At 38.9% G+C, this 72,089-nt stretch overlaps 2 protein-coding genes and 1 pseudogene across 5 annotated transcripts in view; 2 read left to right on the top strand and 1 right to left on the bottom strand.

Annotated features, from left to right (window-relative positions):
- Positions 1–16,271, top strand: part of LOC149821525 (S-adenosyl-L-methionine-dependent methyltransferases superfamily protein) — an 88,163-nt gene extending 71,892 nt beyond the window's left edge. For both annotated transcript variants that reach the window (XM_089983264.1, XM_089983263.1), the window contains exons 4-8: positions 14,389–14,522; positions 14,820–14,962; positions 15,664–15,735; positions 15,817–15,897; positions 15,973–16,271. In XM_089983264.1, the coding sequence (XP_089839390.1) occupies positions 14,389–14,522; positions 14,820–14,962; positions 15,664–15,735; positions 15,817–15,897; positions 15,973–16,124 (582 nt within the window). In that variant the 3' untranslated portion in view covers positions 16,125–16,271. The remainder of the gene's footprint in view (positions 1–14,388; positions 14,523–14,819; positions 14,963–15,663; positions 15,736–15,816; positions 15,898–15,972) is intronic.
- A 5,319-nt stretch (positions 16,272–21,590) lies between these two features.
- On the top strand, positions 21,591–33,987 carry DDB2 (damaged DNA binding 2). Of its 2 annotated transcripts, XM_089982782.1 has the most exons (12): positions 21,591–21,605; positions 21,726–22,011; positions 22,127–22,217; positions 22,358–22,485; positions 23,843–23,965; positions 24,150–24,238; positions 24,330–24,450; positions 24,599–24,690; positions 26,220–26,349; positions 32,833–33,081; positions 33,162–33,358; positions 33,459–33,987. In XM_089982782.1, the coding sequence occupies exons 2-12, from the start codon at positions 21,742–21,744 to the stop codon at positions 33,724–33,726; spliced, it is 1,758 nt and encodes a 585-aa protein (XP_089838908.1). In that variant the 5' UTR covers positions 21,591–21,605; positions 21,726–21,741; the 3' UTR covers positions 33,727–33,987. The 2 variants fall into 2 exon arrangements, with proteins under 2 accessions (XP_089838908.1, XP_089838909.1); XM_089982783.1 differs by lacking the exons at positions 21,591–21,605; positions 24,599–24,690; positions 26,220–26,349 and having other exon boundaries at positions 21,644–22,011.
- A 944-nt stretch (positions 33,988–34,931) lies between these two features.
- Positions 34,932–61,902, bottom strand: LOC149821523 (nuclear pore complex protein NUP88-like; annotated as a pseudogene). Its single transcript, XR_016426387.1, has 9 exons — positions 61,868–61,902; positions 59,483–59,605; positions 58,431–58,572; positions 47,973–48,034; positions 47,591–47,857; positions 39,637–40,535; positions 36,230–36,304; positions 36,067–36,144; positions 34,932–35,671 (listed from the first exon to the last, which is right to left on the bottom strand). The product of XR_016426387.1 is annotated as a nuclear pore complex protein NUP88-like (transcript).
- Between the last annotated feature and the right edge of the window lie 10,187 nt (positions 61,903–72,089).

Genomic DNA, 72,089 nt, shown 5'->3' with positions numbered 1-72,089 from the left:
ATACCTGAGTGAACCAAGGTCTTTTGTAACAAAGTGTTTGTGAAGATGAGCTTTTGTGGCTTCAATAGCTTTCACGTCATCTCCTGTAAGAATGATGTCATCCACATATACTACCATAACAACGATGCCAGAGCTAGTTTTCTTTATAAAAAGAGTATGATCTGCTGCTGATCTGTTAAAACCAAAGCTTGAGATCACTTCAAACAACTTTTGAAACCATGCACGAGGACTTTGTTTCAAGCCATAAATCGCCTTTCTCAATTTGCACACCTTATGACACTCCCCCTCAACCTCAAAACCTGGAGGTTGTTGCATGTAAACGGTCTCGGAGAGATCCCCATAAAGAAATGCATTTTTCACATCTAATTGACACAAGTTCCAGCCATGCTGAACAGCTACTGAGAGAACAAGACGGATGGTACCCATCCGTGCAACAGGAGAAAACGTTTCAAAGAAGTCAATTCCATATGTCTGGGTATATCCTTTCGCGACTAATCTGGCCTTGTACCTTTCAATAGAACCATCAGATTTGTACTTTATTGTATATACCCATTTACAACCAACAATGTCAGCATCTGCTGGGGAATCAACTAGATCCCAGATATGCTGAGATACCAAAGCCTTCATTTCTTCTTGCATAGCCATCTTCCAGCGATTATCAAGTGCTGCCTGCTGATAGTTCAGAGGAATGGTTTCAGCAGACAAGGCTGAAATAAAAGACTTCATCTTATGTCCAATTCTGGCATGGGAGACAAAATGAGCTATGGGATATAAGGTGTATTGTCTTGTCCCTTTTCGTAGAGCAATAGGCCTGTTATCATTATCCTGAAGAACACTATTGTCAGTAGAACTTACCTCAGGAGAAGAAGAAGATGAAGGCTCTTGCGGAAGTGGAGCTCTACGCACATATACCAATGGAGGATTATTAAATCTGGAAGAGGATGAAGTTTGGTTCGGTAAGGAGGGCACAGATTCCAAAGGAAAAGGAGGTATAGGTAATGGAAAAGACTCAGCTGGATCAACCTGCAGCGGAGAACCGGAACTAGAGTAATATGGAGAGGATTCCAGGAAAGATACGTCTGCACTGACATACTCTCGGCGAGAAATAGGATCATAACATCGATAGCCCTTCTGATTTTTCAGATAACCAATAAATATGCATTTTGTAGCTTGAGCTGCTAATTTATCACGGTCAGGGCCAAGTTTATGAACAAAACAGACACATCCAAATATTTTTGGTGAGAAAGAAAAAAGTGGGGCATTAGGTTTTAGGATATGTAATAGAATTTGATCACCCACAGAAGACGAAGGCATGCGGTTGATCAGATAGCAAGCAGTGGTAATCGCATCACCCCAGTATGACGCAGGAACATTGGATTGAATCATAATGGTCCTTGCAACATCAAGGAGGTGCCGATGTTTTCGCTCAGCCACCCCATTTTGTTGAGATGTATAGGCACAGGAAGTTTGGGGTTGGATGCCATGATCTTGGTAAAATTGTAACAGATCTTTTGATTTAAACTCAAGAGCATTATCAGTGCGAACAATCTTGACACTAGATTCAAACTGAGTTTTTATTTCAAGAATTAGGGATTTGATAAGACTTGGAACATCAGATCGTTCTTTTATTAAAAATACCCATGATAACTTAGAGAAATCATCAACAATAACAAGATAATACCGACACTGAGTCCTAGTATGAATCTTACTAGGACCCCATACATCTGCATGAAGAAGTTCAAAAACTTTATTACTCGACTAACTCTGACTCAAAGGGAACGAACTTCGATGATGCTTGCCCAACTGACATGCTTCACACTGAAATGATGTGGTGGAAGGAATCTGAGGAAAGACCGACCGAAGCTTTGACAATGAAGGATGACCAAGACGACGATGCCACTGAACGGGCTGAATGAATGGTCCAATGCAGCATGAACAGAACCCATTGGATGATGTAGGTAGTAAATTCCATTTTCTTCATAGCCTCCACCAATCTTCTTCCCCGTCAGCAAATCCTGAAAATGACAACCCATTGGATCAAATATTACTCTACAATTTTGTTCTTTTATAAGGCAACTAACAGAAAGTAAACTTTGAGGAAAGTTTGGAGCATGAAGTGCATTTTTCAACTGTAATGAGGAGGATATAGAAATATTTCCCTGACCAACAACCGGGGAGGAGCTCCCATCGGCTAATGAGACTCCAAGTTGAGCCTTAATGACCTTTAGATCTGAAAAAACACGAGAATTTCCACACAAATGTCTGGATGCACCAGAGTCAATAACCCACTTACTATCATTCAGATGGAGATGATTCCCGGTTGAATAGGCAATACCAGCTACAGGAGAACTGGAACTCAAAGGTCGGAGAGCAATCAACTCATCATATTCCGCACGACTAAGAGTGATATTATTTTCATTTGCAGTGATATTATCTTGTGCATTAGTTGCCTCAATAGTAGTAACATGAGCTTTAGGATTATATGACTTTGATGCAGAAGAGAGTGGCCGATCATGCTTATCCCAACGACGATCTTCTAAATGACCAGATTTTCCACAGAATGTACATTGAAGCTTTCCTCTGCCTCCCATACCACGTCCACGTCCTCGTCCTCTGATATTCTGAATATTTCCACGGCCATAACTAGATGGGGCAACAAGAGCAGATGTCTGAGTCACAGGCTGAGATTGTGGCAGAGATATCGCAAGTCTACTCAGACGATTGTAAGCGTCAGCAAGAGTGGGAACATCTGAACCAGTCAACATTTGAACTTTTGCAACCGAAAAATCTGAAGAGAGACCTGTAAGAAAACGAGCAACCATGGTTTGTTCTTGATGATCCTTTTGCTTCGAGCAACACAAAGGCCGGTGAGCATTAAGTCTTTCAAACGCAGCTTTGACAGAGGCATAGTACTGGGCCAAGGTCTGATCTCCCTGTTGCAAGTTATATATTTCCTGTTCGACTTGTAGGACACGACTCACATTCGTTTCTTGTGGGTATGTATCACGAAGATTGTCCCACATTAGTTTGGCTGTATTATAGTAGATCAATCCATCTGCAATATGGGGTTCGACACTGTTCATGATCCATGACATAACTATGTCATTATCTTCATCCCAAGTAACATATTTTCCCAATTTCTCAATGGGTTCGCCTTCCAACAAAATATGTTTTCGACGATGTCCAGATACCGACATCATAAAAGTTCTGGACCACCTGGCATAGTTGGTTTCATTCAACCTAACAGAAGAGCCATACGAGAAGGGGTTGGCAAACGCCTTATACTCCCCAATATGTTCCATTTTGGAATCACCTTTCGATGTTTCAGCCATACCAAAAAAAAACTCACTTGAACAACAAGTGTTCAAAAAAAATTTCTTCAACTCAGCACGAAACCACTCCTGTTATTCCACAACATAAAGATCAATCCAGCATGAAATCACATTTGCTATTTTCCATGACAGAAGAGTAACTTCAACACTCGACACAACAGGGAGTTAAAAAAAATTCAGTTGCTGTAGTTACCACAGAAATTCCGATCCTTGCTGCACCCAAACACATCACCACACATGATAAAATGCAGTCGCAAGACACACTGTTAACCAAAACTTGCTGTTCTCCAACATATACGAAATGACATCCAGTAAATATCACACAAAATTAGCTTCTGCAAGAACTCAACACTTACGGCCACAAAAAAAAATAAATTCTGTTGCTCCCAAACAGCAGGAACACACCTTGACGAGAATTCAGCACTCACGACAACAGAAAAAAAATTCTGTTATTTCCACCCATCAGGAATATCCTTCGACACCTTATGAACCAACACACAACTCGTCATAGCAGCAGGAAGACTCGGCACCACCAGGTCGCAGCAAACTCCCAACAACGTAGGTATTCACGAGGAGAGAAAACAAAAGAAAACAAGGAGATACGACACCCACAGCAGGCATCCACGACGAGCACGAGGAGATACGACCCCCACAGCAGATGATACGACACCCACAGCAGATGATACGACACCCACAGCAGGCATCCGCGACCAGCAGAATGCCAAAAAAAATATTTAAAGTGCTGACCTGATTAGATCATTACTCAGCGTGATCGAAGTTTGATCATGAAAGCCTCCATGAATCGACTGAGATCTGGTAGAGCACGATCACACCCACGTCACAGTCGATATCTCGATCACGCTCCCACTTCACAGTCGATCACGTTCCCACGATCGGCTGTGGCTCTGATACCATGTAGAAGATGAACCGAACCTAAGAGAGAGAGAGAGAGGGAGAGAGAGAGAGACGGCTGTGCAAAGAAAACAGAAAACTTAATTCTCATTAGGGCTTCTCTCTATATTAAATAGAGAGAGGCAAAACAAAGAAATTATAACTAAGACCTTATGAAAAAAGTATTTCAGAAAACCTCTAATAAGGAACAACTTAACCTAAAAACCACCTATTCTCAACAATCAATATTGAATCTGATCAGTATTAGATTAGATGTTTGGATCTAGTAAGGTGACATAGACCTGCTTGGATCCAGTAAAATATTTTTGGATCTGTTGAACCTGTATGGATCTGGATAGATCCAATTGAATGAGATTAGATCAAGTATAATGCTATAGATCCAGATACGGATCTGAAAATATATTGGCAGATATGGGAGATGGATCTAGATTTGATCCAGGTTTTGTGATGGATCTAAAAAATTATAATGACCGGATATGAGATATGGATCCAGATTTGATCCAGAGTTTATGTTCGATCCGGATAGTATAATGCCTAGATATGGGATATAGATCTAGTTTTGATTCAGGCTTTATTGATGGATCTGGATAGTATCAAGACAGATATTTAGACCTAATAATATATTCTATATGGGTTCAGGTTTGACCCGGATAGATCCATATAAGTATAATGTTGGATGTGTGGTGTGGATCCATTTGAATTTGAAAATGGATTTAGACAATGGTCAAATGTTTTTGCTTGAATTATTTAATGTTACATGGACGTCTATTTTTAATATGGATTGTGTTTGACTTGATGGATAACATCTCAAGTCAGATTTGGATATGGACTCATACAAATCCAATGGATTTGAATCTAGAATTTTTTAGTGGATTCGGTAATAGATCTGAACTTATATGTTCACAAGCTTGTGGTTTGATTAAAGCCTTGGAATTGACTTATCATATTTGGCATATCCAAATGGAAATGGGATAACTCCCGTGAGATATGGATCTGGATATATATCGATCTAAGATGATCAAGTGGTAGTTAACCTGATGAGAATTTAAGCATGTTGCATGTGACAATGATGCACGTGGATAGTGAGAGTATGGGCTATGGTGAAAGTTTTGAAAAGTGAGAGCATTTGTTATGTTTGGCAAATCATAATTTATCATGGATCCATAAAATTCATAGCACTCTACTAATGTGCATGTGGACATGATGATGTCTTATGGTATGGTCATGGAAGAGCCATAAGAACCTCATGACTAACTAAGAAAGTGAGACCCCAATATGATTATTTATTTGAATGTGGTGTTACACTTTATGGGTTAAAATTTAAATTATGACATGATGAAAAACCCATATAGTTATTTGAAATGAGTGCATGAAAGGATCATGATGGGAAATCAACCTAGTTTGTGAATATCTTCATGATGGTGATAATCAAGAAAGGAAAGTTCAGCTTGTATATGTAAAATCTCATGATGTCATGGCTAAACTAAGGGTGGCAAAATCTGACCTGACCCGCCAACCCGCTTCTTAGCCGGGTTAGGGTTTGGCTTAAACGGGTTCGTGTCGTAAACAGGTCGACCTGCCTAAACCGTTTATTAAATGGGTAGTGTTCGTGTTAGGGGTATGCCAACCCGCTAACCCGTTTGACCCGTTTAATAAATGGGTTAGGCGGGTAGGTCAACCCATTTAATTATTTATGTTTATCTTGATGATTGTAAGACAACTTGGTGGATATGTTTGTAGTATGGTTGTAACTTGTAAGACAATTATGTTGATGTTGTCTTTATGTTTATGACTTTATGTTGAAGTTTTATGTTAATGTTGGTAGTACAATTTTATATTAAGATTTGCAGAAAAAAGTATAATATGTATTTTTTTTTGTGTTTCTAATTGTGTTATTCGGGTTAGACAGGTTATTCGGGTCGATTATCGTGTCTATGTTATCGGGTCAATCCGTTTAATAAACAGGTTGCCATGTCGTGTAATTGTGTCGTGTCGACCCGACCCGTTTATTAAACGGGTTAACCGTGTCGTGTCGGGTTACCCGTTTAATAAATGGGTCGTGTTCGTGTTTGCCACATCCGACCCGTTTAATAAACAGTTCATGTTCGTGTTGAGGTATTCTGATCCGCCAACCCGTTAACCTGATCCGCCAACCCGTTAACCCGACCCACCAACCCGCCGACCCGATCCAATTGCCACCCCTAGGCTAAACCAATACTATATGTGGAAAAGAATCATGGTTCATATAATAATGAAAAACGACATGACTATGTGAGAAATAATCCATAGCATGTGTGAAAAACATCATACTTGAAAATGAAGGAATTATTCATGATTATGCTAAAAATAACCCATAGTTTGTGTGAAAAAACTCATACTTATACCTGAATATGAATGATGAAAAGATCCATATGACTATGTGTAAAATAACCCATAGCATATGTGAAAACCTCGTACTGGAAGATTGAATGATGAAAAAGTTCACATGATCATGTGGGAAATAACCCATAACAAGTGAGAAAAACATCATTGATAGAACCCTTGGAATTGTGCATGGATTATTGGGTGCATGTTTTATCATGAAGTGTTATATATGATATATGATGCACCAATTGTGATATAATATGGGTGTTCGCACCATATAGCCAAGTGGGAGATGTTGGATCTTGATACGGATCCAATGTGGCCATTGGGTTTCATACATGTAACCTGTAGAATGATGTACCGAACCCTGGTTAGAGAGAGAGAGAGAGGAGGAAGGGAGAGAGAGAGAGAGAGAGAGACGGCAGCACATGAAGAGAAACTCGATAATCTGACATTAGGACTCTCTCTATGTTAAATAGAGAGAGTCCAACATAATAAATTACATCCAAGTCCAATATTTAATAAACTTTTCAAATAACCTCCAAACTAAGAAGGTTTAACCTTAAACCACCTACTCTCAACACTCCCCCTCAAGCTGGAGCATAGATATCAATCATGTTCAGCTTGTCACAACATTTTGAGAAATTTGGTCTAGCAAGGGGTTTTGTTAACATATCTGCAACTTGATCTTCTGACTTAAGATATTTGGTATTGATATGTCCAGCTTGAACCATATCTCTTACATAGTGACAATCAACCTCAATGTGCTTTGTTCTCTCATGAAAGACAGGATTGTTTACTATATATGTTGCAGCCTTGTTATCACACATCATGGTCATAGGAGAGGAAACCTTCACCTGAAGATCATGAAGAACAGTACGAACCCACATCAATTCAGCAGTTGTTTGGGCCATAGCCCGATATTCTGATTCTGCACTTGACCTAGAAACCACATTTTGTTTCTTACTTCTCCAAGAAATCAAGTTGTCTCCCAGAAACACACAGAATCATGTGGTAGATTTTCTATCCACTACATATCATGCATAGTCAGCATCAGAATAGGCCACTATCTCCAGAGTTCCACCTTTCCAGAACAATAACCCCTTTCCAGGAGAAGATTTTAGATATCTGAGAATCATAATAGCTGCATTCCAGTGTACCTCAGTTGGTTTGTCCATAAACTGGCTAACTTTGCTTACTGCTAAAGCAATATCCGGTCTGGTCACAGTCACATACAGTAGCTTCCCTACTAGGGAGCGATAGCTTTTGCTATCAACCGTTTTTTACGCTTCTTCAAACAACTGAACTTTATGGTCCATGGGAATATTTGCTGGTTTGGCTCCCAACATTCTCGTTTCCTTTAATAAGTCAAGAACATACTTCCGTTGAGACAAAACCATCCCTTCACGGCTCCTGGCAACTTCTATACCCAGAAAATACCTCAGTGCACCAAGGTCTTTTGTAACAAAGTGTTTTTGAAGATGAGCCTTTGTGGCTTCAATGGCTTTCACATCATCTCCTGTAAGAATAATGTCATCCACATATACCACCATAACAACTATGCCAGAGCTAGTTTTCTTGATAAATAGTGTATGATCGGCTGCTGACCTATTAAAGCCAAAGCGTGACATCACTTCAAACAACTTTTGAAACCATGCGCGAGGACTTTGTTTCAAGCCATAAATCGCCTTTCTCAATCTACACACCTTCTGACACTCCCCCTCAACCTCGAATCCTGGGGGTTGTTGCATGTAAACAGTCTCAGATAGATCCCCATATAGAAACGCATTCTTCACATCTAATTGGTACAAACTCCAACCATGTTGAACAGCTACTGAGAGAACAAGACGAATCGTACCCATCCGTGCAACAGGAGAAAAGGTTTCAAAGAAATCAATTCCACATGTCTGAGTATACCCTTTTGCTACTAATCTGGCCTTGTACCTTTCAATAGAACCATCAGATTTGTACTTTATTGTATATACCCATTTACATCCAACAATGTCAGCATCTGCTGGGGAATCAACTAGATCCCATGTATGCTGAGATACTAAAGCATCCATTTCTTCTTGCATAGCCAGCTTCCATCGATTATCAAGTTCTGCCTGTTGATAGTTCAATGGAATAGTTTCAGCAGATAAGGCTGAAAGAAAAGACTTCATCTAATTTCCAATTCTGACATCGGAGACAAAATGAGATATGGGATATAAGGTACATTGTCGTGTCTCCTTTCGTAGAGCAATAGGCCTGTTATCATCATCATGAAGATCACTATTGTCAGTAGAACTTACCTCAGGGGAAGAAGAAGATGAAGGCTCTTGCAGAGATGGTGTTCTACGCACATATACCAGTGGAGGATTATTAAATCTGGAAGAGGATGAAGTTTGGTTCGGTAATGAGGGCACAGATTCCAACGGAAAAGGAGGTATAGGTAATGGAAAAGACTCAGCTGGATCAACCTGCAGTGGGGAACCAGTACTGGAGTAATATGGAGTGGATTCCAAGAAAGATACATCCGCACTGACATACTCTCGGCGAGAAATAGGATCATAACATCGATATCCCTTTTGATTTTTGGGATAACCTATAAATATGCATTTTGTAGCTTGAGCAGCTAATTTATCACGGTCAGGGCCAAGTTTGTGTACAAAACAAACACATCCAAATATTTTGGGTGAGAAAGAAAAGAGTGGGGCATTAGGTTTTAGGATATGTAATGGAATTTGATCACCCACAGAAGACGAAGGCATGCGGTTGATCAGATAGCAAGCAGTGGTAATCGCATCACCCCAGTATAACGCAGGAACATTTGATTGAATCATAATGGTCCTGGCAACATCAAGCAAGTGCCGATGTTTTCGCTCAGCCACCCCATTTTGTTGAGAAGAATAGGCACAGGAAGTTTGGGGTTGGATGCCATTATCTTGGTAAAATTGTAACAGACCTTTTGATTTAAACTCGAGAGCATTATCAGTGCCAACAATCTTGACAATAGATTCAAACTGAGTTTTTATTTCAAGAATTAAGGATTTAATAATACTTAGAACTTCAGATCGTTCCTTTATTAAAAACACCCATGACAACTTAGAGAAATCATCAACAATAACAAGATAGTAACGACACTGAGTCCTAGTAGGAATCTTACTAGGACCCCATACATCTGCATGAAGAAGTTCAAAAACTTTATTACTAGACCGACTCTGACTTGAAGGGAACGAGCTTTGATGATGCTTGCCCAGTTGACATGCTTCACACTGAAATGATGTGGTGGAAGGAATTTGAGGAAAGACTGAACGAAGCTTTGACAATGAAGGATGACCAAGACGACGATGCCACTGAACAGGACTGGATGAATATTCCACGGCAGCATGAACGTTACCCATTGGATGATGTAGGTAGTAAACTCCATTTGCTTCATAGCCTCCACCAATCTTCTTCCCCGTCAGCAAATCCTAAAAATGACAACCCATCGGATCAAGTATTACTCTACAGTTTTGTTCTTTTATAAGACAACTAACAGAAAGTAAACTTTGAGGAAAGTTTGGAGCATGAAGAACATTTTGCAACTGCAATGAGGAGGATATAGAAATATTTCCCTGACCAACAATAGGGGAGGAACTCCCATCGGCTAATGAGACTCCTCGATGAGCATTAATATCCTTTAGATCTGAAAAAACAAGAGAATTTCCACACAAATGTCTGGATGCACCGGAGTCAATAATCCACTTACTGTCAGTTGGATGTAGATGATTTCCTGTTGAATAGGCAACACCAGCTACAGGAGGGGTGAAACTCACAGAACGAAGGGCTATCAGCTCATCATATTCAGCACGACTGAGGGTGATACTACTGTCACTAGCAGAGATATTTTCCTGTACCTTTGTTGCCTCGAGAGTAGTAACATTTGCTTTAGGAGCATATAAATTTGTTGAAGAAGAGGTTGGCCGGCCATGTTTATCCCAACACCGATCTTCTAAATGTCCAGATTTTCCACAGAATGTGCATTGAAGCTTTCCTCTGCCTCCCATACCTCATCCACGACCTCGTCCTCTGATATTCTGAATATTTCCACGCCCATAACCAGAGGAGACAACTAGAGCAGATGACTGGGTCACAGGTTGTGATTGTGGAAGAGATATCGCAAGTCTACTCAGGCGATTATATGCATCAGCAAGAGTAGGTACATCTGATCCAGTCAACATTTGGACTTTTGCAACAAAGAATTCTGAAGATAAACCTGTAAGAAACCGAGCAACCATAGTCTGTTCTTGATGATCTTTCTGCTTCGAACAACAAAAAGGCCTGTGAGCATTGAGTCTTTCAAACGCAGCTTTTACTGATGCATAATACTGGGCCAAGGTCTGATCTCCCTGCTGTAAATTATATATCTCTTGTTCGACTTGCAGGATACGACTCACATTAGTCTCTTGTGAATACGTATCTCTAAGATTGTCCCACATCTGTTTGGCTGTATTATAATAAATTAAACCATCTGCAATATGGGTTTCGACACTATTCATGATCCATGACATAACTATGTCATTATCTTCATCCCAGGTAGCATATTTTCCCAATTTTTCAATGGGTTCTTCTTCCAACAAGATATGTTTTCTACGATGTCCAGATACTGACATCATGAACGTTCTGGACCACCTGGCATAGTTAGTTTCATTCAACCTTACAAAAGATCCGTACGAAAAGGGATTGGCAAATGCCTTATACTCTCCAACATGTTCCAATTTGGAATCACATTTCGAACTTTCAGCCATACTGAAGATATACTTCTGTTTCAGCAGAGAAAAAAAACTGGAGAGACTTCAACCAATACAGGGAATAGCGTGTGTTACATTCACACGACAACCAGCAGTTGTTCACACACACAAAAACCACGACAATAAGAAACAACAGCCCACAACAAGTGTAATTTCTCTGCACAACAGGAAATCAAGCCTGCAGTTTCCACGACAGTAGTGAACAACAACCCATACACATGAATAATAGTTCCAAAATATTTTTTTTTTCAGCACAGCAGGAAGTCACGACCAACATAACTCTGTATATGCATAAATTGAATCATACCAGAGGCTGCTCCCAGACATATAAGCTCGATAGTCATATCTTAATCACCAGCACAGCACAACAAGTGTGATTGTTGTTTCTCCCTAATAGCAGGAAGTCACGACAAGAAATAAACAAATTTCGACAAGAAGATTGCTGTTGTGCCCAAACATCAGGGTATTACGGCAATAAGAACTTGGCAATCAAAAGCAAATCACGGCAGGACATCTAGAAAATCACGGCAACAGAAAAACACGGCACCAGGAAAGCACGGCAACAGGAATCACGGCAACAGTAATCACCGCAGGGAATCACGGCAACAGGGAATCACGGCAGGGATATCACGGCAACAGAGACTCACGGAGAGAAAAAAAACAGGAAACTAGAGGCACGCATCATGTTCCTTAGATATGATGACAGATCTGGGCCATGACCTTGGTCAAATCCCAGATCTGTTATCAGATCTTACACAGAAACACAAACAGCTAACCTAAAAAAAAAATTTTCTTCGTTGGTGTAGGGAGAAACTCGGCAACAGTTTGATCACGATCGAGTAAGTTTCCACGATCGATGCTCTGATACCATGTAGAATGATGTACCGAACCCTGGTTAGAGAGAGAGAGAGAGGAGGAAGGGAGAGAGAGAGAGAGAGACGGCAGCACATGAAGAGAAACTCGATAATCTGACATTAGGGCTCTCTCTATGTTAAATAGAGAGAGTCCAACATAATAAATTACATCCAAGTCCAATATTTAATAAACTTTTCAAATAACCTCCAAACTAAGAAGGTTTAACCTTAAACCACCTACTCTCAACAGAACCCATATGTTGGATCTAGAGTGTATTATTGGATCTCATAAGAGAATCCAATGATCAAGAGTAGTGAGCTAGGAATCTAATGACCCACTTACGAAGTGAGTCATTGAGTTATGAACCACTAAGATAGTGGTGGGTCCCACATCACATTGGATTCCCAACATGTTTGGGAATCCAATGGGACAATTATGGCTGAGTAACGGCTATCTAGGGGAAGATAAGTAGACCGAGCCCCTGCCTCTGCAGGAAGTGAGCTAGATCCATGCATCGAGGAAATCCTCCTTGATGAAGGCCGTTAATCGAAATCTACAGACCCTATATTCTCCTCTCACACACTGCTCACACCACGGTCCCCAAATTCCAACAATTGTGCCAGAGAGAGAGAGAGAGAGAGAGAGAGAGTTTCATCCTTGTTGGGGCTCTGCCAAATGGCCGAGCACCTTTTTCGCTGTAGGGTTTCAGCAGAGTTCAAAACTTTGAAGGTGTTGGATTGTTATAATTTATATTTTATATAAGAAAAACATGTCATGAAAAAACAATTCATGGCATAATCGGTTTGATTATTCCTTAATTTATTTTGTTAAGGGGCCAATTGATCTGAATCGGCCGGTTCAGATCCTGGTCAAGCCCGAGCCCTTGACCAACCGGCTCGGGTCGGGCCCAGTTCTAATACAAAACCTACATCCCACTCCTTAGGCGCATGGTTCTTTTAGTGAAAATTTACAAAATGCAAAAGAATAGATGGGATTCAAGATGGTTTCATTTTTTGAATCACATACTTTATTCAATTTGAATATATATAGCTTGCAGTAGTCTGTTAGTCTGCGGGTGGCCCGACTTGACCCATGATTTTGTCGGGTTGGGCTTTCTTCCAAAAACTAGGCCCAAGCCCAACCCGTTCGGTCCTGGCCACGGGCCGCCCAGCCCATTGTCTAGCCCTAGTCTCAGTGATTGTAAGAAAAACCTCTGTGAGTTAAACTACTTTAACATGGTGGACGTGCGTTGGACTATTACCTTGTGTGAGACTCACATTGCTATTTTGGATTACAGACGAGAGAGAGGGAAAAGAATTCTTGGTTGTGTTCTTTTATACAATAAAGGTTCAAGAGGCAATATCACAGTCTATCACAAGCTAAAAGAAAACCTAGCTCACAAAATTGCTAAATTATCCCTATTTGTGTTATTTAACGTGAAATCAGAATCTTGGATGAAGGTTGTTCAATTAATTGTTCTTTTGTCTGATTTTTGCTTGTCTAGCTTGCTTTGGAATTTTTCATTAGCTACATCAAAATAGAAGTAAAGCATTCATCAACAATTCTGTTAAATGCAAGTAACTTGTCAAATTCAACATACCTTCTCTTGAATGGATTTACCTCGCATATCCCAATGTGATCCTTGGCATAGCTTTAGCTCGATCTATGGGTTTGCAGACTGTAATAACCAAAAGTTAGCTTATTTTGAATATTATTCTCAGTTTTAGCATGTTTATTTGTACTAATAACACAACCTATCTTGTATTAATCCTTCAAAGATATATTTAAGAAAATATGCTTTAATGCATTTAATTATTTTCTGAGTATGCATGGTTTTCATTTCTGTTTCTTAAAGTCATCCTCTTGTTTGCTTGTTTTTCACACATCTAAGACAAAGACACGAGCATGTGCACCATACATGTCAGATATACACGAATTTTAGGTGTCAAACTACTTATGCCGTTTAAATCCATTATAAAACGTAGGACACTATTTTCCACATTGATCAGGTAACTTGACACTTTCTGGGCTTCTTTTAAATATGGATGGTGTTATTTTTTTTTCTAATGCATTGCCCTACTCTGGTGTAAAATATTTTATTTAGAAGCTAGTATCTTTTGTCTAATCTCACAAATCTTTTGCAATATCTGCAGAACTTACTTGTCCGGGAATTTTCCTTCCATCAGTTAAATGCAAACTTGCTTTGGCCTGGCAGCTTATCATTTGCAGAATGGTTGGTTCAACACGATTCATACTTAAGAGGCCGCCGTATCATAGAACTAGGCAGGTCCGTTTGTTTTTTCTTTTTCTTTTTTGACAGCTGAATTTTTTGTGTCAATTTCTTGGACATACCAGTTTGTCATTTTGTGACAAATTTTTTTCCCTCTCTAATTCACTTCATGATGCAACTTCTACTGCTCATAATGTATTCTAATGAGCATGGAAATTGCACTCGAAATTGGTGTTGCCTATTGGTCTTTTCATCTGCATCAAAGCTCTAGCACACTAGTTATATGGATGAAATTTTAGCCTCATGACATTTGATTGAGCTGGTTTCTGAAACAACCTTTTTGTTTCTTTGTAGTGGCACTGGAGCTTTAGCTATTTTCTTGGCAAAAACACTCCAAGTGGATATCACAACTTCAGACTTTGATGATCCAGATATTGAAGAAAATATTGCACATAACTGCAGAGCTAATGGTCTTCCAGTGCTGCCACACATACGGCGTATGTGTTTCTGCCCTGTTGGTGGTTTTTTTCGGTTGCTTCATCTGAGAAATGATTGCTATGGATTTTTTGCGGCAAATCAAACTTCGCATTTGTTTATCAGGCAAATTCTTTTCTCACATGCAGTTCCAAAGACTGATTCTGAAGTTTGGTTTCTATCTTTAAGGGCATAATCTGCGTTTGGTGATATGGGGACCCAGGTAAAACCAAATGCCAGATATTCATCATTTCTTGCCCATATTTGTAGGGCATAATCTGCATTTGGTGATACGGGGACCCAGATAACTCGAATGCCAGATAATTTTCGTTTCATGCTCCTATTTGTACAAGAGTCAGGTACTTTCATAATTTTAGAAAATGCGTTGGTATCTTGAAGAAAGATTTTGTTAAACTGCACTTTGGAGCAGCTTTTGTCGAGGCTTGTCCTTTAAAAACCTGCAGGTGGGTCTAGAAACCATTATGCGCCAGGTAGTCTATTGCAGCATTATAGCAGATGGCAGGGCAAATCTGCAGCTACATAACATATTCTGCCTTTATGGTGAAAATGTTTTTTGAGATCTACACGAAATTGTTAGCTCTAACATCAGGGATGCATTTACTTTGTCTATGACACATTGGTCATGCACTTACAATTTGAGACACCAGCTTGTAGAGGTTATCCAAAATGATTTATTTCCTCTCTTTTCTAATTCCTATGGCAGATTCATGGGGTGATAATTTTCCCTGTAAAGATCCAGACTGGGACCTGGTCATTGCGAGTGACATACTACTCTGTAAGCCGGACTTACTTTCAGGCGATCTTTTTGCATAATTACGTTGGTTTTTAAGTCACTTTGGTGTAATGTTTATTGCAGATGTAAAGCAATATCCAAACTTGATAAAATCACTCTCATTTCTTCTGAAATCATACAAACCCAAGGATGGTGAAGCTTCAGGTAGATCTCGAATTTAAGTTGGTAGACAAAAAAGTGGATTCAGGTTCATGGATCAGACTTTGCTGCATGTTTCAGGGTCAGACATCAAACTGCCGCGACCATCATTCTTGATGAGTTGGAAGCGCAGAATTGGCAGGGAGGACGAGTCATTGTTTTTCACTGGCTGTGAAGTTTGTGGGTTAAGTGCAGAGCATTTTGGATCTCGCATTTACTGCATCAGTCCCTAGCTTGTTAAGTTGGACAGAGGATGTGGTCAGGGAAGTAGCTTCCCTAAATTTTCAAGGAAACTGATCGATATAGAATTTGTCACCATGGGGCACTTTCAAATGAGTAATGCTTACCATTCCATTAGTCACACAAGCCCTTTGATGCACTTCCGTGTGAGCTATGAATTAGTATCTGAAAATTGATATATATATATATATATATATATATATATATATATATATATATATATATATATATATATATATATATATATATATGTTGAAGGAACATTTGGACCATCATGAATAAACATCGACACTGCATATTATACTGAAATGTAATCGTACAACCTTCTGTATCTAAAATTCCATGCTTGCTATCCATCGTTTGATTATTAGTGTCAATGTGAAAAAATATATATCACAGAGATCGCTGCTTAATCGACTCTGAAGTATGAAGGCATAGTTTGGTGTGCATCATAGAGAAAATACAAAATTGATTGAGACTGATGCAGCAGAAAGCTGATTATGACCCCTTAATTCTGTTTTAAATTTGTGGAGTCCCATCAACAAAGAATGACATTATTTTAAATACAGTGATCTACTAAGAATGACCTATTTGTTAGTCGGACAAAGATTTTCTGAGCTGAAAAAACCATGAAGCAATCTGCAGAGTAGTCGAGCTTCCAGCAGGATCTCCTCCAGTAAGATGCCTACCGTTGATCTCAGTGAGAGACCAAGATCTGCTCCCTGTTGCTCTGGCCAAAGCTTCTCGAACATCTACCCCTTTGATGTTGATCAGGAACTGTTGCTCGACAGGATCATCTGGTTGACCAGCTGGTTCGGGCAATCTCATAATGTTATTGAATTCGTCCATCAGTAGAGTCATCTCTCTCCATGGAAACCATGGAAACCAAAATGTGCAGGTACGTGGATTCCACTGCTCTGCCATAGCCTGAATCAGACTTCTGTTGATGGTTCGCTTGCCCACTGCCGATATCATCTTCAATCCACAGTCATCAAAGTGGTCTGGGAACATACGCGAGAATGTGGTGAACCAAAAATAATACCACCGAGGGAAGAATGAATGAATCTAGATAACCCGATAATCTGGGGATCCATCCTTTATCTTATAGAAGACATGATCTTTGGGAAAGACAACATCGAGGGAATTGAATGCCTTCGAAATGATACTGGGGTAAAAAGAATGAGGAGAATTAGATAGAATGCAGGACTTACGGATTGACTCTTGAAGAAAAGAGGATAGACACAAATCCAGTATTTTTCACTGGTCGGGATTTTAAAATCCAGTGTTTTCACTGGTCGAGATTTCAAAAATCTAGTATTTTTCACTGGTTGGGATTTTAAAATCCAGTGTTTTCACTGGTCAGGATTTCAAAAATCCAGTATTTTTCACTGGTCAGGATTTCAAAAATCCAGTAGTTTTCACTGGTCAGGATTATCAAAATTCAGTGTTTTCACTGGTCGGGATTATCAAAATCCAGTGTTTTCACTGGTCGGGATTTCAAAATCCAGTATTTTTCACTGGTTGGGATTATCAAAATCCAGTATTTTTCACTAGTCAGGCTATCAAAAATCCAGTATTTTTCACTGGTCGGGATATCAAAAATCTAGTATTCTAATGTTTTCACTGGTTGGGATTTCAAAATCCATTATTTTTCACGGGTCGAGATATCAAAAATCCAGTATTCTAAAATTCTATGCTTGCTATCCATCATTTGATTATTAGTGTCAATGTGAAAAAATATATATCACAGAGATCGCTGCTTAATCGACTCTGAAGTATGAAGGCATAGTTTGGTGTGCATCACAGAGAAAATACAAAATTGATTGAGACTGATGCAGCAAAAAGCTGATTTTGACCCCTTAATTCTGTTTTAAATTTGTGGAGTCCCATCAAGAAAGAATGACATTATTTTAAATACACTGATCTACTAAGAATGGCCTATTTGATAGTCGGACAAAGATTTTCTGAGCTGAAAAAACCATGAAGCAATCTGCAGAGTAGTCGAGCTTCCAGCAGGATTTCCTCCAGTAAGATGCCTACGTTCATCTCAGTGAGAGACCAAGATTTGCTCCCTGTTGCTCTGGCCAAAGCTTCTCGAACATCTACCCCTTTGATGTTGATCAGGAACTGTTGCTCGATAGGATCATCTGGTTGACCAGCTGGTTCGGGCAATCCCATAATGTTATTGAATTCGTCCATCAGTAGAGTCATCTCTCCTCATGGAAACCAAAATAGGTTCGTGAATTCCATCGCTCTGCTATAGCCTGAATCAGAATTTCGTTGATGGTTCGCTTGCCCACTGCCGATATCATCTTCAATCCACAGTCATCAAAGTGGTCTGGGAACATACGCGAGAAGGTGTCGAACCAAAAATAATACCACCGAGGGAAGAATGAATGAATCTGGATAACCCGATAATCTGGGGATTCATCCTTTATCTGATAGAAGACATGATCTTTGGAAAGACAACATCGAGGGAATTGAACGCCATCGGAATGATACTGAGGTAAAAAGAACGAGGAGAATTAGATAGAATGCAGGACTTACGAATTGACTCTTGAAGAAAAGATGATAGACACAAATCCAGTATTTTTCACTGGTCGGGATTTTAAAATCCAGTGTTTTCACTGGTCGAGATTTCAAAAATCCAGTATTTTTCACTCGTCAGGATTTTAAAATCCAGTGTTTTCATTGGTCGAGATTTCAAAAATCCAGTATTTTTCACTGGTCAGGATTTCAAAAATCCAGTATTTTTCACTGGTCAGGATTATCAAAATTCAGTGTTTTCACTGGTCGAGATTATTAAAATCCAGTGTTTTCACTGGTCGAGATTTCAAAATCCAGTATTTTTCCCTGGTCGGGATTATGAAAATCTAATATTTTTCACTGGTCGGGATATCAAAAATCCAGTATTTTTCACTGGTCGGGATATCAAAAATCTAGTATTTTAATGTTTTCACTGGTCAGGATTTCAAAATTCAGTATTTTTCACTGGTCGGGATATCAAAAATCCAATATTTTTTACTGGTCGGGATATCAAAAATCCAGTATTCTAAAATTCCATGATTGTTATCCATCGTTTGATTATTAGTCTCAATGTGAAAAAATATATATCACAGAGATCGCTGCTTAATCGACTCTGAAGTATGAAGGCATAGTTTGGTGTGCATCATAGAGAAAATACAAAATTGATTGAGACTGATGCAGCAGAAAGCTGATTATGACCCCTTAATTCTGTTTTAAATTTTTGGAGTCCCATCAACAAAGAATGACATTATTTTAAATACAATGATCTACTAAGAATGGCCTATTTGATAGTCGGACAAAGATTTTCTGAGCTGAAAAAACCATGAAGCAATCTGCAGAGTAGTCGAGCTTCCAGCAGGATTTCCTCCAGTAAGATGCCTACCGTTGATCTCAGTGAGAGACGAAGATCTGCTCCCTGTTGCTCTGGCCAAAGCTTCTCGAACATCTACCCCTTTGATGTTGATCAGGAACTATTGCTCGATAGGATCATCTGGTTGACCAGCTGGTTCGGGCAATCCCATAATGTTATTGAATTCGTCCATCAGTAGAGTCATCTCTCCTCATGGAAACCAAAATAGGTTCGTGAATTCCACCGCTCTGCTATAGCCTGAATCAAAATTTCGTTGATGGTTCGTTTGCCCACTGCCGATATCATCTTCAATCCACAGTCATCAAAGTGGTCTGGGAACATACGCGAGAAGGTGTCGAACAAAAAATAATACCACCGAGAGAAGAATGAATGAATCTGGATAACCCGATAATCTGGGGATTCATCCTTTATCTGATAGAAGACATGATCTTTGGAAAGACAACATCGAGGGAATTGAACGTCATCGGAATGATACTGAGGTAAAAAGAATGAGGAGAATTAGATAGAATGCAGGACTTACGAATTGACTCTTGAAGAAAAGATGATAGACACAAATCCAGTATTTTTCACTGGTCGGGATTTTAAAATCCAGTGTTTTCACTGGTCGAGATTTCAAAAATCCAGTATTTTTCACTGGTCAGGATTTTAAAATCCAGTGTTTTCATTGGTCGAGATTTCAAAAATCCAGTATTTTTCACTGGTCAGGATTTCAAAAATCCAGTATTTTTCACTGGTCGGGATTATCAAAATTCAGTATTTTCACTGGTCGAGATTATCAAAATCCAGTGTTTTCACTGGTCGAGATTTCAAAATCCAATATTTTTCACTGGTCGGGATTATGAAAATCTAATATTTTTCATTGGTCGGGATATCAAAAATCCAGTATTTTTCAGTGGTCGGGATATCAAAAAATCTAATATTTTATTGTTTTCACTGGTCAGGATTTCAAAATCCAATATTTTTCACTGGTCGAGATTATCAAAATCCAGTATTTTTCACTGGTCGGGATATCAAAAATCCAATATTTTTTTACTTGTCGGGATATCAAAAATCCAGTATTCTAAAATTCCATGATTGTTATCCATCGTTTGATTATTAGTCTCAATGTGAAAAAATATATATCACAGAGATCGCTGCTTAATCGACTCTGAAGTATGAAGGCATAGTTTGGTGTGCATCACTGAGAAAATACAAAATTGATTGAGACTGATGCAGCAGAAAGCTGATTATGACCCCTTAATTCTGTTTTAAATTTGTGGAGTCCCATCAACAAAGAATGACATTATTTTAAATACAGTGATCTACTAAGAATGACCTATTTGTTAGTCGGACAAAGATTTTCTGAGCTGAAAAAACCATGAAGCAATCTGCAGAGTAGTCGAGCTTCCAGCAGGATCTCCTCCAGTAGGCTAGGATTAGGGGTGGGCATCGGGCCCGCTCAGCCCCGTTTAGAAAGCAGCTCGCCAGACCTTAAGTGTGGCTTGACCCGGAGAGGACCGTGTTCTTAATGGGCTTCGAGTTTGAAGAGCTAGATCTATTGGCTCAACGGGTCGGGTTCAACCTGACCCAACCCAAATTTATTTATAAATAGTAATAATTAACAAGTTTTCAACTTTTCATGTACTCAACCAATTATCTTTTTAGTTTTTAAAAAATTGATGCAACTAAACAGTAGTTACTAAGTTACTATACAATAGTTAAATTTTAAAATTTTATATTATTAAAAATGTAATAAATAACTCAAGCTCATCTGGCCTGCGAGTTAGCCCTGTAGCCAGCGGACCAACCTAAACCCAACTCACGTATATAACGGACTGGATTTTAGCCCGGTACATAATGAGTCCGAGCCTAAAATATTGACCCAAACCCAGCTCATAATCGGCCGGTTCGGCTTGGCCCATCTGGCCGCCCAGCCCGTTGTCCACCCCGAGCTGGGATACTCCCAATTCGAGCGGATTTGACTGCCCACTTAAAATCCGAACTGAGAATCATTTACGCGCCCCGTGAAATGAAGAGTCAGACAAATCGAATGGAAGCAACGGTTACACGTCTTCCCCGGGGACCTGCCATCGACCTTGTAAGTAACACACGCCCGCCCGTATATTGTTTATGCGCGTCGTTGGCGCCATTTTGTTTCCCGTGGGTGCCCTCTCCATTTCTTTTTCCTCCTGACCTTTGTTTGCGCGGGCGCTCACAGAGAGAGAGGAGAGAGGATGGTGGTGGTTCGTGGAGTCAAGCAACCGCCTTTCCCCAAGTTTCACATCGAAAGGGAATCCGATTCGGAGGAGAGCACCTCCGGCGAAGATGATGCGGAAGAAGCAGAAGATGACATGGAGGATGAGGGCGACGGAGGAGATACAGCAGCAGCGCCTGTTTCGACAGGGAGGAGACGTGCATCGAGTTCCGGTAGAGATGGCTCGAGCGCTTCCAATAAGAACAGGAAGGCGCTGCCTATCACAATCTCCCTCAAGAAAGTGTGCAAGGTATCCATTCTACCCTTCCTCCATAGAAGCTCCCTCTGTGCCAGTAATAATCGCCTTCAGGGGTTTTCTCCTCTCTCTCTCATACGGGGGATTTTGGGGTTTTTTTCTTTTGAAGGTATGCAAAGGGACGGGCCACCAAGCCGGGTTCAGAGGAGCCACCTACATCGATTGCCCTAAAAAGCCGTGCTTCTTGTGTAAACAGCCTGGTATGCTATCGATCTCCTGCACTCCTTTTTCTCTCCCCTGCTCTGTCTAAGACTCTAAGTTGGGGGTTTGTTCTTAGACTCTGTGCCTACTGACAGTGCTGTTGCTGCTGCTGTTTCTTTGTTTTATGGGTTCGGTGAAGGGCACACGACGTTGACTTGTCCGCACAGAGTAGCTCCTGAACATGGTGTCGTTCCCGCTCCCAGAAGGAACTCCAAGAGCCCGTTGGATTACGTGTTCGAACGCCAGCTAAGATGCAATGTTCCTATGGTAACGATGGCTTTCCTCTCTGTCCGTCATAAGTGCTGTATGGATTGGCCATTTCATTGAACCCTGCTAGGTTGATCCGAACTATCTCTCAGAACCTGTTTATATCGCCTGCTTTGGATAGAAAAAGCCTAACCGTTCGGTTAGGGTCATGGTCTGGCTCTGGGACCATTTAGAATTAAATACCCCTGTTTCACTTCACATGTGGCAATGATCTTTGTGGGTTAAGAGTTTGTCCAGTTGATACGGAATTTCCACTTTGGTATTGTTATCCTGATGGTTGTTCCGGTTAGTTCACACCATGAAATTACAAGAGTTGGGTCGGCTCTTCCCTTCACTACGTGTCTGTGCGTCCCATTCTCCCGCATTGCGGTATCGTGTCCTGTTTATTTAGGTAAATGGGTTCATCCAAACTCTTTGGATGCATCCCATAGATCGTGGAAATGTGCTTTCCTGCCACAATTCCAATGACTTGGGGATAGTTTCTTGCAACAGTCAATCTTTTACACTTGTATACAACTGCCTCTTGCCTTTAAATTCTCCAAAGGAACGAACAATAACCGATGCACTTGATGGTTATAGTTATATGTAGGCACTCCACAACGCATGTATCTGCAAACAGAAACTTGCTCAGTCTGCACGTACGCTAAGACAAAACAAAAGAGGCTCGTGTTTCTGCATAGGCTACAGGAGCTTATGTGTACAAGAACACCCATCACGAATCTCTCTCTCATGCACACACATGCATATACATATTTTTCTATGTAGGTGTATAAATCTTATGTGTGTATGTATGTATGTATGTACTGTTGGCTGTTGGTAATTTACAGTAAAGTGAGTAATGAAACAACTACAAATTTGCATTGCAATTGACATGTTTTAGCTTGTTTTTTAATATTTAATTACCGTTAGGGGTCTGTTTGTACATCACTGGAGGTATCTGTCTTCCATTTTTTTTCACTACAGTCAAATCATGCCCAAGATCCTGCAGAAATCCATTTAATCATGTCTAATGTTTCTATTTCTAGAGGATTTCAAAAGATTAGGAATTTTGATATCTCAGGTCTGTTTTGGTTGATCAGATAGTAGGGAAATGATAGTCATTGACTCTCCTTACCCTAAAATAGGTGCTTCATCGTTTATGAATCAATATATGATAATTGACACTTATATGCCATAGAAAATTTACCAAGGCCCATACTAAGGGCTTAAATCATGTAAATTATGTGATTGGAAAATAATCTTTCTGATTTGCGTAAGCTCATGTTCATCTGTTCTGTGCATGCATGGGATACTACATGATGAATACTGTATATGTGATATATTTTGTGATTTTTGTAATCTACTATTACCCTTTCAGATCAAGCCAAGGTTTGTGATCCCTAATCAAGTGGACTGTGCAATCATCAGATTGCACAGTAGACGTGTCACGTGCCTGGAGTTTCATCCCACTAATGACAGAATTCTTTTATCAGCAGATAAGGTGAGATCTTATCTATCTCCTTTCCCCCTGCACAAATTCGATTTTGTACCACATGAGTATATAATGTTCTATCGTCATCTTGTATATATGTGAAGATGCATTTATATTGTCATTTCACAGTCATGGTGTTATCAGGCTATCTATGCTTTTAATGTCTATATGTTTATTCTTTTACATGGACAAGAAAGGACAACTTGGTATCTGGGATTATAATAAAGTGAGCGAGAAGACTGTCTATGACTCCATACATTCTTGTCTACTGAACAGCATGAAGTGAGTCCTCCCTCAGCTGCTACCAGGTTGTGTCTATGTTACCTTTTTGTGAAAAGCAATACCTGTGACAGCTGTTCATTGTTATTTTCAGGTTCAGCCCTGTGAATGATGGAGCTTTGTATACTGCATCATCCGATGGGACCATTAGCTGTACCGATTTGGAGATTGGAATTCCTCATCTCGTAATGGACCTTAATCCAGATGGATGGAATGTAATGCTCAATACTTATTTACTCTAAAACCAATTGGATTCAGCCAACTCCATCCTCCGCTCCCCCTCCCTCCCTTCTTGCCAACACAAGATCTGTTGTCTGATTGACTAATATTAGATATGAGTTGTTTATGTGGCTTTTGTGTTAGGGTCCAGCAAATTGGCGGATGCTGTATGGGTTGGACATTAACCCAGACAAACAGCTTGTGCTTGTGGCAGATAACTTTGGATATATTTATATGTGAGTTTCCTCATGGTTCTATTGTTACTGTGGAAAGCTTTTGCTTGACATTGTTTAGCAAGCTTCATCACAATCATCACAATTTCCTCCTATTCTTTTTTCAGTTTTGACACTTAAAGTTAGTTAATGTGGATAAGTTTTTGAAGCTTGTCTAATTAATGAGTTCAAGTGAGAAGGGGCTCTCTATCAATTTCTGGCTTCTTGTTTTCAAGTGTGACATAGTCTAAGAGTCATCCAGGTGGTCCTTGTGCACCCCATGGTAGATGTGATCCTTGTTGTACATGACTGATAAATCAAGCAAATGTGCTTCACTGGTCATTGTAGAGTGCAAGTTCCGTCAGGAAATTTGGGAGTGCCTAGAAAATGTTATATGGTGTGTCTTGCTTAAAGTTTCTCTTGTTTAAAGTCTAAAATCGAAGTGGGGTAGGGCTGCTCTAGTTGTGGCAAAGAAGACGAACATAGAGGGAGATCAACATTGTTGAGATTGGTTAGGAGAGACTAGGACTCTCTCTCTCTCTCTCTCTCTCTCTCTCTCTCTCTCTCTCTCTCTCTCTCTCTCTCTCTTACACACAAACACAAATTCTCTTGGTATTCTGAACCGATGTCTTATGTAGCATGTTGACAGTAGCCTTGATTTGTAACCCATGTAAATTGGATAAACATAATACATTCACTATATAGGCTAAGCATATGCTCATGATCATACTGGCTAGAGGCAGAAGTGGAACTGAGAAGCAATGCTGGAATTTGGTAGTGGGAACTAAGTGTTAGAAAATCACATATATATGTATATACTTGAATATATATATATATATATATATATATATATATTTATGAGATGCAGTTTTGTAATATGTAGTTTTACTTTTTACAGTTTCTTTTTTGTCTTTTTTCTTTAGTGTCATAGGGTCAATAGTCAAGCTTTGACCAATTGACCAGCTGTTGGGCTATTCCCAATGGCTCTAATTAGAGCCGTTGGGAAGTAGCCCAACGGCTATTGCCCTCTCATGTAATCTATAAATAAGGGGCTATTCCCCCATTGTATTTCAACTTTTGTAGAGAGGTTTCTCTCTCAATAACATTTGATATTCTTGTGCCTTGGTGCACTTTTTCATATTTGTGCCTTAGAGCACTTGTGTTATTCTTTTCCTTAGCGCATTTGATGAATGTATGTTCTTGTCAAGTTCTTTGTAAACTTGATTATTTGTGAGGTTTTTCACACTAAGGTTACTTAGATTGGCGGGGTCATGGATGGACATACAATTTAAAAAATATACTCAGCCTTTTTCTTTGCCCATTGTATAGATCTTTACTATGGCACTGATGGATAATTATGAGTGTTCAGAAAAAAGTATCAGAGAATTGTTTGGTGGTGTTTCATTATTTTGTGAAGCTATATGGAAGTATCTGCTTCCTTCTCAGTGATGTTTGTTGTCATTCAATGCTTCAGTTACCATTATCCCTCTAGTTAATTTGTCCATCCCTATTGGGGCAAGACCAACAATGATACCTCACTGTGCTTTGCTTAGTGTGGATCTGCGTTCAAATAATATAGCTGGTGAGCCACTTTTGATTCATAAAAAAGGGACCAAGGTGGTAGGGCTTCACTGCAATCCCGTGCAACCAGAACTTTTTCTAAGCTGTGGCAATGATCACTTTGTGAGTAGCTCGAGCAATCATTCTAAATTTATTTCCTGTTAATGGTGAAACATGCAAAAATTTAGTTGGTAGTATATTACTTGTACCTTTTTCTTGGTTTGCCGTCCATGATATCTTTGTAGCATCCCAACTATTTAATTTTTACCATGTAGCAATAAATTGTGCTTGAGCCTTTGGTTAGCATACATCCAATCACTAAAGCTAAAAAGGTAAATGTTTGGTTTTTGACTGGTTTTATGTCACAAATGAAGTGCAATATGTAACTGAGCTATTCTTTAACCATGGCTATCTATTGTAATATGGACTCTGATCTTTTACTCCAATTAGAGAATGAATCTTGCATCTTATTGTGATTTGTACTGGAATGAAAAAAGGTTTAGATTTACCTTTCTGTCACTAGATCTATGCACACAAAGGGCATGTAGCTAACATGTGCCATCCTCAATTGCCACAAGCACACACTTGATCTTTTGCTCAAAAAACAAGTCTTGCATCCTACTTTCTCTTAACGAGTATTTTATCTTAAACATTGGAGACATCATGGTTCTTACCAAATGGTCACATGCACACACACCACACTTATCATGTTTTTGTGCACTCTTGATTGTACTGTTATTTTTTACTTGGTAGAAAATGGATTTGACATATTATTTGCATGAGTGCTGTTGATTATAATAGTTGAGAACGTGAGTTTCTGTAAATCACTCTTTTCTAAATGGTGCCATGTGATTTCTTGTATTATACATGCAACTTTTTCTTGTCCTATACCAATCATATTGTGTAGAATACCCTGACATACATGCAGAATCATTATGGCTGGTAAATAAACTAAAGTATTCATTTAGGTTCATGTCACGGTTGGTTGGTCTTGCCATCTAGGCTCAGCAGGAGCCACTCATTTAGCATAAATGAGTCGGTCACAAAAATGAAGGTATTGTAATGAAACAAGGTACAATGAAACAATAGTGAAACAAACAAAATGCCAACAAGGGGCTTTAATAAACTCACTTAAGGTTGGTCACTAATGGATCAAATACAATCTCAAAAGAGATAAAAATACCAAACAACACAAGAGGCATACAAGCCTATAAGATGGAAAAAAACTCTAGAGAAAACCCTCAAATGTGGGAGGCAATCCAACTCTTTTGACTGTCTCCCAACAGTCATATTTTGACTGTTGTGCCTAACAGTCATAAATATGATTGTTGGGCAATTTATTTAAAACAATGCTAAATTACACTTTAGTCTCTAGTGGAGTGTATTATATGATAAAAGACAAAAATACCCTTATCAGGTATTTGAATACAATTTTATTTTTAACACTCCTCAAACTTATGGGGAAATCACTGAAAGTTTGCTAAGAAACAAAAATTGAGGCAGTGGAAGAGATTTGGTGAAGAAGTCTCCAATCTGAAATTCAGACTGGACATATGGCAATGTAATAGTCCCCTTCAAATATTCTTCACGAACATAGTGACAATCCATCTCAATGTGTTTTGTTCGCTCGTGAAATGTGTGATTGCTGGCTATATAGATAGCACTTTTATTATCACAACATAGCTTTGAAGGTTCTGAGACATCAACACCCATATCGAAAAGTAGTGCTCTCATCCACACAACTTCAGTGGTTGTGGTAGTCATTGCCCTGTACTCAGCTTTCGTAGAGATAAAGACACTTTCTGTTGTTTTTTGCATCGTCAAGAAATGAGAGAATCACCTAAAAACACACAAAAGCCAGTAGTTGAGTGACGGTTATTGGGATCTCCTCCCCAATCAGAATCAGTGTAAGAAATAAGACTTAAAGATGAGGAAGAGGATAAGAATAGTCCTTTAGATATAGTTTTCTTGATGTATCAAACTATTCTTAATACTCCACTCATGTGGACGGTTGTGGGTGCATGTTGAAATTGACTTGCAGAATGTACGACATGCGCAATATCTGGCCTTGTAATGGACAGGTACATCAACGATCCAATAAGTTGTTGATAAGGGGTTGAATCATCTAATAATACTCCATCTTCAACTCGCATTTTTGCATTTATTACTTTAGGAGTATCAACATATTTTGTGTCAGTGATTCCTGAATGCTCAACAATATCTGCTGCAAACTTGATTTGAGATAAAATGTATCCTCTTAGTGAGTAGGATACTTCAATTCCTAAAAAATATCTCAAAAAACTAAGATCAATCATATTAAAGGATTTTTTAAGCAAAATTTTAATATCTTCAATTTCCTTTTGATTATTTCCTGTGATGATCATATCATCAACATACAAAAGAAGAATGATCAATGAGGTACCTGTAGATCTCACAAAAAGAGTAGTGTCAGTGTAACAAGATTTAAATTCAAGTTTTAATATCGTACCACTGAACCGATCATACCATGCTTTAGGGGTTTGTTTAAGCCTGTATAGGGCTTTTTGAAGATGAAGGACCATGCCTTTTTCAATAGACACACCAGGGGGAGGATCCATGTATACTTTTTTATTTAAGTTTTCATTCAAGAATGCATTTTTAACATCTAACTGATATATCAACCATTTTCGAATGGATGCTATAGCAACTAGAGTTCTAACTGCAGTCATAGGAGCTATTGGGGCAAAGGTCCCTTCATAATCTATACAATATTCTTGAGAATATCCTTTTGCAACAAGTCTTGCTTTATATCTCTTAAGAAACCCGTCACTTTTTGTTTTAATTTTGAACACCCATCTACACCCTATTGTCTTCTTTTCGATAGGAAGAGGTTGAATTGCCAAAGTGTGAGCCTTGTGTAATGCATCTAATTCAATTTTCATGGTTTCAACCCATTCGTTTATATTTTTGGCCTTGTTATAATTGGATGGTTCATGATAGGAATGAATGGCTAAAAGACATGCCCTGTAGTTTGGTAAGAAGGATTCGTATGAGACAAACCTACTTTGAGGCCTATGTGTTCGTTCTGACCTTCTAACACTAGTTTCTTCAGTATTTGTTAGTTGATTATATCTGTCAAGGGCACATGGATGCTCCATAGTATTTCGTCTAGAGTATTGAAGAAGATCTTGAGATGGTTCACTACTTGAGTCATTAATAGACTCGAAGGTTTCAATATCATTACTAATACCTTTATAGGGTAACAAATCAAATAAGAAAGCATACTCGGATTCTTCCTTAGGAACTTCAAAATCAAATCCATTGTCATTTTCTAGAAAGGTAACATTTCTAGAAATATAGAGTTTATCATTTGTTTTATGATAAGATCGATATCCTTTTTTATTATCAGCATAACCAAGAAAGACACATTTTATGGCTTTATGAGAGAGTTTGCTATATTTTTCAAGAAGCACGAAGCATTTACAACCAAATACCCTTAGCCTTTTTAAATCAAGAGAAATTTTATAGAGTTTTTCAATAGGAGACTTGTTTTCCAAAGTTTGAGAAGGCATTCTATTTATTAGATAGACTGCGGTTAGGGCAGCTTCATCCCAAAATTGCTTTGGAACTTCTTTTGAAATAAGTAGAGTTCTAGTTGTTTCAATGATATGACGATGTTTTCTTTCAGAAATCCCATTTTGTTGAGGTGTCCTAGGGCATGATTTTTGATGCACAATGCCATGACTTTTTAGATATAATTGAAATTCATTTGAAAGAAACTCTCCCCCAGAGTCGGAGCGGAAGACTTTAATATTTGTTTTAAATTGATTTTTAACTAGATTATGAAAGTTTTTAAAACATGAAAAAATTTCGGATTTGAGTTTTAGAAAAGTAAATCCAAGTATGTCTACTAAAATCATCTATAAATGTAACATTAGTACGAATAACCACCTTTTGACATAACAGGAGCAGGAGGACCCCACACATCCGAATGCACTAATTCAAAAATTTTATGTGTCACAGAGGTTCTAGACCCAAAAGGTATCATTTGCATTTTTCCAAGTATACAATCTTCACATACAAATTTTTTATCTTTACAAAAAATTTTCAAAAATGGAAAAAGAGATAATTTGGATATACTTGGGTGTCCTAATCTTTTATGCCAAAGATCTATATTAATGTCTTTGACATTATTACAAAACGAGTATTTTGATAAACACAGGAAATCCATGTAGTAAAGGTCTCCTCGTCTATGGCCTTGCCCAATCAGCTTCCTTGACTGGAGATCCTGCATCCAACACGCCTTAGATGAGAAGAATACTTTACAACCATAGTCAGTAATTTGAGAGACCGAAAAAAGATTTAAATCCAGTTTGGGAATGACTCTCACTTTTGGAACAAAGAATTTTTTTGAAATATCATCAAGGTTTCCTAAGCTTTTGACTTTTAAAGAGGTACCATCGGCAGTTGACACACGAGAAATATGATTTAGTGCAATCAGATAATAGAGACTCATTATGAGTCATGTGGAAAGAAGCACCTGAGTCTAGAATCCAAGAGGTCTTACCTGGAGGAGACGAGGAAGTGATGGCAGCTCCGGATGTAGAAGGTGTAGCCTTAAGAAGTTGTGAGACGACTTCTGCTATTTGAGCAAGATTTAATTCATTGAAACTGCCCCTTTTTCTTGATTCTTGAGGTTCTTCACTTAAGACGGCCACCTTTTTAAATTTGGGACATTCTGGTCTTATATGTTCGGGTTCCTTACAATGATGACAAATAATTTTTCTTTTGTACCATCCTCCATTGTGTCCTTCCCCATTGAACTTCTTCTCAAAGTGAGGTGGTTTATATGTTTTCACAAAATTGTCGGGTCTTGCCATGACAAGGACCTCATCATTAGACTTGTGCATTTCAAGTCTTGTCTCTTCTTGACAAATTTGAGCAAGGGCCTCACTTATAGAAGAAGTGGTCCTATGAAGTAAGGAAGATCTTACTTGCTCAAATTCCGGTCGAAGGCCATAAAGAAAGGAGAAAAGATTTTCTCTTTCGATTTGGGTCATTCTCGTATTAATAGTCGAACCTTCCCATTTTGGTTCCAACATGGCTAATTCATCCCAAATAGGGTATAAAATACCATAAAAATCTCTTACATTTTTATCTTCTTGTTTTGAATTGCGTACCTTGTCTTGGAGATAATAAAGTCTAGCCATATCCTTTTGGATAAAGGTACTTCTTAGAAAGCTCCATGCGTCACATGCCTTCTTGAATTTGATGATATTGGTGGCGATCTTGAACTCCATGGTATTCATAAGCCATGAGAGTATTTGTGCATTGTTTGCCTCCCAATCTTCCAATTTATTTTGGTATTCTTCCAAGGCTTTTTCTTTTTCTTCTTCGGACAAGGCTTTGACTTAATCTTCTTCTCTTCTAGTCAATTTGAGTTGTGGTTCACTAGTAGAACCACTAACAAAACCCCACTACTTTTTCCCTTTGATATGATTCTCCATAGCCGTCACCCACATCAAGTAGTTGTTTTCATTGAGTTTGTAGGTGATGACGGTGGCATACTCTCTTTCTCCCATAATGAATACTTGAGTTTAGAATGGAGGAGATAGAGAGTGATCAATGATCGAAGAACATTTCCTTCACGAGATTCTCCTTCTTTTAAGAACTTAGCTCTGATACCATGTAATGAAACAAGGTACAATGAAACAATAGTGAAACAAACACAATGCCAACAAAGGGCTTTAATAAACTCACTTAAGGTTGGTCACTAATGGACCAAATACAATCTCAAAAGAGATAAAAATACCAAACAGCACAAGAGGCATACAAGCCTATAAGATGGAAAAAAACTCTAGAGAAAACCCTCAAATGCTTCTAAAAGCATTGAGGAATAACAAGGGAGCCTCACTCCAGCACATGGGAGGCAGTCCAGCTCTTTGGACTGCCTTCCAACAGTCATTGTTATGACTGTTGTGCCCAACAGTCATAAACATGACTATTGGGCAGTTTATTTAAAACAATGCTAAATTACATTTCAGTCTCTAGTGGACTGTACTCTATGATAAAAGACAAAAATACCCTTATCGGATATTTGAATACAATTTTATTTTTAACAGGTATTTCACTTGGTGTGGCATGTTTGGATTCACTAAAAACACAATTCAATAGCCGATGCCTAACAAATGGACTATATTGATTTCATATGTGAGGTCTGGTTTGAAAACATGTCTTGCAACATTGAAAATCAGGACAGTCTGAATCCTTCTATATATATGGCCAGCCCCTCTATAAATTTTCTGGTTCTGCCCCTGCTCTAGGTTTTAGATGTTAATTACCATGGTTACCCACATTTGATAGGAGGCATGTATGTTTGTGTGTGTGTGTGTGCGCGAGTGCATATGTGTATCCTGTGCTACCGCCTAGCCTCTTACTAATGAACTGAAGATGCCAATGTTGGTAAACAAGGTGAATGCGATCTTCAAAATTCTGATCACGTCACACTTTCCCCTGTGCGGGCATGCACATATGTGCACTTTTGCTATTATGTTTTCATGATTGCCTGCTACTTTTACATAGCCACTTTTGCATATGAGGTGCTCGTAATGATTCATTTAATTTCAGGCTCGCATTTGGGATGTGCGGCGACTAAAAGAAGGTGCCTGTATTGAAAGCCTTGCACATGGCCGCGTTGTAAACTCTGCCTATTTTTCTCCACTGACTGGTAGCAAAATTCTAACTACCTCTCAAGATAATCGAATTCGTGTGTGGGATTCTATTTATGGTAATTTGGGGTCCCCAAGCCGTGAGATAGTCCACAGTCACGATTTCAATCGGCATCTGACTTGTTTCCGAGCTGAATGGGATCCAAAGGTACTTGTGTTATTCATGGATCTGTAAAATTATCTATCCTTTCAAGGAATTTTGACCTGCTAAAAAATTGGCTTTTGCAGGACCCGTCCGAATCCCTTGCAGTTATTGGCAGGTATATAAGTGAGAACTTTAATGGGGTCGCATTGCATCCTGTTGATTTCATTGACACTGGTACTGGTCAATTGGTTGCTGAGGTTATGGATCCTAATATCACAACTATCAGTCCAGTCAACAAACTTCATCCTAGAGATGATGTCATGGCATCAGGAAGCTCAAGGTTCTATTTTTGGGCTTGAAGTTCTTTCTGAGAATATAAACATTATTTTGGATTTCTTTAGCCTCTGAATGCTTGATTATTTATTTACTTGCTTTCTCAGATCTCTTTATATTTGGACACCCAAGTGGGCCTCAGAGGAGTGTAATCAAGCTGAATTTGCACAAGGACGGGAAGAGTGGACTTTTAGGGTCGCTTTTTGTGGGAAAGATGGGAAGAAGAGCAAGAAAGCCAAGTTCAGTGGTGATACTGATGATGATGATAATGATGGTGAATTTGCCACCAAAGGGACTGCTAAAAATAAATCGGCCAAGTCATACAAAGTTTTAGAATGCCTTCGAAACTCAAAACCAAAATCAAAGTCAAAGTAGCACAATGAAATGGTGATAGCAAGCCGTATAGAGGATCCAAGTGATGGGAAAAAATTAAAACATTTTGCCGACTGTCGGAGAAAGATACCCATGTTCAAGTTCTAACGCAGTCGCGTCACTTACCCGGTATTTGAACGGAGTGCCCTTTTTGGTTGATGGCCATATGTAATTATTTGACCATGTGTTTTTTGCCGCTTTGCTTTGGCCTTTACATGATAAGCTTGTTCATATAAAAGTTATATCTAAATGAATCGTTGTGAATGCTTGACTTGTCTGCTTATTGGGCGATAACTACTGGATTTGAGGCGTTGCTGTCCATCGAGTTCCTGGATTTGAGTTTCAAGGGCCTTTTCTGGATTCAGCTATCTTTACTTGTTCCTAAAATGCCGATCTCTTTTATAATTTTTTGAAAATTACAGCCATTTGTCAATATAGTTCTGAGCTCTTGTTTAAGATGTTGCTGTTTTTATTGCTACCCTCATGGGTTCATGTTATATATATATATATATATATTAGGAGCAACTTATGAGTTGACAGGATGTCACGGGTTCAAAGCCCACAGGCGTGCATCGTTTTCTGCAAAAAAAAAACTGGGTGTACTGATGGTGGGCGAGGGGGGGCTCAGATTCGTACCCAAATGAACTTTGAACAAGGCTTTTTTTTTCCAAGTTATCCTAAAAAAAGCTACTTCTCTGGCTTTTCTTTTTCGAAGCAAATAGTCCTAAACCCAAGGACTTCAAAAACTTTGATTATCACAATCTTACTATTTTCACTACTAAAATTCTTGGCCATGCTTCTAATCGCCAAAAAAGTTAACAAATTATGAATTTATTTAGGCAATGTTATCCCATCCAAGGATAAAATATCATTTAGGATGTAGCGCGAAAAGGTGTTGACTTTAGAGATTAGATGATGAATAAGAAGCCTCTTTAAGAATTTCTAGAATATAGAAAACAAGGGAATTCATGGGATTAGCGCCACATGATTTTTAGAATTTTCATTATCGCTTGGAGAAAGGTGGTCACTAACATTCCTTTTGAAAATCACAGATGGGGTTCATCTTTTTTTTTCCATGCCATTCAACCTTGTTTTTCCAGAAAAAATTGGCGTCTTCCATAACTTATTTAGAGGGTGTGCCACTTGTCATAATAGTAAGTTCGTGACAGAGCCAAACATCTCAGACCACTTGAAGTCTGGTCATATTTGCAAACAATTTCCCAGTAGAACCTTAAAACCCATAGCACATGTTGCAAGGATACATTTAATAATACTACCAACACTTGAAGCAAGAGAATTTTAGTGGCCAGATCTAGTTTGCTGAAAGGGAATGTCAAGGGATCTAATGTTCTTCAGTGCACTTGTAAGAATTTGAATGCTGTATGAGAGCTTAGTCCTACAGCATCGTGTGATGCGCATATTTTTCACAACCATGCATGCAAACGGGTCAGGTTCCCCATTCTCACAAGGAAAAGAACAACAAACTCGGTGTATTTATCAGTTTACTTTAACCATCCTGCTTTAAATACCCATTCCTTGGACGGGGACATCTGCTTCAGGTGGTACAACTGGAAGAATCAACAAGCTTGATAAAGTCAGTGAGAAACCAGAGGTATCTGCCCACTCTTACTGGCATGACGTAATAAGGAATGGCGTAACTCAGTCGATTCTTTTCACATTCTGATGGAAGGGCACATGAACAACAATTTTAACCTCGAAAGATACACCTGACTCAATAGTGTAGATTCCACCACTATTAAATCTGTTCTTGACCCTCCCGTTTCTGCAATTCACTTTCTATGAGTTTGACCTTCTTTGAATTCTCAATGTTAACCTGTGAAAGCTTTTCAACTAATAATTTCAGTTGCGAAACTTGAGCATCTAGCACATGAACTTTTCTCCTCCCCGGGGCTTGTCTTGACGAATATGCCACATTAGTTTGTGAGGGCTGAAGGTATCATCTAAGTCCAGCTTCCAGGGCTTCAAATGATGATCACAACTCATCCAATTCTTGGACAGTAAACCTCTCTGCAGAACGATATCATCGATAGAAAGTTAACAGTTACAGACTTTCAAAACCAAGTTTCACAATTGTGGAGAATAAGGGCGTGTTTGACGCCCAAGGAGAACTTCCCCGGGGAAAAAGTCACGAGGGGTAGCTTGCGACTTTTTCTCCCCTATTTTTGGGGCCCAAAACGTGGGGAGACTTTCTTCTGTGTTTGCTGGGGCATGTGGGCCCCACTGAAAAAGAGGGGGAAGTTTCCCCACCGGAACTTTCCCCCAGGTGTCAAACACGCCCTAAAGGTAGTTTTTTTTTCCAAAAAATAGTAGTTCACCCAAGACATTACCGAGCTCAGCCTTGAATTCAAGCTCAGCTCTTGTAAGTGGCTTCCGCATGACTCCAGGCAAGCTTCGGAATCTCTGTAATCGAACCTCCAGCTGCCTCTTTTAACTGATTTTGGAAGTGGGAATGATTCTCCTCAATGTTCACAAGCCTCTGCTGGACCTCTCTTAACCATGTCCTCAGCTCATCTGTGATCTTCTTCAGGTAAACACCATGATATTTCAGTGCCACATAAACCTGATTACAACAACAACAACAACAACAACTACGCCTTCATCCCAAAACAATTGGGGTCAGCGATATGAACCAAAAAAGAAATTCATTTTGGGTCTTCCACATGAATCCTTTTCCTCCAATCATTTCTATCCAACGCCATGTCCTCGGTGAGGTTCAAAGCATTCATATCCTTTCCTATCATCTCCATCCAAGTCTTCCTAGGCCTACCCCGACCTCTTTTAACTAATATATTTTCCCATTTCTCCAACCTTCTAACTGGAGCATCATTAGGCCTTCGCCGAATATGTCCAAACCACCGTAAACGATTCTCTCGCATCTTATTTTCAATTGGTGCAACACCTACCTTCTTACGTATCTCTTCGTTCCGAATCTTATCTTTTATTGTATTTCCACACATCCATCTAAGCATCCGCATCTCAGCTACACTCATTTTTTGAATATGATGTCTCTTGGCAGCCCAACATTCCGTACCATATAGTAAAGCGGGTCTAATAGTCGTCCTATAAAACTTTCCCTTCAACCGCAATGGCATTCTACGATCGCACAGCACTCCAGTAGCACTTTTCCATTTCATCCACCCAACCTTTATCCTATGATTTACATCTCCATCAATTTCTCCATACTTTTGAATGATGGATCCCAAATATTTGAAATAATCATTCACCGGTATATCTTGCTCACCAAGCTTCACTACACTCCCATCACTACTTCGTTGCTTACTAAACCGACATTCCATATATTCAGTCTTACTCTTACTCAACTTAAAACCTCTAGCTTCCAATGTCTGTCTCCATAATTCTAACTTAGCATTAACCCCAGTTCTAGACTCATCAATCAAAACAATATCATCAGCAAACAACATACACCACGGTACATTTTCTTGGATTGATCTCGTAAGCTCATCCATCACTATCGCAAATAGGAAAGGGCTTAAAGCAGATCCTTGATGTAACCCAACCGTTATCGGAAAATTGGTTGTCACCCCTCCACAAGTGCGGACATTGGTTACTACTCCTTCATACATATCTTTAATTATACTAATGTACTTGAGAGAAACACCTTTCTTCATCATTGTCCACCAGAGAACGTCCCTAGGTACTCTATCGTATGCCTTCTCTAAATCAATAAAAACCATATGCAAATCTTTGTTCCTCTTTCTATATCTTTCAATAAGTTGTCTAAGAAGATGTATAGCTTCCATAGTTGATCTTCCAGGCATAAAACCAAATTGATTCTCCGATATCATGACAACCTTCCTCAACCTAGACTCAATCACCCTCTCCCAAAGTTTCATAGTATGACTCATGAGTTTTATACCACGATAGTTTGTGCAATCTTGTATATCACCCTTATTCTTATATAAAGGCACCAAAGTACTCTTCCTCCACTCATTAGGCATCTTATTTGTTCGCCAAATCAAGTTAAAAAGATTTGTCAACCATTCTAAACCTTTCTCTCCCAAGCATTTCCAAGCCTCGATAGGTATACCATCTGGGCCAACTGCCCTTCTTGATTTCATTTTCTTCAAAGCCTCTGCAATTTCTTTCTTTTGAATCTTGCGCATGAAGTCACGATTTATCTCATGAAAAGGAATGGAGAAGTCTCCAAGATCTTGAGCATGACTATCATTAAATAGCTTATCAAAATAATCTTTCCATCTTTCCTTAATCTCCTCATCTTTGACTAAAACCCTTTGCGTTTCATCTTTGATACATCTAACCATACCCAAATCCTTCGATTTCCTATCTCTCATCTTTGCAAGCCTATAAATATCCTTCTCGCCTTCTTTGGTATCCAACTTGTCATAAACCTCCTTATATACCTTAGCCCTCGCGTTTCGAACAACTTTTTTAGCTTCCTTCTTTGCTATCATATACTTCTCCAAATTCTCATTATCACGACTCTTACTTAGATTTCTATAACACTCTCTTTTAACCTTAATAGCTAATTTGACATCCTCGTTCCACCATGATGTATCCTTACCTAGTGGTGCACCGCCTTTAGACTCACCCAATACCTCCTTAGCTACTTTTCTCATACCACCCGCTATCTTATTCCACATTGATTCTGAATCCTCCTCGAGACACCAATCAACTTCCTTAACTACCTGCTCTACAAACATTCCTTGTTTAGCTCCTTTCAGTGCCCACCACTTAATTCTAGGATCTATCCTATGTCTATCCCTTTTGCGGCATTGTCTAATTCTAAGATCTAAAATTAAGACTCTATGTTGTGTAGCTACACTTTCTCCTGGTATAACCTTACAATCGATGCAACAACCCCTATCTCTCTTTCTAAGTAGGAAAAAATCTATTTGACTCGTATTAACCCCACTTTTAAATGTTACTAGGTGAGACTCCCTCTTCCTAAACCAAGTGTTTGCTAAGATCATATCATAGGACAAACAAAAATCTAAAATCCTTTCTCCACTTTCATTTCTTTCTCCTATACCATAGCCTCCATGGATATTCTCAAATCCATCCCTACTAATGCCTACATGTCCATTAAGGTCACCGCCGATGAAAAGCTTTTCTCCATAAGATGTCTCTTGTACTACTCCATCTAAATCTTCCCAAAATTGATGCTTAATGGAATCATCTAAACCTACTTGAGGTGCATAAACACTAATAATATTAATAATATCCGTACCTAATACTAATTTAATAAGTAAAATTCTATCACCCTTCCTACGGACCTCAACTACATTATCTATAAACTGACGACTCATAACAATCCCTACTCCATTCCTATTCCTATTTATTCCTGTATACCAAATCTTATATCCCCAAGGTTCTATCACTTTAGCTTTCTCACCTACCCATTTGGTCTCTTGAAGACATAAAATATCAATCTTTCTCCTACACATAACATCTACTAACTCTACCAACTTACCAGTTAAAGACCCTATGTTCCAAGTGGCTAACCTAATTTTATGGTCTTGGACTAACTTCTTTACCCCCACCCGTCCAACAAAGTGAGGGAACCCTTGCCTATTTGACACCACACCCGGGCGCCGGTGTGACGCGTCGCTTCTGGGCGACGACCTAGCAACCCTTGCACATTTATCACTGCCTCCGGGCCTAGAGAGTACAGCGCGTCGCTCAGTAGGGAACGCCCCAACGAAATTCTCATATTGGTTCATTTTCATAGGATATGACAAAGTTTTTATGCTGGCTGTCACAGGCCTACCGCAACCCTCCTCCTTTATCCGGGCTTGGGACCGGCAGTGTATAACTACACAGGCGGAGTTATAAACCTGATTACAGAAGGAAATTAAATTAACATTAAAAAGAAAGAAAATTGAGAGAAAACCATTAAATTTTCTTTCCTACTGGCATTAATGAGCCTGTGTGCACACATGCACGTACAATGCTACAAGTTACCTTATGGGCATACTCCACATACTTTTCATGAATGAGCTTGAAATAATGAAGAGCCGCACGTCCTTCAATAGAATCGGCAGGTAAAGAGCGCAAACTTGCAGAGACCACAGGTATTGGGACATCCTTGGGACCCTTAAGAAGCTCTTTGCTCATAAGGACCCGTTTCTGACGACTGTTCATGACCAGCAAACTCTTCTAAATTTCTGTCCCCTTCAAGAAGGGGCTCCACCAAATCCATACCCATTGCCTTTATTACAAAGCATTCAAAGGACGAGGTCAAACTTAAAATCCATGAGTTACCAAATTCATCTGCCAGTGCAAGAAAGCCAAGAAAACCAGATGAACTGCAGGTTTCATTAGAACATGTACCTATAACAGGAGTTACAGAAGGAGCTCTCGCAATGCCATCCTTGCTAGAAACCTGAACAGAAAATGGAAGAAAATGCAGCATTATGGAGTCTATGCCACCACCATGAACACAATATATTCTCTCAAGAATGAGAGGATCACCAACCAGCAACAGAGGGGATTCATTTATTATGTTTGCCATCAATGACAAGTCCAAGAGAGCCAGTCTAAATAGAGGTGGGTATCCCATCCAAGCTGCATCAACTGTCTAAATTAGTTGATAGATTTTCCCATTTTCAGATTCTTGTAAGTCTTGCTCACAAATCATAGCAACTCCTATAACACAACCAAATGCATCAACTCGCAAACGAGGAGAGCTACCATAGTTCCAGACTGGTTGCAGTTCATCTGCAAGGGCATCAATTTGTAGCAGACCACTGCTCCAGGCATTTGATACAATTGTATCTTTAAGGATTGAATTACTGAAATGAAATGGGGATCTTCGAAACACGAGCTTTGATTAACAAGAGCAAGTGTCAAGAATGACACTAAAGCATAACCCTTAAAAAGGGTATAACTGGAAACAAAATAAAAATAAAAATGTATTCTTTATTGATATGAAAAACCAATTGCTTAAGAAGCATTGGAGTAAAATACAAGAGGGGCTGCACCCCTTTATATACACAGCTGAAAGAGGACTCAATAGAGCTGTTGGGCACAGTCCAACAGCTCTATTTAGAGCTGTTGGAATGTGTCAGTCCAACAGCTCTATTGCTAGTCAAGTCTGGACAGGACTTGACTAGCAACAGTCATTCTAGTTCAAACTGAACTAGATGACATAAAGACAAAAAATAAAAATAAAGGAAAAAAAATACAGAAAAGAAAGAAATTTAAAAATGTATTTATATATATATATAATAATATAATATTATTATATATACATATATGTACAGTTTTACATTTTAACACTCCCCCTCAAACTTACGGTACAATGAGCGAAAGTTTGTCTAAGAGAAAGTGAAATCGGGGAGCAGCGAGAGGCTTTGTAAAGAGGTCTGCTAACTGATATTCTGAAGTGACATATGGCAGATCAATTATCCCGTGTAGATATTCCTCTCTGACGTAGTGACAATCCATTTCGATGTGTTTGGTGCGTTCGTGGAATGTTCTGTTACTGGCAATGTAGATCGCACTTTTGTTGTCACAACACATTTGTGAAGCCTTTGTTGCTTCAACTCCCATGTCAGCAAGCAGTCGTCGGAGCCAAACTACTTCCATGGTCGTGGTTGCCATGGCTCTGTATTCAGCTTCGGTGGATGAGAGAGATACCTTCTGCTGCTTTTTACACCTCCACGAGATTAATGATTCCCCTAAAAAGACACAAAAGCCAGTGGTTGAGTGTCTGTTATTGGGATCACCTCCCCAATCAGCATCAGTATATGCAATTAAATCAAGAGAAGAGGAGGAAGATAAGAAAAGTCCTCGTGAAAGAGAGGACTTGATGTATCTGATAATACGCATGACTGCTCCCATATGAACAGAAGTAGGAGCATGTTGAAATTGACTTGCTGTATGAACAGCATGTGTTATATCTGGTCTGGTAATGGATAGATAGGAAAGTGCCCCGACAAGCTGTCTGTAAGGAGTAGGGTCTGCAAGAAGTTCTTCATCATCAATCTTCATTTTAACATTAACAACTTCTGGAGTGTCAACTTTCTTATCATCAGTAATACCAGACCTGAAAACAATATCAAAAGCAAATTTAGTCTGAGATAATAAATATCCTCTAGGAGAATAAGCAACTTCAATGCCTAAAAAATATCTCAACAAGCCCAAATCAGTCATTTCAAAATGAGATTTAAGAAGTGTTTTGATTGTTTCAACTCCCTGTTTATCGCTTCCGGTGATGATCATATCATCCACATAGAGAAGAAGCACAATGATCCCTGCATCAGAATTCTTAATAAACAAAGCAGTGTCAGTTAAACAGAATTGAAAACCAATATCAATCATAATACGACTAAACCTATCATACCAAGCTTTTGGTGCTTGTTTAAGTCCATAAAGAGCTTTTTCTAAGCGAAGGACTTTACCCTTAAGAATACTTAGACCAGGAGGGGGTTCCATATATACTTCTTCAACTAGCTTTCCATTTAAAAAAGCATTTTTGACATCCATTTGAAAAATAGACCATTTTTTTATAGAAGCTAAGGCAATTAAGGTTCGGACAGTAGTCATACGAGCCACCGGAGCAAAGGTTTCTTCATAATCAATCCCATATTCTTGGGCATAACCTTTGGCTACTAAACGGGCTTTATATCTTTCAAGAGTACCATCACTCTTGGTTTTAATTTTATAAACCCATCGACATCCTATAGTTTTCTTCCCTGGAGGAAGATCTTGAATATTCCATGTAGAAGCCTTTTCAAGTGCATCTAATTCAACTTTCATGGCTTATATCCATTTGATATCATTTTTTGCTTGAAAATATGTGGATGGTTCTTCATATGAGTGAATTAATGCAATAACTGCCCTATATGTGGGTGAGAAAGACTCGTATGATACAAACTTTTCTGGAGGCCTCGAGATTCGGGATGATTGTCTAGTTGGAATGTTAGAATATTTCTCAAGTGCACATGGAGTATTAGACTCTTGTCGCCTGGAATATTGAATACTAGTATCTCTATGAACTTCTTCATTTTCAACATTAAGATCAATAATTCTTGGATCATCATCAAAGTTACAATCAAGGTCATATTCATCAGATGTTGATGTTAGATCTAGCAAAAAGGAGTACTCAGTGACGTCTTTTAATTTTCTAAAATCAAAGAAGCTCTCCTTTTCAAGAAAGGAAACATTTCTAGACACATATAGTTTATTATTTTTGAAGTCAAAACATCTATAACCTTTCTGGTTTTCAGCATATCCTAAAAAGGCACAGGGAATCGCACGAGAGGAAAGTTTATCATTTTTGTCAGTAAATATGAAACATTTGCACCCAAATATTCTTAATCTAGAGTAGTCTGGAGAAATGTTCATAAGTTTTTCAATGGGAGTGATATTTTGTAACGAAGAAGATGACATCCTATTAATGAGATAGGTGGCAGTTAAGGCAGCTTCTGCCCAAAAGTCTTTAGGGACTTGATTTGCTATTAATAAAGTTCTAGTGGTTTCTATAATATGGCGATGTTTTCGTTCTGCCAGTCCATTTTGTTGAGGTGTATAAGGACAAGATCTTTGATGTGTGATGCCATGCAATTTAAGATAATTTTGAAAATCTGTGGATAAAAACTCTCCCCCTGAATCTGTGCGAAAAATAGTAATATCATTTTGAAATTTGTTTTTAACCATATTATGAAAAGTTTGAAAGTATGAAAATACTTCAGACTTATGTTTGAGAAAGTACATCCACGTATGTCGGGAGAAATCATCGACAAAAATAACATAGTAAACAAATCCTCCTTTAGAAATTACTGGTGCATGACCCCAAACATCCGAGTGTATTAATTCAAGTGGTCTTGAAGAGAAAAAGGTTCTGTTCTGAAATGGTAATCTTTTCATTTTGCCGAGAATACAATCTTTACAATCAAATGATTCAGAGTTACAAAATTTCCCTAGATTTGAAAAATGTTGGATTTTGGCTATATGTGGGTGACCAAGTCTCTTATGCCACAGTTCCAACTCTATTTTTTGAATATTATAACAAAAAGCTTTCTTCGGCATTTCCAAAAAATCCATGTAATAGAGTCCTCCTTCTCTATGGCCTTCCCCAATCAGCTTGCCTGACTGGCGATCCTGTACCCAACAACCATGAGAAGAAAAAGAAATATTACACCCATAATCAGAAATTTGAGATACAGATAAAAGATTTAAATTTAATTTGGGAACATGTCTAATTTCTGGAATAAAAAAATTTTTTGTTTTATAAATTTTTTCAAAATCTCCTATTCCTTCTATTTCAAGAGAAGTCCCATCAGCAGTAAAGACCTTTGACACACTTGTTTTATTTTTAACACATTTGGATAGACTTTGATTATTTGGGGTCATATGAAAAGATGCACCAGAGTCAAGAAGCCAAGAAATTTTACCTAAATCAGAAAAAGATGAGGTTGCTGCGCCGGTTGAAGCTTCAGATGAGGAAGAGGCACCTTTGATGAGAGGCTGAAGGATCTCCATTAGTTGGGTCAGGGAAACTGGTGCATCCTGATCTTTAGGCTCCGATCCAGCAATTGCAGCTCTTTTTTCTCTCAGCTCCTTAAGTTTGGGACATTGTGGCCTGTAGTGTCCCGGTTCATGACAGTGATGACAAATAACTTTCTTCTTATCATAGTCACCATTTTGTCGGTTAAAGTGAGGAGGCCTATATGATCGAACATGATTCCCTGGTCTAGACACGGCTAAAACGGAATCATCTTCAATTTTTGAAGAACCTTTCCGGAGACGATTTTCTTCCATTGTTAACTCTTCAATAGTTTCAATAATAGAAGGAATTTTTCCCCGGTGAAGTAGGGTCGATTTAGTGGTTTCAAATTCCGGCCTTAATCCAGTGATAAACTGGTAAAAATGTTCAACATCGAGTTGTTTCTGACGAAGCTCGATGTCTTCGGCACAATGCCACTTTGGTTCTAAAAGGGAAAGTTCTTCCCAAAGTTCGGACAACCCATTGTAATATTCACGAATAGTTTTGTCTCCTTGTGTCATCATTCGAACTTTTTCTTGGAGGTTGCACACGTGTGCAATATCTTTAAGGGAATACATATTCTTAAGGTATTCCCATGCCTTATCGGCATGATCAAATTTGGCAAGACTTAGCATTTTTTAATGTCAACGCTATTGATAAGCCATGACATTATCTTCGCATGAGATATTCTCCATTCTTTCCATTTCTTCTCGTATGAGGCAATAGCCTTGATTTTCTCTTCTTCCGATAGAGGGACGTCTTTATCTCCCTCCTTTTTAGTAAGAGATAGCTTAGGTTCCGAATCGGAACCATCCACAATCCCCCATAAGCCTTTTCCCCATATATGGTGCTTCATGATTGAAGCCCATGTTACATAGTTCGTATCGCTTAGTTTCATAGGCATGATGGTGACTTTATCATTGTCATCCATCGATTACAAGGAGAGAAAGAATAGGGATAGAAGAGAAACAAGAAGGAAAATGAGAAAGAAAGAAAAAAAAAACAATACAACAAGATGTGAAATCTTTTCCAATGAAGTGATAAAACACTTCTCTTCAAGTGGCGAACACTTTTGCAAACGGGCACGGAAACCGAGGCAGCTTTTCCTCAAGATTTAGTACTTCCGCGGCTCTGATACCATGAAATGAAATGGGGATCTTCGAAACACGAGCTTTGATTAACAAGAGCAAGTGTCAAGAATGACACTAAAGCATAACCCTTAAAAAGGGTATAACTGGAAACAAAATAAAAATAAAAATGTATTCTTTATTGATATGAAAAACCAATTGCTTAAGAAGCATTGGAGTAAAATACAAGAGGGGCTGCACCCCTTTATATACACAGCTGAAAGAGGACTCAATAGAGCTGTTGGGCACAGTCCAACAGCTCTATTTAGAGCTGTTGGAATGTGTCAGTCCAACAGCTCTATTAAGAGCTGTTGGACTGTGTCAGTCCAACAGCTCTATTGCTAGTCAAGTCTGGACAGGACTTGACTAGCAACAGTCATTCTAGTTCAAACTGAACTAGATGACATAAAGACAAAAAATAAAAATAAAGGAAAAAAAATACAGAAAAGAAAGAAATTAAAAAATGTATTTATATATATATATAATAATATAATATTATTATATATACATATATGTACAGTTTTACATTTTAACAATTACAAGGAAAAGCCAATGCTTGTCCACGTCCTGCTTGTTGCCCACCATCACTGTGTTCATTTTCTTCATCAGGACATAATTTGCAAAGTGGACCCTGCAGATTTTTGTTTTCTCAGTTTCTGTATCTTAAATCATGAAACTAACAAAATTAAGAGAATAAAGTTAAGTAGAGTATATAATAATAAAATTTGGCACAAGGCCATTTATAAAAGAAAAGTACAGAACACCATTCATGCAATTCTATCAGTTTAGCTGCTGTAGTTTTCTATTTTTTCTTTTTTCTTATTTTTCTAATACAAGAAGAGGCATCCCCAACACAAATAGGAAAACAAACAAGAAACACAAGATTCGTGTAATTCAAACCCTGCAGTCCAACTTAACAAGAGCAAGACAAATCTCATTGTATAAGGTTATGAACGAACCCACAGCCAGTTTGTTCCCTTCAAGCCATATGTGCCACCACTCCAAAGCATACCATCACTTCCATTTGACTTGCCAAATCCAATCTTCATTAGCTGCCATGTTTAATAAAATAATCCATCTAATAGGTTTGACCCTTTCCCAAGATAATCTCCAATCTAGCCAAGCAAAAGAGAACATGAATCCACAGAAGTAACAGGGCCAAAAGAAGTGAAAAGACATTTCCTCAGCGAATAGGGGACAGTATCTATTCACTATTGAGATGCCTCTTTTATTCACATATTGCTGAGTCAACTCATGATGCTGCCCAATGACATTGGCCATGAAAAAATAATAGACCTCTGGTTCGGTCCCTGTCCCATATTTCCTTCTGTTCTCTAATCTTTCTGAAGTGATCATTCCCACGTGAACAACGTGGGTCAGACACTAAGCATTGATAATATCAAGTCCTCCATAGGAACAGTCTTATGTGATTTGTCACATTTGAACTCTACTACCCTGGAAGCCATATTGATATTTTTGAAAGCCATATTCTAAACCTGGAATATGGTAGATTAGATTACTTGTCAGTGAGCAAAGTCAAGCCCAGATATTGCAAGATCATCTTTAATGATAAAAAACTATCATGCAACTAAGAACATTTTTATTTGTTCAAAGAAAAGAGTGTAAAAAGTCCCTGCCGCCAGTTTTTTTTTTTACTGCATAGGATTTTTGAAGAGATAAAAATACAAAAAATACCCACAAATTTTCAAAAAAAAAGAAAAGAAAAGCCGACAAATATTTACTTGGTTGGTTCAGAGACCAAATACAAGCATTGAAAATTTATGGGATTTGAGATTTTTTGAAATAAAAAGTTTTCAAAAATGTGCCAAATAAAGGTCTCAGAAATTTACGATTATTATCTGAGTAAAAATGACGTGTTTATTTACTGTCTATTTTGTAAAAAACCCAAATCGAGTATTGGCAATCTTAGTAAGGGAGGTGGGGGTGTTGGGTCTGAAATAGCACAGTTTGGGCATTTGAAATTTGTTAAAACTTCAGTCTCTTTCAAAAACAACTGAGGGCAGTTTTGGGGGTGAAAATACTTTAAAACCCATAGCCATTGGATGTCAACAAATCCAACAGCAAAGATAAGGGAGTACTTGCTTAAAGCACCCTATCATTACCACACAAGTACAAACACAAACACATGCACATGCACATGCACAATGGTAAATAATATCCAGCTAAATACCAAAACATGATTCAATATTCATGGATCAAAATATCATACCACTGCAACTAGCATTACATGCACACATGGAGCACATTGCACAAGCCAGGAACAACATATAAATAAATCAAGGATACCTGTAGTGAAAGAGAAGTTTCTATTGGAGCATAAGGATGTGCTTTTACGACACCTCCTTCCAATGATTTATTAGCCAACTCAGGAAAGGTCGACTCCAACCAATTAATGGCAAGACTAGCATTATTAACAGCTTTGGAATTGGATGATTTCAACCCAAACAGATGGGCATCCTTGTAGATTTCCTGAATGGATGCCCAACTGTAGATGCTACCATATAAAAAAAGAAAAAGTCAATAAGTGATTGGAATACAGTTGTGTATTCAAGCATGTACGAGTAACACTACATAGGATAAGCATAAACTCCTCAGAGCAACGTAATTACCTCCCGAAAGGAACAACTGGGCAGAGAACATAAATTGAACCATCACTAAACAGAAAAAAGACCTGCACAAAGCAAATCTGCAAGGTGAGAGACAATTTTCTCACATGGCTGCATAAGCTTCTCTCTGAATGCAAAGTCCCTTATACAAAAATGAACCTTCCAACATTTTTAAAGTGTATGCTCTTGAATCAAGATTTGTAGCACCTAAGTTTAGCCCCTTAAGATTAAGATCCTAACCCCAGCTACTTTTCATGTCACCTTGACAAAACAACATTAAGCCATCCTCATTGGAAGTAAAAGTATCAGACCAGTGTTAATCCTATTAACAATGCTAGAGTAAATGACAGCAGAAGCATCATGGTTGATGATTTTAATAAGAAAGGTGTAACGCCCCTAAAACTTTAACCTTAATTATTGTTCGAATTTTAAAATTTCGAGGCCAATTTTTTTTTTGATAAGTATAAGTAAATCAGATCTTATAATGCGGAAACAATTTAAAAAAAATGGTTAAGACTTTGGGCGAGGTTACACTAAAGATAACAATCAAATCAAAATGTACGGGATATACACATCTCAAACCACGTCCAATATAAGACTGAAATATAAAGAGTTTTAATTTCATTTCTGTTGAGAATAGGTAGTTTTAGGTTAAGTTCTCTTATATTAGAGGTTTTCTGAAATTTTGTTCTCATAAGGACTTAGATGTAATTTTTCCTTTTTGCCTCTCTCTATTTAATATAGAGAGAAGCCATAATCTAATGCGACGTGATTTAGTTTTCTGTGTAGTCGTCTCTCTCTCTCTCTCTCTCTCTCTCTCTCTCTCTCTATACACAGGTGGTTGCTCCCTTCTACATGGTATCAGAGCCCTCGATCTCGGGAGCATGATCACGAAGAGGACTGATCTTCACCAACGAAAAAAAAATTCAGACTGCGTGAAAATCAGGTTTGTTGTTGCACTAGTGTGGAAGATTTGATAACAGATCTGGGATGTTACCCAGATCTGTCGTCAGATCTAAGGATGGAGCTCCTGTCGTGATTTCCTGGAGCCGTAACCATTTCTTTTGAATCTGTTTTTTTTTTTCGCTCTTCGTGGGGTTTTTTTTTGTCATCTCCTGTCGTGATTCTCTGGAGATTGACGAGTTCCTGCTGGTGCGTGTCTGCCGTGATTGACGTGCCATGATTGACTAGTTCCTGTTGTTCCTATTGTTCCTGTTGTTCCTGCTGTTTGGGTCACGCAGTAGGCTTCTGTGCTGCTGCGTGCCAGCCGTGAGCTGTTGGTTGTTCCTGCTGTTTGGGTCACGCAGCAAGTTTCTGTGATACTGTGTGCCAACCGAGATTGTCATGTTTTCTGTGCTGATTGTGTGACTGCCGTGATTCTGGAAATTTTTTTTCTGTGTTTGCTGCGTGTGATCGAGATATGATTGATCTATTTTATTGTCTTCTGAAGACTTATTGGCCGTTATGCTTTATATGTTTGGGGAACAGCAGTTGTCGTGTTCATCTGTGTTGCAACTGAATATTATTGTTGGTCGTGGTGTGTTTGGGTGCAGCAATGGTCGTGACTCCCTGTTATGTCGAGTTTTGTTTCGTGCTGTGTTAATTTCAGCTATCCCTTTGTCGGGAAAGCAGCAGGAGTGATTACCTGCTGGTTGTGGCCTGTTTTCTTTTTTGGAAATAGCAGGGCTGATTCCTTACAGTGTTGGAAAATTCTACTTGAATACTTGTTGTTCTAGCGAGCAGTATGGCTGAAAATTCGAAATGTGATTCTAAAATGGAACAGATTGGGGAGTATAAGGCTTTTGCCAACCCCTTCTCGTATGGCTCTTCCGTAAGGTTGAATGAAACCAACTATGTCAGGTGGTCCAGAACTTTTATGATGTCGGTATCTGGACATCGTCGAAAACACATTTTGTTGGAAGGCGAACCCACTGAGAAATTGGGAAAATATGTTACTTGGGATGAAGATAATGACATAGTTATGTCATGGATCATGAATAGTGTCGAACCCCATATTGCAGATGGATTGATCTACTATAATACAGCCAAACTGATGTGGGACAATCTTCGTGATACATACTCACAAGAAACGAATGTGAGTCGTATCCTGCAAGTCGAACAAGAAATATATAATTTGCAACAGGGAGATCAGACCTTGGCCCAGTACTATGCCTCTGTCAAAGCTGCGTTTGAAAGACTTAATGCTCACAGGCCTCTTTGTTGCTCGAAGCAAAAGGATCATCAAGAATAAACCATGGTTGCTCGTTTCCTTACAGGTCTTTCTTCAGATTTTTCTATTGCAAAAGTTCAAATGTTGACTGGATCAGATGTAGATGTTCCCATTCTTGCTGATGCTTACAATCGTCTGAGTAGACTTGCGATCTCTCTGCCACAATCTCAGCCTGTGACTCAGTCATCTGCTCTTGTTGTCCCATCTAGTTATGGGCGTGGAAATATTCAGAATATCAGAGGACGTGGACGTGGTATGGGAGGCAGAGGAAAGCTTCAATGTACATTCTGTGGAAAATCTGGACATTTAGAAGATCGTTGCTGGGATAAGCATGGTCGGCCAACCTCTTCTTCATCAAAGCCATATACTCCTAAAGCAAATGTGACTACTATCGAGGCAACAAATGTACAAAAGAATATCGCTGAAAATGAAAGTAGTATCACCCTTAGTCGTGCGGAATATGATGAGCTGATAGCTCTTCGACCTTTGAGTTCCACTCCTCCTGTAGCTGGTGTTGCATATTCAACCGGAAATCATCTTCATCCGACTAATAGTAAGTGGGTTATTGACTCTGGTGCATCCAGACATTTGTGTGGAAATTCACGTGTTTTTTCAGATCTAAAGGATATTAAGGCTCAGCTTGGAGTCTCCTTAGCCGATGGGAGCTCCTCCCCGGTTGTTGGTCAGAGAAATATTTCTATATCCTCCTCATTAGAGTTGAAAAATGCTCTTCATGCTCTAAACTTTCCTCAAAGTTTACTCTCTGTTAGCTACCTTATAAAAGAACAAAACTGTAGAGTAATATTTGATCCAATGGGTTGTCATTTTCAGGATTTGCTGACGGGGAAGAAGATTGGTGGAGGCTATGAAGAAAATGGAATTTACTACCTACATCATCCAATGGGTACTGTTCATGCTGCAGTGGAACATACATTCAGTCTTGTTCAGTGGCATCATCGTCTTGGTCATCCTTCATTGTCAAAGCTTCGGTCGGTCTTTCCTCAGATTCCTTCCACCACATCATTTCAGTGTGAAGCATGTCAGTTGGGCAAGCATCATCGAAGTTCGTTCCCTTCGAGTCAGAGTCAGTCTAGTAATAAAGTTTTTGAACTTCTTCATGCAGATGTATGGGGTCCTAGTAAGATTCCTACTAGGACTCAGTGTCGTTATTATCTTGTTATTGTTGATGATTTCTCTAAGTTGTCATGGGTATTTTTAATAAAAGAACGATCTGATGTTCCAAGTATTATCAAATCCCTCATTCTTGAAATAAAAACTCAGTTTGAATCTATTGTCAAGATTGTTCGCACTGATAATGCTCTCGAGTTTAAATCAAAAGGTCTGTTACAATTTTACCAAGATCATGGCATCCAACCCCAAACTTCCTGTGCCTATTCATCTCAACAAAATGGGGTGGTTGAGCGAAAACATCGGTACCTCCTTGATGTTGCCAGGACCATTATGATTCAATCCAATGTTCCTGCGTTATACTGGGGTGATGTGATTACCACTGCTTGCTATCTGATCAACCGCATGCCTTCGTCTTCTGTGGGTGATCAAATTCCATTACATATCCTAAAACCTAATGCTCCACTTTTTTCTTTATCACAAAAAATATTTGGATGTGTTTGTTTTGTACACAAACTTGACCCTGACCGTGATAAATTAGCTGCTCAAGCTACAAAATGCATATTTATCGGTTATCCAAAAAATCAAAAAGGGCTATCGATGTTATGATCCTATTTCTCGCCGAGAGTATGTCAGTGCGGATGCATCTTTCCTGGAATCCTCTCCATATTACTCTATTTCCGGTTCCCCGCTGCAGGTTGATCCAGCTGAGTCTTTTCCATTACCTATACCTCCTTTTCTTTTGGAATCTATGCCCTTATTACTGAACCAAACTTCATCTTCTTCCAGATTTAATAATCCTCCATTGGTATATGTGCGTAGAGCTCCACTTCCGCAAGAGCCTTCATCTTCTTCTTCTCCTGAGGTAAGTTCTACTGACAATCGTGATCTTCAGGATGATGATAACAGGCCTATTGCTCTACGAAAGGGGACAAGACAATGCACCTTATATCCCATATCTCATTTTGTCTCCCATGCCAGAATTGGACATCAGATGAAGTCTTTTATTTTAGCCTTATCTGCTGAAACTATTCCTCTGAACTATCAACAGGCAAAACTTGATACTCGCTGAAAGTGGGCTATGCAAGAAGAAATGACAGTTTTAGTATCTCAGCATACATGGGATCTAGTTGATTCCCCAGCAAATGCTAACATTGTTGGATGTAAATGGGTATATACAATAAAGTACAAATCTGATGGTTCTATTGAAAGGTACAAGGCCAGATTAGTCGCGAAAGGGTATACTCAGACATATGGAATTGACTTCTTTGAAACTTTTTCTCCTGTTGCACGGATGGGTACCATCCGTCTTGTTCTCTCAGTAGCTGTTCAGCATGGTTGGAGCTTGTGCCAATTAGATGTGAAAAATGCATTTCTATATGGGGATCTATCTGAGACCGTTTACATGCAACAACCTACAGGATTCGAGGTTGAGGGGGAGTGTCAGAAGGTGTATAGATTGAGAAAGGCGATTTATGGCTTGAAACAAAGTCCTCGTGCATGGTTTCAAAAGTTGTTTGAAGTGATGTCAAGCTTTGACTTTAATAGATCAACAGCAGATCATACACTTTTTATAAAGAAAACTAGCTCTGGCATAGTTGTTATGGTGGTATATGTGGATGACATCATTCTTACAGGAGATGATGTGAAAGCTATTGAAGCCACAAAGGCTCATCTTCAAAAACACTTTGTTACAAAAGACCTTGGTTCACTCAGGTATTTTCTGGGTATAGAAGTTGCTAGAAGCCGTAAAGGAATGGTTTTGTCTCAACGGAAGTATGTTCTTGACTTATTAAAGGAAACGGGTATGTTGGGAGCTAAACCAACAAATATTTCCATGGACCATAAAGTTCAGTTGTTTGAAGAAGGGTCAAAACCAGTTGATAGCAAAAGCTATCGCTCCCTAGTAGGGAAGTTATTATATGTAACTGTGACCAGGCCGGATATTGCTTTAGCAGTAAGCAAAGTTAGCCAGTTTATGGACAAACCAACTGAGGTACACTGGAATGCAGCCATAATGATTCTCAAATATCCAAAATCCTCTCCTGGAAAGGGGTTATTGTTCAGAAAAGGTGGAACTCTGGAGATTGTAGCCTATTCTGATGCTGACTATGCTGGATCTGTAATAGATAGAAAGTCTACCACAGGATTCTATGTGTTTTTGGGAAACAACTTGATTTCATGGAGAAGTAAGAAACAAAATGTGGTTTCCAGGTCGAGTGCAGAATCATAATATCGGGCTATGGCCCAAACAGCTGCTGAATTGATATGGGTTCGCACTGTTCTTCATGATCTCCAGGTGAAGGTTTCCTCTCCAATAACCATGATGTGTGATAACAAAGCGGCAACATATATAGCAAACAATCTTGTCTTTCATGAGAGAACAAAGCACATTGAGGTTGATTGCCACTATGTAAGAGATATGATTCAAGTTGGTCATATCACTACCAAATACCTAAAGTCGGAAGACCAAGTTGCAGATATGTTTACAAAGCCTCTTGCTAGGCCAAATTTCTCAAAATGTTGTGACAAGCTGAGCATGATTGATATCTATGCTCCAGCTTGAGGGGGAGTGTTGAGAATAGGTGGTTTTAGGTTAAGTTCTCTTATATTAGAGGTTTTCTTAAATTTTGTTCTCATAAGGACTTAGATGTAATTTTTTCTTTTTGCCTCTCTCTATTTAATATAGAGAGAAGCCCTAATCTAATGCGACGTGATTTAGTTTTCTGTGCAGCCGTCTCTCTCTCTCTCTCTCTCTCTCTCTCTCTCTATATATATATATATATATATATATATATATACACAGGTGGCTGCTCCCTTCTACAATTTCAAATCAGAGTATAAAAACAACACTTCAGTCTCTACATTATCAAGTACTTAAAACAAAAATATCATAAATACCAAGATCGCAAGGTAAGAGTAAACCCTCAAGGATGCAGCTCAACCAGCCCTTTGCTCCAACTACTCATTATATTTTACCTGCATTATCTATCCCCCATAAAACGGGGTCAGACTCGCTAAAGTCTAGTAAAACAACCCAAACTCAAACTTAAAGAAAACATATCAAGCATTTAAAGGTAAAAACATGATATATTATTCATCAATCGTCAGGTGATAGACAAAAGAACAATGTCGTATGAATCATTCATTTCAAGCATTCGAACATAAAGCATTTCATCACTTAATATTCTATTCAACAATAACTCACTCAATAAAGCATAATTTATATGCATTCAAGTCATACAAGTCATCGCATATATATATATAAGACATTCAGATCATTGTATCATTTTCATATGCATTCATAATTCTTATAAACAATAACTCAAATCACATTTGACCATTCCAGCGTGAAACACACACACATACATTCTAAGTAATTTAGTTAGATATTCATGATACACATCAATCATGATACATAAGTGTGATATATATTTACTCAGACAATCATAATGCAATCATTTGCAATGAAACTATGTATGCGTGATGTATCATTCACCTAATAAGTCAAAACTAGTTATTTGTAGGCGTGTCTCCTATACGCTAACATAAGCATTACAATCATAACCTCATATCAAGATTTAAAATCAATAAAGATCTGATTCTCACGTCTGAGTTCAGCATATAATCATGTTATAACAGAAAAGTCAAATCTATAGATTCATAACTAGCTATCTCAATCAACTCAGAAGATCATCACAATTCATTATAATATTTTGTTTAATCATAATAAAGATTTACAAGATCCATGTTGGATCACCTGGTCATGGAAATGTACAACCTTACAAGGAGTTACCGCTTTAGACGGATGATCTACCTGGTTTTGGACAATGCACTTTCTCACAAGAATATACTGTCTTCGCGAGCTACCCGCTCTTGGACAATGCATTTCCTCACAGAGACTTATCGCTCTAGCTGAATTACCTGATCTGGTCATGCACACCCTCATAGAGAATCCTTTGAGAACAGTTCCTCAACGGTACCATATCTAATGAAAACTATTGTGATACATGCATCAAAACAATTGACCACTCTCAGGGTCGATAGCTACCAACGCGACACAAGCATGTATACAATCAATATACATCACATCATACATCACTTTATATGGCACTTAAATCATAAAATCACACATTTAACCAATAAGGTTCTATGAATCATAGTTCACTATTGAACTTAAACATTTATCGCATGCCTTCATAATTTTATATCACATAGCATTTAAATCATATCATACATAAGCATATTATCCTATGCACCATATCATCGCCACAAAAAATATTGCATTTCGTAAATTGAACCTTGAAGCATGCATAAATAAAACATGAGTTCTATGCATGCATACGTGAACATGCACATTTCAATATACGAAACAACTAAACCTCAACATACATAACTCGTACATAGTTCGAGATTTGCACACATGATAAAAGTCATATGCATTTTTCACCACATAAATCAATATATCACCTTAGATATAATTATATAAAGGTAGGTCACAATCTCATTGATCATCCCACCGTACATCATACGCATATATTTCTCAAGCAAACAAGACATACAAGTTCAAAACAATTTATAACATTCGCAACAGTGTTATGAAAAGCGTGGAGGCGTAGCGAGGCGCTCCACCAAAAACCGAGGTGAGGCATAAGCCTCGAGGCGTAAAGCGTAAGCCTCAAAAAAAATTTGAAAACTTTAAAAAAATTATAAAAAATATCTAAAAATACAAATAAATAAAGAAATGCTTTATTGATGAAATAACAACCAATAAGAAATAGAAAATCTCAAATAAGTACTAAAAAATATGAGATTAACATATAAAGGTAACTAAAAATTGATTATATAATTGGAAAATATATGAGATTAACCAAAAAAAGTTAAAATATACTAAGAAACTTATTACATAACTGAAATAACTGGAAAATATATGAGATTAACCTACAAAAGTTAAAATATATGAGATTATTCTAAAAAATATGAGATTAACATACGAGAAAAATTAGCAGACGGTGGTGGTCGTGGTGATGAAAAGTCACTAAGCTTTGTATATTACGATACCATTTTTGTGTTTGAAACGATAAAAAGCATATTGAACCAACACCTAATAAAAAAAGAAGAGCGTCCTTCGTAAACTACTTGCTTTTATGAAGAGCAAAAATTTAATCGTAAATAAACAATTAAACAAGGTTCAAAAAGTGAGTTACTTGTGACAAAGGAACACGTCCCATAGATGCAAACGGCATTAGAACGCCAAAACGAAGGGGTTCCCGTTAATATAGAATCTCAAAAATCCCAAAAGTTCATCTATTCACAACACCGGCCACATATTGTTGCTGCTTAGAAGAAGCATATGGAAACATGCTTTCTGCTCTCTTTGTTTTCCTAAAGAAGCCGAAAATCAAATTTCAGGTCTAAAAAACCTACAACCCACAAAGGAAAATTCTTCTTTTCATTGTTCGAGCAATAGGGAAAGGGAAAATAAGAGAATATGAAGCCCTATCCTGGGCTAATATCCCCATTTGAAAAAGGTTTTCTTCCTCAGAAACCTATTGCTGCACAACTAATGACGATGATGATAAAAAAAATCACGAAAATCTCGTATGCAAGAAAACGATCTAATCAACCCTGAAACGGGCTTTTTATGTTAAAAAGTTGTCAGTTATTCCTTCTACGCCACATTTGTCAGACATTCAAAAGGCATCTCATCGGAGAGCCAAACATTAGAGTTTCAACACAAAGAAATCCTTATTATCTTCCATGAATCATCATTAGGATGATAAAATCATACTCTCCGAAAAGCTTTAGCTGAGATGCAGAAATTTACCAAAAATCATTTAAAATCGCCAGAGAGAGAGAGAGAGAGATGCATACCTCTCGCCTTCCTTGTTCCTTGGGTCCCCTGTATCTGGGTGCCCATCCGAAAATATCTCTCTCTCTCTCTCTCTCTCTCTCTCTCTCTCTCCTCAGACGACTCCCCCGTCTCCATCCCAGGGAAATAGATTTCTTGATTCTTGATGGAAGTGGAAGTATTAAACTCATAGTAATCTAATATATGTCTCAGAAATCTTGTTGTAAAAAAAGAAAATATTGCGCCTCAAGCTTGCGCCTTGAGGCACAGAGGGTCGCGCTTCAAGGCGAGGCAAGCCTTTTGCACCTCAAGGCGCGTTTTTGATAACACTAATTCGCAGTATGCATCGAACACGACTTACACACATTCATAGTAATTATATGTGCACCATGTATCAAATTCATACAAACACACAAAGCAGCATAGTATGCACAAACCAAAGTATGATGGCACACATTGCGTACATATTATACATTCATAAGTGCACAGACATTCAAACCCACACACAGGTGTACCTGCAATAAACACACTCCATATTTCGCTAACTACAATCATGACAAGCATGATCTCCGAACTACAATCACAAGAGTCCTATATATCCACAACTAAGTGAAGTGTGTGAGCATAACTTGTATTTGCAATTCATTTAGATATTCAGTGCAACACCATCATGCTTACACAAATAGTGCCTAAACATGTTCTCTATAAGTTTAGTTAAGGTATCTTACTTTAATAGTGTGAAGAACAATTAATCGATACTCAAAATATCGATGGATTTCGAAGTTCGCAAAGACCGCTACCCAAGCAATACAACGAACCCTTCGTATGTAATCGCAAATGCCAAAAACTCAAAAAAAATGTCAATTATAACAAGATTAGCCAAAAATAGCAAATTACCCTATAAACCATTACCAAGAGCCACATAACACACAAATATACTCCAATAATTTATAAACTCCATCAAAAATATATTTAAATATAATATATATATATAAATAGTAATTTATAGTCCAAAATAGTTCTATAAATGCAAATAATACCCTGATTGGCTTGAATAAACAAATGAACATGTAATATATCAATAAATGAAATTCAAAAGCTAGAAACACATTTCTAATTTAAAGATAAAAAAATGAGTTCTTTATTTATTAATAATGCTAAAAAATTATGGGTTTTACAAGAGGTCCTAATTTATAGTTAGTATCGATGCCATTTACATCAGTAGAAGGATCCTACTTGGAGCCATACTCACAGCAAATCTGTCCCATAGATGTTCACCCCCAAAAGAAAAGGCCACCCGACATCTGGACAAGGTGTTCTTGCTACATTGCATCATTGCTTGTAAATAGAATTCTTGCTCTGGCCTCTCCAAATCAGCAGATAAATCAAATAGCCTACCAAGAGAAATGAAAAGCATAAGCGAAATAACCACATCTACATTCACCTAGAGAAAAAATAAGCATAATTCAAGTGAGCCAATATAAGCAAAAAGGTTTAAAAAAGAGAGAAAACAGAGGAACTCATTATGAAGAAAAAGTTCAGTGAGGGCATCTTCCTCAGTTTTTGGATCATCAAGTTAACAAGGCATAGCGATGTTCATAATTAAGTCCCAAGGTAACAAGAATCACCCGACCTTATCCTAGACTAACCTGCCTAGGCTATCTCACTGAGGCACAATCCTAGATCTTTTTCATTCCAGTGAACCACACATGTTAATGAAAAATGAATCAACAATATTCCACAGAAAACCTCCCAACCATTTTCACGCCGATGACCTAATCCCACAAGCCATTCTCTTCTTGAAAAACACCTAGAACAAATTAGAAACAATAAATGATTAAGGAGCACCACAGAATCACCACCTTCCTAGTGCAGAGACCACCCATTCAACAAGATTCATTAACTTCTCCACCAAAGCAATGCCACTAGATTCACAAGAACATTAAAAATAAATAAAGCAACTCAGTTATTTTTCTGTCTTTGCAATGAAAAAAGAGCATGAATAGGTTGATAAAGTTATACACAATGGCTTCCTGTTGTTTCGATGTACTATGTGTGGTTTACTCATGATTATTAGAGAGAGGGAGAGATGGTATGATTGTTTAATGAATGTTCTATAACCAAAAAAAGAAGGCAAAAGGAGAAAGATTAAAAAAGAAAGACGATAAATAACTAGTTGGAAAGAACAAAAAAGAGCTGGCCCATTGTAGAAAAAGTCAAATACAAATTATAAGATAAACTGGCAAAACAAGAAAGAGGCTAACCTAACACTCTATAGATTTGGAAAAAGAGGGCATATCATACCTAAAAAGACAGTCAAAAGAAAGTACACCCAAATGTGTATCGCTACAAGGATGCCAGGACACTTGCAATATTTGAATGAAGTTACTGCCATCAATAAATATTTGAGAACCAACAACAATTGTCCTGTATACAGTTTCAAGGAAACTCAATATCAGAGCAATTTTCTTCAGAAATTTCAGATATTTTAAAATTTCAATGATCTATATAGAAGCTAAAAATAAAGTATGCAACTAAAATAATCACAATGTTGCTTACTTTTGACAAAATTTCTGAGGATTGTCCTACTAATAAAAAGTATCATGGCTATTATTTCCGAGAAACACGATACAAAGTCTGAAATACTCATCCAACTAGTCCTCCAAAAGTATAATTACTCGAAAATAAACAAACGCAGTAGACTATGTCAATAATATGTTGGTCATGGTGAAAGATCATGTAGTATCTAAAAGTACCATTTGCACTTATGTATACATTTCAATCATCTTCAATGATTTTCTTAAAAGTTGGTAAATGATTATTATGGCTTCAAGATCAAACTCTATTTAACCCTAGTCATTTTGCTCTTGCTATTGAACAAGAGCAGACGAAAGAAATTTTAATAAATAAATGCTAACCAAATCTTGAAGCATTAATCATGGAACCAAAAAATATATTTGAAGCCATGGCAAAAAGGATAACTGCTTTAACAATAAGAAACATCAACCTTTCCAGAAGACAAAAGAAACTGCTCCAAAGAAAGGTTACATCAATTGGAATAGAAAAGGGCATTTAGGGTGAGATTGCTCAAACCTGACCTGAAAACAATGACAATATAGATTTAAGGATGAACAGTGTGAATTAGAATGTGTTATGTCTAAATGTTTTGTTAGTAATTGTGATATCCCAGCATGGTGGATAGATGCAGTTTTAACTAGTCATATTATAAAAAACAAATACAGATTGGCGGACCCAAAAGAAGTACATCCAATGGACACCAAGTCATGGTCAACAATGCCTATTGCAGAGTAGTGAATATGACGCCCTACAGATTTATAAATGAGGGCAACACCATATTGTTGATGGATGTCTTCTATACATCCTTATTAAGAGAACTTAATTTTCATGCCACATAATCAAGATGGGCTAGGAAGTCAGGTTCCAGAATCCAACCTAATAAAGTAACCACTGACACTTACATGAATGACAAGGTTGAAGTCTTGAAGACCACTGCATACATAACCTTGCCTATTTCATGAAATAAAGTTAATAAATCTTTATCTTCTACTGCTTACAATTACTGTGCTAAAAATGTTGATTCTATCACACACAAAACATAATAAAATGAAACCAGTGGCAAGACTAGGCAATAATACCAAAAGTAATTTAGGTTAGGTTGAATGTGAATCTTGTTTATTAGTAAGATAAGTCTGATAAGAAAAATGACTCCCTAGAGGAACTAGATCATCATAAATTGGAAGATGTGTGCTCAAATATATGCAACCTATCTAGAGTAAAAAAATATTAGCAAAAGTGTCACAACATATAAACATAAGATTACCTTATAACATATAATTCACATTCAGTTATATGACTATATCCATCCTATTAACATATAATCCAAAGTTCTTAGAAATATTTATGGAATACAAAAAAAGGAAGTTGAGGGTCTCATAGATAAGAACATGAATGTACTTAGGACAAAACAAATCAGTGAATATACCTCTATAGATTTTGATACCTTAACATTATTCATCACACTAGGCTGCATATACCCAAAACAAGATGTTGTTGCCAAGATGCAAGATAGAACACTTTTAAAAAAGACCAAGACTGTGATCCAATGAAAACCTAACTAAGGTTTTCTAGGAAGGCACAATGACCACCACTATATATACACATAATAAGACTATTATAAGATCAATAAATAAAGCATCTTATGAATTGTCCCTTCAATAATATCATACTCCTAGATATTATCACATCCAAAGGCTTTTAGCCCCTCAATCGCAAGGAAGTAAAATGAACTAAACCAAATGCAGATACATAACAAAAAGTTTTTTAGCACCAGCCAGAGCAACAATTTCCCAGCTGTATTGAGGGAAATATGATGGACCATGAAGCTCAGATCAATGCTTGCACGTAAGATCTGCACACGGAATAAATACTCAGCAAAGATAGCTATCAATCAGGATATGTGGATATCTTCAATTAAAACAAGATGGTGAAACAAAGATGTATAATCGTGAGACTTCTTATGCTCTTGATGCATTCTTTTAGTTGTTGGGGACATTTAAGTTGATTTTGCCCTGTCATTTGTATTTGATGCATGCACGTTGTATTGCACTCTCGTTCTTAAGTTAATAGCAACAAATTCTCTGTTACTTCTGCAAGTATTTCATTGCTTACATGACATCAGAGCTACTGGAAGACATTGTCGCCATCCTTGATAATTAATCGACAAAACTATTTTCCACCTAAATCATTTGCCCTTCCATTCCAATGAATTGCATATAGAAGTTGTGATTAACAATTCCCCTAAAGAGGAAACTGCTATTGAAAAAAAAATTGTTGCATTGACTTTTGTCCATTGAACCAAGGTATAATTTCACAGGCCTCAGGCTGTCCCGAACTGAGCCTTCGGAATGAGGCATGTGTAGTGCGGAGCTCTGCTGAGTGATAAACGCATCGAGTGTAGCAGCGCGCAGTATGCGTTGGCTTGATCGGTGACGCGCGGTGATAGCGCCACACGTGATAAGCAACGATATTGGTGTTAGTGCACCTTTGGGTGGTGGCTCAAACGTAGAGCGTTGGTTGGATATGCAGTGCCAGCGGATCAGAGGATGTTGCCTTTGGAGATTTTGTTATGGACCTCTCGACTTGGAGTTTTCCACGCGTAGCGGTTGGACGCACGGCGGTACGTGTGGGTTAGGGCTAATTCCCCCAGGAATGACCTTAGGTGATTCCAACCGAGTATGGTGACTCGGGGCTAGGCGAGTGAATGCCTAGGCGCCGGCGAATGAGTCTGGGTGGTGCTCTTCGCTACGATGTTCAATCATCAATCGGTCTTCGAACTGGGGGGCGCAAGGCCTTGTCCCTTCAGTGGAGGGGTTTTGTTATGTCGTGCGCATGGAGTCGCAAGACACTTCATGGCACACAAGGCTAAAGCAAAGTTTGTGCCTCTTTTGAAAGTGATAGCTGGTATGGGACGACTATGTGGAATGCACACTTGAAGATGTGCTTGATCAGTTTCCGCTAGGCAGCTGTGCACGAGGTGGTGCGCAGGGCCAATAAAAATGATTCAGCACATACAAAAGTATTGTGGTGCGGCCTTTGGCCATTGGGCTGTTCAGACTGGGCAGTCTGGCGCATTGCGGGTTTGCGAAAAATTCTATGCCCGTGACAAATTGGCATTAGAGCAAAAAGATTCACGGAGACCTTGTTTTTCATTGTGTGCCACACTGAAGAGAACAACGATAGTTTATCTTGGTTACATAATTTTGCACAGCTGGAGTGTGTTTGAACGAGCACAAAAGCAGAATGTTGGCAGAATGTTATGGGACATTTTGTCGATGATAAGCAAAAGTGTAAGGTTGTTGTTCAGTTGTTTAAGGGAACGTAGATGAGCCAAAGATTCCTACCAGTTGTGCGTTAGGCTCACAGGTGAAGCATGGCGTTTGCCTTGTGCATGCAAAGAATGCACGTTGGATTCGGCTGGATGGATTTACACCTTTGAGCATGGGAGACTCAATTAAAACTTGTAGAATCTCTTCCAAGATTATGGGTTAGCGGAGTGTGTTAGAATTCCACCTTGGTACCTGTATTGAGAAAACGAGAGAGAGAGACGAAGAAAAGGATACAAGAGGGGGCTGCGGCTGTCACGATTTCTTCCTTCAGAAATCGTGACCTAATGCTTACACTTAAGTTTACATTGTGGGTCGGGTCGGGTCTGGTGTAATATCTGAATCCGGATACAAATAAAAATACAGGCTTATACATGAATGAACTCGGGTCTGGTACAGGATCCAGACCCGAAAAATTGTTCACCTTTTTCACCCCCCGTCAAGTTGATCATGGTTATGGACCATGCACAACTTGCCTTTAAGCATCCAAAAACAATCCTTTGTTAACCCTTTCGTAAATAGGTCCATAACTTGTCTTTCAGTATTGACGAACTCAGGCTCAATCTCTTTTTCTTCAACTTTCTGTCTCACAAAGTGTTGGTCAATCTCAATGTGCTTAGCACGACTGTGATGTACTGGATTGAATGACATGTTTATAACACTTTGGCATAGCAAGATAGTGTGGGAAATCTTTTCTCCTACTTTAGTTAGTAGATGTCTGATCCATGTGGCTTCGGCAGTAGCAGCAGCCATAGATCTATACTCAGCCTCAGTACTTGATCTAGCGATAGCCTTTTGTTTTCTACTGCTCCAAGAGACTAAATTTCTTCCAATGAAGGCACAATATCTTGATGTAGATCTTCGTTCATCAGGGTCTCCTGCCCAGTCTGCATCACAATATACAGTGAGTCTGTGCGCATCTTTGCCATATGGTTGTGGTGAGTATATCAATTCATCCCCAATAGTCCCTTTTAAATATCTAAGGATCCTCTTGACAGCTTTCATATGTCCAGTACGTGGCGCATGCATAAATTGAGACACTTGATTGACTGAATAAAAATATCAGGTCTAGTGAATGTGAGGTATTGCAACAATCCTATTATGCTTCGATACCTGGTGGGGTCATCACACAGATCTCCATCATGAGCACTAAGTTTTTGATGAAACACACTCGGAGTTCCCATAGGTTTGCAGTCTTTCATGCCTGCCTTGCTGAGAACATCTACGATGTACTTGTGCTGAGTGTCAAGCCATGAGCTTGATTATCAACTTCTACGCCAAGAAAATAGCGCAGAGCTCCAAGATCTTTCATTTTGAACCTCTAACCTAATAAGTCTTTTACTTCTTGGATGTGTGCCGCAGAGTTTCCTGTGATAACAATATCATCGACATAAATTAATAACAGAATGGTCTAAGTCTGACTTCTGAAAATAAACAATGAGTGGTCCAGCATGGAATGCGAAAATCCATGTTTCTGAATCTCTAGTGAGAAGCTATCAAACCAAGATCGAGATGCTTGCTTCAGACCATAGATAGCTCTTTTTAACCTGCACACATGAGTTTTACAATTTTGTTCTTGATATCCAGGGGGTTGCTCCATGTACACTTCCTCCTTCAAGTCCCCATGCAAGAAAGCATTTTTTACATCAAGCTGACTCAACTTCCATCCATGTTCAACAGCCAGAGAAATAATAATTCGAAGTGTTCCTATTCTTACAACCGGACTAAAAGTTTCATCATAGTCTTGCCCTGCTTCTTGAGTGAATCCTTTTGCCACGAGCCTTGCCTTGTATCGTTCAATGGTTCCATCTGGCTTATACTTTATCTTGTAGACCCATTTACATTCGACAACATTTTTGTCAGGTGGTATGGGAACAACTTCCCAGGTTCCACATTCGTGCAATGCTTGCATTTCATCATTCATGGCTTCTACCTACTTGGTAGAAGTGGCTGCCTGGTAGTACATAGTGGGCTCATCTTCCTTATTGAGAGCAGTTAAAAAGAGTTGAAGATCCAAGGAGAAGTTGTTATAGCTAACCCACCTGTCAATGGGATGTCGTATGCGGCTTGATTTTCTGACCTCAAAAGTGTGAGGAGTCGGATTGCTGACTGAGACATGATTTGAATGGCTTGATGTTGTCGGTCTCTGTCTAGAATAAACAATGCCTTTGTATCTGCCCGGTACTTTCTCTGAATTCTGTGGCCCTGACGTCTCAGTGTTCTCAGACATCTCTTCTTCTTGCTGCACGCAATCTGATGAACATGCTTCATTGGAGCCAGCAAAAATTTCTGAACTCAACCAAGGATAGTAAACTTCAGTTGGTATATTCGTTGCATCAGCTCTGTCATCAAAATTTTGTTCATCAAAGACAACATTTCTTGAGATTCTGATACGTTTGTTGGTGGGATCATAACACCTATATCATTTGTAGTCATCTGCGTATCCCACAAACCTACACTTCTGGGTCTTGTCCTGAAACTTGTTTCTCAAGGACCGATCAATATGCACATAGCAAACACATCCAAAAACACGCAGATCATGATAACTAGGATGAGCTCCAAAGAGACAGTGATAAGGAGACTTATTTTCCAGAATGACCATGGGCAATCTATTTATCACATGCACGGCAGAATAAAAAGCTTTTGTCCTTAGGTTGATGGGAAGATTGCTGTCATGAAGCATACTCATGGCACTTTCAACGATATGTCTATGTTTTCGTTCAGCAATCCCATTTTGTTGAGGAGTGTGAGGGCAGAACACCCTTCTTCCTATTCCGTTATTTCGAAGAAAAGAAATAAAATCACGGGATGAGAATTCCCCACCTCCATCACATTGAAAAAATTGAATGGACTCAGAAAATTGATTTTTGACCAAGGAAAGGAAATTTTGAAACAAAGAGAAGACTTTTGACTTATTTTTTATGAAATATATCCAAGTGTATCGAGAATAACTATCAACAAAGATTAGATAATATCTGCTTCCAAACCCAGAGACAATTGAGGCGGGTCCCCACACATCAGAACAAATAATCTCAAAAGGTTTTGAAGCTCTCTTATTAATGGAATAGGCAATACATGACTCTTGCATGAAAGACAACTAGAACATTTATGACTGCTCTCATCCCCATTAAGACTTTCTTTTGGAATGAGATTATTAGAAACAAGTTTCTCAATAAAATGACTCCCACAATGTCCTAACCGACTATGCCATAAGAATGGCTTATTACATTCACAGATACTAAAAACACTGGCAGAAGAGGATGAACACGACTCTAATGAAGGCTTCAAAATAAGGTGAGTAGAGCGAACATCATGACATGGAGCTTCTTCAAAGACATACATGTTGCCTCGTCTCTTTCCTTCAGCGAATGTTTCCCTCGTGCGTAGGTCCTTGACCTGCACACAGAAGGGAGTGAATTCAACTGAAGCATTATTATCATCAATAAGTTTGGAGACGGAGACAATATTTTTCTTAATGTCAAGAGCATGAAGAATGTTAGAAAGAGTAAGAGTGAAATGTGACATAGGAATGACAGTCTTTCCAACATGAGAAACAGGATGGTGGGATCCGTCTCCAGTGACAATCTTACTTTTTCCGAAAAAAGGAACAGGGTTAGAAATTTTACCTGCATCGCCGGTTACATGAGTTGCTGCCCCTGAATCGACAAACCATGTGCCTTCATCACTCTGCTTCAATTTTAACTCTGACAAGGCAGATATCAACAAATCTTTAATCTCTCCACTGTCTCTGGTATTTGTGAACTTTCTTTTGGTTTCTGTCTGTGGACCCTTTCCTTTATTCTCTAGATTATGCCAACAATTCGCCTTGATATGCCCCTTCTTGTTACAAAAAAAGCAAGTAGGAATGGATCTTGGTCCTTGCGCATGAGCTAACATATTTGGAGTAGGAAGCAAACCACGCCCTCCGTGTCCACTTCGCCCTTGTTCTCCTCGTCCTCGTCCCCGTCCTCTACCATAAGTCACTCCTGTGGTCAAAACTTCTTGAGTATTTGGATGATTATGAATTTCTTCAGAGAATCCCTTCAGAGTCATTTCATACTAGATCAATTTGGCTCGTAGCTCATCGAAGGTAGGAAGAACAGGAAGACACAATAGTGATGTAACTATCATATTGTAGTCAGATCCCAATCCACTCAGAGTTTGTTGCACCATGTCATTATCACTAACGACACACCCTATAACTGCAAGTTGGTCTGTGATGACTTTTATCTTGTTCAAATATTCCATGATGGTCATAGAATCTTTTCTTAGCAACTAAAATTCCCTTTTTAGAAAAAACACCCTTGGTTGAGAAACCTGTGAATACGTTTGAACCAGTCGTTCCCAGAGTTGTAGCGTTTTACAGTTGTCAGGAATGGCAACGAGAATCTCTTGAGACAGAGTTGATGTGATGTATGCAACAACTGATTGATCTTTCCTTTCCCAATTGAGAAATTCAACATTTTTGACATACATGATTGAACTCGCTCCTTGATCATTTTTTTCTTCTCTCGAGACAAATTCTGGTGGGACTGAAGTGGTTCCATCCAGGTGACCTAAGAGGCCTTGACTCCTTATGAAAGGAATAATTTGTTTCTTCCAAATCAAGAAATTTGAGGTGTTTAACTTTTCAGAAACAAACTGATTGAGAAAACTTTAAGAAAGGTTTGATTGAGAGTGATAAGAATCCATTGATAATGAGAATCAACAGGAGTATCCACGAAAAATTTTAACCCTCTTTTTTTGGGGGACAGAGGGTCGTAAATTGTCAGAATCGGAGGATGCAGGAACTGATGTTCAACTTGTGAAAACTGATATTTAACGACGTGTCAAAAACACATTCACACGTTAAATATATTTTCAAGCAAATAGTAGAAATAAGAATCAGGAAGGGAACTATATAGTAAACATATATTTGAATGTGCAAGTGCGAGGAGAAGGTTGGACAGAGGAAGATCGAACATACAATAGCAATAAAGGGATGTCAAGCAGGCAATATCAATAAAATGAAATAGGGGTGATTGGTTTGGTGTTTCACGTGAGTCGATTTCAGCGATTCACGTGAAACGCAGCCACTCCTTTTCACGGCCTAGGTTCACATGAACAGGATTCACGTGAACCACAGATTCAAGAGAGAAACAAACCCACTTGAGGTGTGGGTGGACAGAATAATTCAGGAAAGAGAAGAAGAAAGGGGGGGTGAAAAAGAGAAACGAAGAAGAGTAGATAAGGGGAGAAGCAAAAAACCTCAAAATTCCGATTGGATGTCAGAACTCCTGTTTAGAAGAGATGAGGGCTTCAGATTGGGCTGTTGATGGGTTCAGCTGAAGAAGATGAAGAGGACTCGCTGAAGGATCTCGGCCTTTGGTGGTTCGGCTGAAGAAGATGAAGAGGACACGGCTGACTGAAGAAGAGATGAAGACGTGCTTTTCTCCGATTGTCGCACCTGACGAAAACTTTTTCCGGCCCTTAGACAGATCTCGGCTCTGATACCATGTTAGAATTCCACCTTGGTACCTGTATTGAGAAAACGAGAGAGAGAGAGAGACGAAGAAAAGGATACAAGAGGGGGCTGCGGCTGTCAGAAATCGTGACCTAATGGTTGTATTAATACACTTAAGTTTACATTGTGGGTCGGGTCGGGTCTGGTGTAATATCCGAACCTGGATACAAAAAAAAATACAGGCTTATACATGAATGAACTCGGGTCTGGTACAGGATCCAGACCCGAAACACTGCTCACCTTTTTCAGAGTGCCCATGATGAGCAAAGATGTTCATTGCTTTAGTCCCTTAAGTTGAGAGTTTCTCTATGGATTGTGTGTGTTGAAAAGTTGTGGTTCGTGGCTCGTCGGTTTGGTTCCTGTGGAAACGTTTGTTGGCTCTGGAAGAGAGTTACAGCGTTAGGCGGTGTTGCCTTTTGTGTAGACGAGTGCCCAGAAAGACGCTTTGATGGACCGCTTTGAGGTATTACGCAAGTAAGCGTCCCCTACGTGAGGACTAGTTTGGACCATTGGAAAACCGCAAGTTGGTGCCTAAGAGAATTGATATTTTATGGCACGCGTTGGTGGTCATGCTTATCTGCGTGCACCACGGAGGGTTTGAAATTATCCTTGCAGGGGTTGGAACGCACCCCAGCCATGAGCACGAAGACGACAAGTTTGTCGTGCGGGCGAGGATGACCTGCTTGAGTTTGGGACTTCACTGGGGTTCCACGAGCAAATGATGTTCGATGTTGATGCAGCAAATGACCACTGTCTAAGTGATTGGAGGCACGTTAAGGTATGAGACTTGGCATGTTAAAGGTTGCGGCGATGGTGGATGAAAACCAAAACAAGTTGTGGAGGGTAAAGAAAAGAGTAAACCAAAGATGAATCTAAAGAGAAATTGGCATATCAATTAAGACTGTGTTCTTACTTGCACCGACATTGTCGAGAACGACAATGGTTTGGGTGGGGGAGAATGTCCCGGACTGAGCCTTCGGAATGAGGCATGTATAGTGTGGAGCTCTGTTGAGTGATAAACGCATCGAGTGTAGCAGCGCGCAATATGTGTTGACTTGATTGGTAACGCGCGGTGATAGCGCCACGCGCGATAAGCAACGATATTGGTGTTAGTGCACCTTTAGGTGGTGGCTCAAACGTAGAGCGTTGGTTGGATATGCAGTGCCAGCAGATCAGAGGATGTTGCCTTTGGAGATTTTGTTATGGACCTCTCGACTTGGAGTTTCCCACGCGTAGCGGTTGGACGCACGGGGGTGCGTGTGGGTTATGGCTAATTCTCCCATGAATGACCTTAGGTGATTCCAACCGAGTATGGTGACTCGGGGCTAGGCGAGTGAATACCTAGGCGCCGACGAATGAGTCTGGGTGGTGCGCTTCGCTATGGTGTTCAATCATCAATTGGTCTTCGGACTGGGGGCCGCAAGGCCTTGTCCCTTTAGTGATGGGGTTTTGCTATGTCGTGGGCATAGAGCCGCAAGACACTTCATGGCACGCAAAGCTAAGGCAAAGATTGTGCCTCTTTCGAAAGTGATAGCTGGTATGGGACAGCTATGCACTAAGCGGTATAGATTATGTGAAATGCGCACTTGAAGATGTGTTTGATCAACTTCCGCTAGGCAGTTATGCACGATGTGGTGTGCAGGGCCAATGAAAATGATTCAGCACATAGAAAAGTGTTGTGGTGCGGCCTTTGGCCGTTGGGCTGTTCAGACTGGGCAGTCTGGCGCGTTGCGGGTTTGCGAAAAATTCTATGTTCGTGACACAGGCAATCATTTAGTTTAAAAGGCTAAACCCCCGTCATACCAATGCGTATTTTTCTCCTTAAAATTCCCTTTAAATGAGCTGGCTTTGTCATTTGATTATATCTTTGCTTCCCAAACACATTTCAGGAAAAGAAAGAAAAAGCTTACCCATCACACTTCCGATCAAATACACCATGAGAAGAACTATTCTAGAGTAAATTCATACTACTAGAATAAAAAAAATGAACAGGAAAAACATGAGAATACTACTAGCTCAAGCTTTTTATATGGTACTATGTAATTATTAATTACTTAAGTTAAATGTAATAACAGGATATAAGCTTAAGACTCAACTGGATTAATAACACTTAAAGGGTAATGGAACGTGTGCAACCTAAATAAGGTTGTCTTCATAAACAAACTTTTTACTTAAATGTGATTGATTCTTCACAAACAAACCTTTCTCTTAAGGATGGCAGTGGACCGGGGCGGGGGACAAGGTCTCCACACCCCGCCCCGTCTCAAAATCCTGCCCTCCATCCCCGCACGGGTCTTGATTTTAACCTTCATCCCCATTTTATGTCCTCCATCCCCGGTCCAAACGGGGCGAGGCGAGGTGGGCCCCCGTTTCCCCTTGGTCCACTACCATCCCTAAAGAAGGATCCGGGACGGGACGGGGCGGGCAGGACAAGGCGGGGATTGGAGATAGGGACGGGGCAGGGTGGAGAAAAGCGTAAGTCCATCCCACAAGCGTTATTATTTTAACCTCCATCCCCGTTTCACGTCCTCCATTCCTACTCCAAACGGGGCGAGGCGAGGTGGGGCAGGGCCCCGCACCTTCCCCCGGTCCACTGCCATCCCTACTTTCTCTTCCCAACCAATGCACAAAATAGTAAAGCAAAAATAGTGTAGATTTAGGGGTTTGGGCAACACAAAACCTTTCCCATTGATCTAAAGCCTTATTTTCACGCTAAGGTCTCTGTATCTGGGCTTGACTACATGTAGACAAATTTAAACACCAGAATCAATCAAGAACATTGGGAAAAAGTGATTGACTCTCTCTAAGCATTTTCTTTGAAATAAGACCACAAACTACACACCGACAATGGAATTCTTTATGAAGCCACAATTTTATCCTCAACCAAGGGTATTTTCGAAATGTAATTATGCTTAATGTAAGCTCACAGACTGCCAATTAGTTTCTTTTTGTTGCTGATTAATCCTGACTTGCTGAGGTTGGCTGCTTTTTCCTACAGTTAATACGATTTGCAGAGGAAGGAGGTCACCGAGGACAAGGAGAGCTACTATGGTGGAAGATACTCCCAGTGTTTAAAATGTTTAGCGCAACCATCTTCCCTACCATCTTCTAATTAGATGGGACTCGTGCGGAAACAAGTACGCGTGGTTTTATGCGCTTCCACATGCTTTATGTAATTTAAAGTAGCCATAAGGGTCGATATTCCACATATGCGAACCAGTTACAAACGAGGGTAGGCAACAACAGCAGATTCGGGACCAATTTATTACAGGTTTCTCGTAAATTTGATCATTAGAAGCAAACGAACGGCGGCCCCAATAAGCCCACACAACTTGACGCGGTGCATATATGAGAATAATGGAAGAAAGCCCTAGCGTCACCATGATAAAAATCCAAGAGCTTCCCACCAACATTTTTCCTTTAACGATAACAAGAGAAACGATCCGATACCATAAATTCAAAAGCACAAACTCATTAGGAGAAGAGAATGGGAGATGGAATAGAC

The sequence above is a fragment of the Nuphar pumila genome, chromosome 12, assembly GCF_984573655.1.
Source record: "Nuphar pumila chromosome 12, dmNupPumi1.hap1.1, whole genome shotgun sequence".
Classification (NCBI taxonomy): Eukaryota; Viridiplantae; Streptophyta; class Magnoliopsida; order Nymphaeales; family Nymphaeaceae; genus Nuphar; species Nuphar pumila.
This window is presented reverse-complemented; position numbering and strand designations above follow the sequence as displayed.

What these genes read in the sequence shown, in the direction of transcription:
- DDB2 (XM_089982782.1), top strand. Translation starts at nt 21,742, where the DNA reads ATGGTGGTGGTTCGTGGAGTCAAGCAACCGCCTTTCCCCAAGTTTCAC. An exon ending in TTAATCCAGATGGATGGAAT is followed by an intron (nt 24,451 to 24,598) that starts GTAATGCTCAAT and finishes CTTTTGTGTTAG; the next exon opens with GGTCCAGCAAATTGGCGGAT. An exon ending in GAGCTGAATGGGATCCAAAG is followed by an intron (nt 33,082 to 33,161) that starts GTACTTGTGTTA and finishes TGGCTTTTGCAG; the next exon opens with GACCCGTCCGAATCCCTTGC.